The sequence below is a fragment of the Haemaphysalis longicornis genome, unplaced genomic scaffold, assembly GCF_048455015.1.
Source record: "Haemaphysalis longicornis isolate Haplotype H1 unplaced genomic scaffold, Haemaphysalis longicornis Haplotype H1 scaffold_4, whole genome shotgun sequence".
Lineage (NCBI taxonomy): Eukaryota > Metazoa > Arthropoda > Arachnida > Ixodida > Ixodidae > Haemaphysalis > Haemaphysalis longicornis.
Window position 1 is genome coordinate 121,954,779 of NW_027526361.1, and position 72,089 is coordinate 122,026,867.

At 46.5% G+C, this 72,089-nt stretch overlaps 2 non-coding genes across 2 annotated transcripts; both read left to right on the top strand.

Moving 5' to 3' along the window:
• Positions 1-28,979: 28,979 nt before the first annotated feature.
• Trnar-ucu (transfer RNA arginine (anticodon UCU)) lies at positions 28,980-29,051 on the top strand. Its single transcript has one exon. It is a non-coding gene; the product is annotated as a tRNA-Arg (tRNA).
• Positions 29,052-34,981: 5,930 nt separating this feature from the next.
• On the top strand, positions 34,982-35,053 carry Trnar-ucu (transfer RNA arginine (anticodon UCU)). The gene has a single exon. It is a non-coding gene; the product is annotated as a tRNA-Arg (tRNA).
• Positions 35,054-72,089: the final 37,036 nt, after the last annotated feature.

The following is a 72,089-nucleotide window of genomic DNA, read 5'->3' on the forward strand; positions in this document are numbered from 1 at the left end:
TGGCTTTCATTCCCATACATACAATGTGTAACAATTTGCGAGATGTCTCAAGAAATTCTTGAGACGATTTATGTTGCTTATCGTGATGGTGAAAGCATGAGAGAAAAAATGCACTTTTGCAGCAAAAGAAGATGCAACATTAAAAGAATTTACCATGGCGAAGGAAATAAAAAAGAGCTGTTCCCCGGTAAACTTCTCCAAGGACGGAAGCCCCAGATCTTGCCCGTATTCGTCCCTGTTAAGATATGTCTGAAAAGAAATAAAAGTGAGCGTCTTAATGGCCTGCATTTCCTTAATTTAAGAGTTATCGATACAACATGCTATACCCACTGATACTTAGCTTGCCAATATGACACCTAGTTATGTTTCTAGGCTATTGCACAACGAGACAGAAAAAAACAGTTAGTGTGAATTGAGTGCCGTAAGGGCACTAGAACAATTTACGAGGCCAGTTTCAGCTTCTAAGTCTTTTTGGATGGTCGTTCACTCAGTAGCAAATTGTGACAGCTTGAGGTTGCATGAGATGAATAATTTGGAATGATACAGGTTTTATTTTGATTAACCCTAATTATAACTAGCTGCTCTTGCAAGTGCCCGTGGAATTTATTCTGGGGAGCAATAAGAGGTTATTCCGCATTTCTTATAATATCAGCTAAGCAATTTTGAATATCCACGGTAGTTGCCCGCCATTACGTTGCACAAAAGCGTACCTGTAGGCGGCGATATTAACTCCAGTGAAAGAGCAATCACTGTAATATTACCTTCTATACATACTGCAACACTTACACACGATATACACGCTCCGGTTAAACGAAATTACTGAAATACTACTACCATTATGAAACATCTTTTTCACAGTAGCAGGCTTCATGTCGCGCCGTTTCTACGCGACGCGTAAAAGAATTGGGCGTGAGAGATTCTTGCAGCCTTGGTGGCACGGCTAACAATACATTCGTTTATCTCATTTTGCGCTAGAAGAGATAATTTTTGTTTAGTCTATCCAAAAACAAGCACCGATTAGTTGCAACTTCCTTGATTGAAGGAAAGGATTGTTTTGTTTTTAACAAACCACAGAAGCACTCTTCTGTTAGTATTTACCACATAGTAGAGACAGTGAACGTTCACACGCTGTAGAAGCTTGAGTTTCTCCTCAAAGTGTCTATTTCAGTTAAATTCAGATGTGGCATGATATAAGTGAATATTATGGCAAAACAATACAGCAGCAAAAGCATCATTAATGCACACTCACTGAGAAGGCTAGTTGAAGACCTCCATTGTCAGCGATGTCATCTTCATAGAAAACGGGTTCGTGATTCTGAAAAAAAAATATTTGGTGATCATTTTTCACTTCAAAATAGGTTCTTTTTTCATGGTTTTGGAGAACAGAAACACGATGTTTTGGCGTGAGGTAAGGAAAACGCGTTTGACTTTGTAACTGTCGACGTAGCTTTTTCATGCCAACACTTGCCGGGTGAGCGAGTTAGGTGTGTGTTTTAGCCACACCCCTCTTTACTTCAGTTGCAACAGTCACTGTTGAAAACGAATAGAGCCACGTAAATGGTGGTGGTGCTGGTAACAATTAGGTGGCTCTTACCCCTCCCCCTCTCAGGGTGATTGGCCAGGAAATGGGTGGTTTACACACAGAAACTATATCGCACTGCCTTTTCTGTGGACCAGACCACAAGGATATGTGTAGTTTTTGCATAAATCTAACATAACCCCACTTATCGACTTGCAAGGCGTAGGAGTAGAGTAAGGAGTTTTTAATCTAGCGGCGTGGGTTCCATTCCAAGCAAATAAGGTTTTTCTTTTAAAAGGGAGTTTTAGCTGCAACATGATGTGTTAAGGCAATTATACGAATACTTGTGTAAATAACTGTAGACTGGTATCTTTAAGGTCGCTTTAGATGAATAATCTTGAACAACTGCCCTTTCGTACGGGCAGCGGAATATATCCTGTGGTTTAGCCCACAAAATACCGCTGCACATAAATTCGTCGGTCTGGTGCACAGAATAGGCATGGCCACACTACTATGTTCTTCGGAAAAATATCCAAAACATATTTAAATACTGGAATGCATTACCAGCTGATGCCTAGGGAAATAAAAACGAGAGCTTAAAGAGAAGAAAAAAGGTTAAAAAATTCAAGCAGTTTCTTTCAAGTTATATTATCGTTTTTCGCAATGAATATTGAACATGCAAAAAGGGATATATATAATTGTATTCAAGCTTTTATCTCGGCTTCAGGTGACTTGAATTCCTGAATGGTAAGAATAATGGGTAATTCGGGTTTTATACATAACAAAGTTTCATTTAACCGCCTCGTTCTTTCCGGTAATAAATTAGTATTTTGGGGTCCTCGCGAATTCGAGAAATTGAGTCAGGGCCTATCCTCTGTAGTGGGGACGTGACATCAATAGTGATATCCTACGGGTGGGCTGGAAACGGACCTTCCAGCGTATTGGAGATCACTTCAGCGGGCCACTGGGGGCAGCCATCGGGCTACTACACGCAGGGCGAGCGCTGGCTTTTTTAGCGGGGTCACATATCTTTGCGAAGGTGGCATAGACAAGAAGCAAAGGGATATAGCTACGTCGGTGCAGATTTATGCAGGCAGAGGAAAGGGGTGACGATGGGGTGTAAGGAAGAGAGGGGGGCTGAAGATAGCATAAATAACGTGCAGGCCGGCAGGAAAAGAGAGAAGTGGATGGATGCATGATGATGATGATGATGGTTGCATTTCAATGACACAATGCCAACTAGGGCAAAGAGGACCAAAAACAGATGGTTAGCAAGTATAGACTAAAAAGTCAATACTAAAATTTATCACCTATAGGGTAAAACAAATAAAGACAATAGAGATGCCCGGTGTAGAGGGCCAGGTTGTAGTTATGCCTGATACGAAATGAGATTCATAAATTAAGCTTTCGATAAATAATTGATACACATTTGACAAAAAACATTGGTTCATCGCCTAAGAAGTGCGCTTGGAGTATGATGATGGTGATGAAGATGATGATTGTTTTTTAATGATGCAAGGCTAACTAAGGGCGAAAGCGACAAAAGAAAGTCATTTCATGAGAAAGGCATCAAAGTTAAAGTAAAGCATTTCAGTAAAACTAATCTAAGTATAACACAAGGTAAGAAAGGTGACTGGTGTAAAGGGCCAGGTTGTCAAGATGCACGATAAGAAATGAGACGTAAACATTTTACGTTTTTAAGAAACTGAAAAAACGTGTTTTATTGAAAACATGGGCTCGTCTCCTCAAAGGTACGCTGGGCGTCGTGGAATATAGTTTTGGGAAGTGTTTGGGTCGTGTTGCGTAAAGTGCCTTGCTTTTACGGCCAGGTACTCTCCACACCCGTTGCACATGGGTATTGGTGATCAAGTGAAAGGTGGGACTATGTTACATATGTGTGGCCTATCCATAACCTTGCTAAGGTCACTTCGGTGTGTCTGTTGCTGAAATGGGTTGTGTATCGTCCCGGGTGCGGTTTTACAATGTGTAGTTGGTTGTCTGTCTGTTCACTCCAATTTTTTTTCCATGTTTTACGTAGTTGTTGTTTTATGTATGGATTGATGTCGTTGTAGGGTAATGTTGCGTGCACTGTGTTGTTGAGTGCCGAAGCGGTGCGCATTTCATCAGCCGTCTCTTTTCCCGTGATCCCCGAGTGGCCTGGGACCCATCAAGCAGTCACCTCATGGTTTGAGGCATATGCTAAAATAATCGTCCTGAGAATACGATTGATGATGTAATTTTTGGACTTCTTTGGGGATGATAACGCCCGCAGAATGCTTAGTGAATCAGTGTAAATAATACATTTTGGAATTCGACAATGTGATTCACAGCCACTAAACTTCTATATGCCTCTGCTGCGAAAATGCTGAACACTTCATTAATGGTCTCATAAACCGTAAAATTGGGTCCATACGCGGCACGTGACATGGTGGTGGAAGTTCTGGAGGCATAACTGTAAAATTCGGTGCTCTGGTATTTCTCGTGCAGTGACAGAAAATACTAGTAGAATCATATTTCTGGGTTGCCTATTTTTATCGATATGGATGAGAAAATTCACGCGACGCAGTGCGAAGGTGCCATGGTGCTATAAAATCACTGTAAGATGATATCAAGGTGTTTTTAAAAAAACACCTGAAGTAGAGCCGCCTTCTCTCACTCTTTGTGAGAAGGGAAGAGGCCTGGATGAGTGATTTAAAAAGAACTGTGATGTGGATGTATCCATAAAATAGGTTCAAAAGGATGGTTATCGATTTATGAGAGTTTGCAAGCATATAAAAGATCAAAATAAGTTTGCTGGTATTCTGGGCACCATATGTCGCATTCCACATATAGGCTTTGGAGAGGGCTTGTACGGAAAGCACCGCACGAATGGCGAAGCTTCAAATGCAGCATTTGGTAGAGCATTTTTAACGCTATTTTTTGGCCGCTCCGTAGGAAAAACTTCCGTAATACAAACGAGACCCTACCAAAGCGGTAATAAGGAACAGCAGTAGTTGTTCATCTGCACCGTATCATTAGTGAGATGGGACTTTCAGAATGTTTATTGTTTTCGGATATTTTTGGTTGTCTTATGTGAGAGGCGAATGTGAGTCTTTCGTTCATCACCACACCCAAAATCTTGTGTTCCTTTTTTACAGGAATTGGGTCCCCATTGAGATTTATGGCAGGGTCAGACCTTACTCCCCTTCTCTTTGAGAATACAACACAGGTATTTTTCCCGAGATTAAGATGGAAACCATTTTCGTCTGCCCAACGAGAGAGTCCGTTTACCCCAAGTTGGACCTAATGTTAACATATGGATATGTTAAAAGATTTAAAAGATGTTTCTTCTTTATCCGCACGCATTAAAAGGAAGATTCACGGAGGAAATGCTTTGCGCAGAGAATTTATCTTGCCAATAAATAACGTCGAGCTCAAAACTCTGCCTTGAGGCACGCCATTTTCTTGAATCTGAACTTTTGAAAGTGCCGTCCCGACTCTGACAGGAAACGTTCGCTTGGACAAGTAACTGTCAAGAGTGTTCAACATGTTGCCTGTTACAATATAGGGTTTTAGGTCTGCAAGATGCCTTAACGCATGTCGTATCATAAGCTTTCTAGATATCAAGAAATACGGTCACCAATAGAGCTTGTGTATAAAAGAATCTTTCATATGCGATTCTAGACAACCGGCTGATCATTGGAGGATCGCCCCGCCCTGAAGCCCGCCTGGAATTTCTCGAAAGACAATTGTAGTAAAAAATGTACACGAGCCTACGGTTTATAATCTTCCAGATAAGCTTACACAGGTAGCTTGTCAGGGCAATGGGTTTATAGCTGGCGGTAGAGCAAGGGTATTTCACTTCCTTCTGAAAAGCCAACACTAAACACCTTGGAAGGTGCCCCGGAACCCATATCTGGTTATTTAAGTGTAGGAGTGCCTCAAGAGTGTCTGCGTGTAGGTGTTGTATCATAGTGTATGTAGTGCTGCCTGGCATGGGGCTGAAGGCTTACAAGTGACACGCACCTACGTGACCCGGAAGAACCTCCAGTAATCGAAGAGTATGTATGGAAAGGTTGTAACAGGACGGCTGGATAGAGGAAGGGCAGTGGAGTGGGCATTTTTATGCGGCATGGAGCTAATTGGGGAAGACTGAAGAAAGACTGTAAAGAGCATGTGTGGGTGAAAGGAATAGCTGAGGGTAGGGAGATGGCTTTAGAGTTGTCGTACCTGTGGACGGGTAAATTGAGCAAAGGACAAATCGAAAAATTGGTGGCCTGTCGAAAAAACGACATCGAGGATATCAAACGTCCCGGCGAGGTACTATTGGTAGGGGCATGAACACCCACATTGGAGATCTAGATGGGCACACAGACTTCAACGGAAATATAATGGTAGATATTTGTGCGTAATAAAACCTGATCATAGTAAATGGGCAGGAAAATTCGGTGGTCAAATGACGTGGGAGTGTGATAGTTACTACTGCCAAGTACTGACTTCTGTCCGGACGTTTTGCACGCGGAGTACAGATTATAACATAAAAGGCGGAAACGGTAACGCAATCACAAAAGCAACAACAAACGCTAAACATGTACGCGAACGCTGCTCTAACGCCGCAGAGCAGGGCCACCATGGTGCAATACCCCAACAGCCACCCTGGCACGTAACTGAGCCAGCCAAGGAACGTTTCGTGTTCGCGTCAGCAGAAAACTCCCAGGCTACTATTGGCTATACAAAGAGACATCCCAGCCTACTACTGGCTACCGGCTACACCCAAGCTACCCAAACTAGTGGAACCAACAGGGATCGAACCTTGGCCTGTTGAGAAGCGGAGCGCCAGCCCGTCGTCTTGCCGAATAAGCTACACCAACACGTGGAGATGGGGAGGCAGACAGTGGTTTGGATTCAGTGTCTGGGGCGGGGGAGGGTGCGTTTTGGAGGCGACCCATAAAACAAGCGGGAGGGAGACGACGCCATGACAACAGTGAGAATGACGAAATGACAACAGTGAGAGAGATGACGCCATAGCATCGCGTGCCGCCTTCCGTCACTCTATTCAAAAGACGCTCCACTCCGTTTTTTAGATGCGAACGCATCTCATTTACTCGCCTTGTCCTTGCATCCATCCGGCGTTGTTGTCGGCGTTGTCAGCGTCTACCCCTCTCCCATTCTCCTCGCCGCGCCGGCTGCGCTCTCCGCCGCTCACCCCCTCTCCTCTCCCATCGCGAACGCTCCCTCGCGAGGGGCATTGGATTGGATTCGAAGCGATTGGCTTGGCTTGGCTTGGCTTGGAGTGGAGTGGATTGGATTGGATTGGATTGGATTGGATTGGATTGGATTGGATTGGAACTATGCGATGCTTCACATCACCTCAGGGTTCCCCTCGGGAAGATGGTGTAATTTTGTTTCATCCGACACTGCTGCGTTCGCGACACTGCCACCGCGAGTCCAAGGTAGCGGCTGGAAGAGCCTCTGGTGTCACTGTCTGTACAGCACCGGCGTGAATTAAAGTGACGCCACACGGGTAATCGTTGTGGGTCTCGCCTACAGATTCGCGGTCGACCCCCTTCGCCACAAGCACGGGAGCCAATGTTTTCCACAGTTTTGTCGCTGCTCATCATTTTGTAATGATAAATGAAGAATTTATCTAGTATTCACATTTAACATAATTTTACTCATCTATACTCTCGTGGGGCTATGTCGTTTTTCAAGATTTTCAGACCCCTGCTGACAAGGCAACGCACTCAGCGAGCCGGCCCGGGTAAAGTGCGTTTAGGAACACTCCTGCCATAAATTTCGTGCCTTGAAAGATTTCGTGCCCAAACTTGAGTACGCATCACCCATTTGGAGCCCTCACCAAGTTTATTTGATAAACGCCATCGAAGCAGTGCAAAATCGTGCTGCTCGTTTCATTCATTCTTCCTATTCATATGATATCAGCGTCTCATCCCTTAAAAATGAATCTGGTCTGTCCACTCTTTCGTCTCGCCGCAGAATCGCTACACTATCACTTTACCACAAGCTTTATCACAGTTCTTTCAGCCAACCACCTTACATCGCTCCCGCCACGCGCATTTCCCCCCGTACGGGCCATCCACTACAAGTCTCCCGACCCCGTTCTGGCACCACAACCTTTTCTGCTTCTTTTTTCTGCCCCGCAGCTGCAGAATGGAATGGCCTTCCCCGCGACATCGTTTCTATCACCTGTCCATCACATTTTGTTCAAAGTGTATCCATGTACCTGTCTTGTTAAAAATTGTGGCATTTGTTACATCTCTGTACAACCCACCCCTTATGTAACACCCCCTTGTGGGGTCTTTAAGGTAATAAAGTGAAGTGAAGTGAAAGATTTCATTCACGTTTGCCATTTACTGCTCCGGAATGGAAGTATAGCCGAGTACACTCCGTGGAAGTGTGTTTAAATAGGCACGTCACAACTTCACTGCCATGATTTGAAGCGCAACAATCACACACGGACGAAGAACAGAGTAGACGAGACAAATCATGGCAAGCGCTTCAAATCATGGCATCTATTCACCAACTAGCCCAGCAAGAAGTTCTCCTCAGCTACACCTTCACTGGTTAAGCATGTGTACATGTTTCCGTACACATGGGTACAGGTGTACGGGGTTCATGGAAGGTTTTTCTCGGTTATGTCATTTTTATCTGACAAGTTGTTGTTCTCCAGGTTCAATATCACGTCACTTCTGTCGTAATCAAAGAGAGGCTACGTAGAGACCGGACTACCCCGCAGCAACTCGCTTACGAAGAGTGAAAGAAGTAGCAGAAACGAGAATGTAATCGTGTCAGGTATTTGCAAACACACTTAAGATTGCATAGAGAACACGATACGCATGCTGGATGTCGCCAGGCAACCAACATAACTTCACCAAGATCGGCAATGGGCCGGCTCCTGCTAAACGGATTCATTCCGTGCACCGATCGAAGGAAAAAATAGGGTCGTTCTTTTTTTTCACAATCCAGTGCCACCACACCTACGCACGCTATTCTCTTTCAAAGAATGGAATGAGACAGGATTTTTATTGGTATAGATCTAATGAGCTGATTCAGACTGTTTTACTGCTTCACTATCTCGCCCAGCGTAGCGCACCTATTAGTAAATATATTTCCTCTTTTTTAGCGCTGCCCTCGGAGGCAAGCTAACAAAACTATTTATCCTTCTTATAACAAGCTCTTTGTATTCTACCCAGACGCCTACATATTTGCGGTGAGAACATGCAACACCATACATGCTTTTACCTGCTAACTTCACTACTAATTTTTTGTTTGCTGCAGCCAGACGCGCGCAAGTAGTGAGAGTGCACAAGGCCTAAGTCTGAGTTGGTTTGCTACCTAAGCGGTTTTGCCATCGCCGCGTATGCTTTTCCAATGCCTGCGGCGTCCAGTCGGCTTCCAGTGCTCCCCGATCGCCGACCTATCTGACTGAGCAACCTCACAGTGGCGGAACCGATCTCTCTTCATTAACGGTTGCGCCGTCCAGCTAATGTCCTGTTTTTGTGTGCGATTTTGGTTTCGTCAGAAGTATGAACGGAGATAAAATTTGTTTGCCTGTGTTTTGGCGGTCACTTTATATAACCTTGCCATACTTCACAGTGATGTAATAGGCCATCATTCAACGAACCGATTGTGTGCCGCTAGTGCTGCTTCTGGGCCCGCTTTAAATGTGTCAGCGTTTATCGCCATTTTCTAAAATTTTTGGCAGCCTTGAATAGGCCACAGTAATTCCTCGTACGTAATTCATTTTCTTCACTGTTCGCCGATCGCCTCTGTTGGGAAAGGTTGCGTTTTCAGCTCGAGACAGCAGCATTTATAGCCTGGGCAATATTTTACTCGAGACGTTGGACATCGCACATACGGTTATGACACATTGAGACAAATTATAGGGAATCAAACAGAGCAATTGAAACGAATTAACAGACAAAAGAAGACGTTAAACCAAAACTGCGAGCTGTTTTCTGCAGTGTGAGTACATGTAATAACGGTAGATTTTCGAAGCTTTGAAACTTCCCAGAGAGGGTCATTCTGACATCGATGTGATGCGAACAATCCAGTGTTTCAAGCAAGCTTTAATGGATTCGTAAGCGACCGTCGATCCGAGATCCTACAGTCTACAATCTTCGCCATGCAGCAGACGCACTAGCTGCTGCATTGGATACGACAGCTCACATCTGTCCTGGGAGTATATCAGCCCATTTGTGGTGCAGCTTCTCTTCATCTTCTGCGCCAAAACAACGCACTAATCACATAGGATCTTCTCTAGGACAGCACGAGCTATGCATCCTCTGACAAATGAAATCACCTCCGTATATTGTATTTGGAAAAATGGCGTCGCCGACGAGAAGACTTGTGGGGGCGCTTTGCTGCGATATGCCTAGCTTATCGCGGTTCGAGACGGTGTTATCTCAGCGCTGTTGGTCCGGAATGTGGAGCTGCTGACATTGATGTTTTTTGACGAAGCCAAAGACTTCGGTCTTGAGCATTTGAATGCAGCAAAGGGTGCACATTCACTCTATCGTTGCAGCCCATGCATGCTCCGCGGTATGCCCGCGGAGGAATGATTTGATTGGGTTTCCAGTTTTAAAGTTCTTCGCGCATTGTCTCTCAGAGCTTCGTAGACTGAAAACTCCTTTATAAGAGACAGTGGTCGCTTCCACACGCTTGATGTGCCGCACGAGGTAGTATTCAAAGCTAGGTGTGATCGAGGATATTCTAAAGAATGCGTAACATGCACAAGCGTTTACTGGAAAAGCGAGAATGCTCAGCGCGGGTTTGGCCCGCGGATCCTCTGGTACCATGCAAACTTCGGGGCCACGAGAACAGTAGCAGGAGGATTGGTTGGTGGCGCCACCATGCGGAACACAGGCGCAGTGGGAGAGGGCTAAGCGGACACGCATCTGGGTGACCCAGCAGGCATTGAAAAAGTACAGGAGGTGATGGTTTTACGCTCTTTCTTAGAGTGTCCTTTGCATCTAAAAAAGTTTGCGTGTAGTCGCAGAGGCCCCCAGTAGTAAGTCATGCACTATAGCTGCGGTGCACAAAATTCGTGGGGGGCCAAATCTGTTGAGTCCAACATTTCCTTTTCGCCAGCATCAATCCAAAATGAAGGAAAAAATTTATGAATTAAGTCGGTCTAGGTATATTGTGGGTTTCGTCTCGCCAGCCGCGCTGTCCGCTGTTGGATGGAGGAATGTGGAATGGGTTGTTGCTCTGGTATTGGCTGTCACTCCCATACCGGATGGTATAGAGAGCCGGGTCATAGGCTGCAGTAACAGTTGGCTTCATACTGAATTATGTAGATGGCATTAATCAAGATGTGGTGCAAATAGGTGTTGGTTCAAAGCTGTCTGAGGATTGTAACTGCATCACTTTGGCTTTGGGAAAATATATTTTGCATGTAGCAGCGGGCCCGCAGTAATACCAGCTTGTACCTAAAAAAAGTTATTCACAAGCTTGTTTAAAAGCCGAATCTTAAAGTTGTCAATAAGCCATCAGAACAAATATCTAGCTCAGGCCCGTATAAGTACTGTTTAGTTTCATTGTCTATTCTATTGTACCTCGCCTAAACAATAACTAACAGCTCGAAATCAGATTGAGAGAAGTGGGAATAGTTAGAGAAGTGCTACTCTCAGTGTACCTTGAAGCCCCGTGAACAACGTCATCAGTGTGCGCTTACTTATTATTGTCATAAGGTGGACGAAAGTGCACTTACCCGCGGTGCCTGCTTTTCGGATGCCTAAGCTTTGAGGATGGCACAAAAGAAAACTTACGGTATCAGACCTGTGAGCATTAGCAGCTACTGCGATGCTGAAGGGCTGCCCATTGTCTGGCAGGAAACATCGAGTTAGGTTGTGTCTTTCACCCTTTTATTTCACCTTAATGCAAGTTCTCTGATTTTAGTAATGCCTCCTTACTACCATAGCTCCATTCGAGCGTATATAATGTGAGGCAAATTGTAAGTTGCGCATTCAAAAAAGGTTAACTGCCCTTTTCTGCAGCTTTATTATTTATCTCAATTAAATTATTGACAAAGGCGAGCTTTGTACTTTTACGGTTTTTGATATCCGACATATTTCTTGTATACGCAAGAAAACATTGTTATAAATCATTGTTATTTCATAGTAATCATGTTGTTGGTTCTTTCCATTACCATAAAGTCCCAAGTTTCAGGTAACTAGTTGTCAAAACCATTGCTTTGGAAGACATTGGTAAACGCTGATGTAGATGATCTGGGCATTTACAATTCTACACTGTGCTTGCTCTTTGCATTCATGACGAACAAAGGTGGGCAGCGCACTCACTATTGCTGGGGACATACTGGACGATTTCACATTTAACGATACAAGCAAACCGGAGGTCTAGAATGATAGAGAGAGATAGACATAGCGAGGCAGATGGAGAGAGAGAGCTAAATAATTTTTTTATTTTCTCTCGGTGTTACCACGTGGTTGGCACCTGTACTTCAGGGCTCCAGTGTCCAGGGCGCTGGTGACTGCCCTGGAGATTATTCGGCATTGCTCCATTTTTCTACCCGTTGTGCTCGCTCATTTTGAGAGGTCGAAGAGCTACGCGCGAGCTGTCAAGCACTTCCGCTGCATCACGCCCCTCTTCCTGCCAAAGCAAGCGAAATAGTTGGCACCGAGAGGCTCTTGAAGCAATCAGTCTGCACCTGTATTATGTCCTCACCTTGGGTCTTTTCTTGTCCACTTCCATACAATAATAATTCAGTCCGTGAAGACTACTAACGGGATCCTTTACATGTTGAAGGGGGATAGCCAAAGGGGCCAATTACCTAGCGTGGTTGTGTGAGCACTGCGCATGGGTAAGTTGAAGCTTCCACTAATGGGTATTGTAGAATCAGCAATGGTCCTCTCGCTGCTTTCTTCCGTCATTGTCCCATGCTTTTGTGTGGGTGTGTGAGAATTTTGGGGAGTGGGCATGTCGGAGTCGCAGCCAAAAATAATTAGCGAATTCACTCTCAGGTTCTCATTCTAGTTGTTATCTTCATTGCTGAGTTCTCTTCTGGGGTATGTGAGAATCGTGACTGGGTATCTTGACGTCTGAGTCCATTGGGAATTGGTGAATCTGCCGTCGGGATCTGACAGCAGTTGCACTCGTAACTGGCCGTTCTGCCTGAGTGCGTAAGTTTATATGTCTATCTCCAGAGTTGACTTTACATGACATTACGTGCATCCAAACAACATTACAAATAACCCAAAATACTTGAACCACAGACTGCACTACGTACTGATGACAGTATTTAGTTAACATGTCACATGCCTTCACGCCCCACGGGTCCTCAAGGAGTGGCACGTTACCTCAAAGTGTAATACGCCTAACGTAATACGCCTAACGTATATCAAGCACAAGCCACCGCACACTTGCGATTGGAGCCCGGTTAGGCGTCACAACCAATGCTTTTCTGAGTCGGACGCACAATCCGTTCGCAGAAAATCCGGCCGCGTGTACGCGTACCCTGACGCGTTGCAGCAAATGGAGACGTTAGGCCATCGTATATCCCCCCACGCAGCCAGAAAAGTGGCAGCGCGTATTGGTATTTATGTCACAATTATTTCTTCCCGTCGTTCTAACGAGAGCGACTGCAATAGCCAAGCTTTTTAGAATGCTTCATAAAGGCCTTAAAACATGTGATTTGTTTGTTTCTGGAAGCAGTGCGTTGTGTCGCAGAGCTACTTACGTTGTCGTGTACATCTTGGCTGACCGTTATCCAGTGTTGGCTTTGAAAGCACTGCTTTATTAGCTCGAATTCTTCGCGTGTGTAGTTGGTCCACCAGTTCCTTTTCCTTCCTTGACCATCAAAGTTGCTTCCTGGAAAGTAGACAACATCAACCATAAACTAAGGGATCCTATAACAGGAAAATTCTGGCATTGCATAAAAAATATTTCCCGAGCATGACAAATAACCCCGACAGTTGCAACAAGGTAGTGATTCGTCTAAAAGAGTGCTACTAGAAATATTTTGGAGGAAAGATTCACACGCCAGCAAATATTTCCTTAGCGGAAATTGTGTACTTGAAGGTAAGTATAAAAAGCATAAGTAATCTATTGGAGCCTGTTTGAATGGTCAGTTCTGATGTCGAGTCTTGAAACCGTGCTTTGTGAAGGAGAAAATTGGCGTGAGTCCAGGTTTATTTAATTTTAAAAAGTTGTGTTTTGTCTGGAAGACACGACTGTAATGGAAACACTGGAAATGTAAACAGTCTATGGTGGTTAATTTATTATGCCATTGCCACAGAAAACACTGCATGGGCATGGCTAAGTAAAACAATAAAATTGGCGTGAAAACTTGCTACTTTACAACTGGGATGCATGGAGGACGCTATATATATATCTATATATATATATATATATATATATACTAGCGGTAGTACCCGGCGGTGCCCGGGTGGGCCATTATATTAAGGACAGCAATTGGTATTTGTTAGTCGCCATACTAGGCTACTTCATTGGGAAGCGGTACACGCTCGGGAGCGCCTGCCTGCTGTAAGTACATAGGCTCCTACTGCAGGCGCGTCGTGGTGATGTGAAACGACTGGTACTCGTGTTTTACTCCAACTCTCGCTAAACAAATTGCGCCAAGACGGTGCACTCGAGCGAGTGAGTCAGTGAGTGAAAAAGGTTTTATTGAGCCGGCGAAGTGGGAGTGGTTCCCAATTTCAGAAAGCCATGTGATGAGTGGGCAGCCTTCGCTCTGGAGGAAGTATTGTCTGGACATCCAGATCGCTGTTAGTCAGCAGGTTCTCCCACAGCTCAATGTTTGAAAAAGTGGATGGAAGAAGGAGGAGCTTGGTTTGCTTGCACTCTTTATATGATATGAGGAAGACTGGCAGATTGCAAGCACAACTTGAATTCGGCAGGATATCGCGCTGGGAACACATGATGGAGGCCGGTTGGCTGAGGGGTATTCTTCCTCCTAGGAACTGCTATCTCAGAAGATATAAACGATGCTCATCGGTACAATTTTATCATAAGTAACATGGGTTCCCTATGGGAGGCGCGAGGTGGCAGGAAGTCCCAGCAGATGCCGAGGGTTAACCTTTGCGCTTTTTACTGGTACATCTTCTCTTTTACATTTATGATATGTGACACCTGCTCCTACGGGAGACGCGTAGTTGCCGAAGGTGTCAACAGATGGCGACCGCTAAGCGAACGCGGGAAAACTCAACTGAATTTTACGTCCAACAGGATGCAGATTAAAAAATCTCGCTGGCCTTCTTATCCGCAAGTTAGGACAAAATCCTGAAAGTGGGTTTTGGGCAATTAATTGGGCAGCATTTTCAAGAAAAAACGAATGGGAGATATCAACTGGATGGGTGGTTATTTACGAAAGTGTAAAAACATGGTGTTTCCCCGAAATCCCGCTTGCATCTATTCGGAGGGTGTCATTGGAAAATGTCGTATAACAGTGTTGATATAGTAAGTTGCCTATCTCAACAAAAACCAGTTCGATATCTCAGATGGCGGGCGGTAAAAAAATTAATATCTGAAAAACTATTTTACCGCTTTTTACTCTCTCCACGGTGGAATTTTTAAAAGTGTAAGAAATATTGACCTCCAACACCGTAATCAGAATGTGCCCTTGTAATCTGTAGCCGTTTGAAAGAGCAGTTTGGCTAGACGTGTACATAACGTGTCAGGCCTTTTTGGCTCATCAGCCGTGTCATTTGTGAAAAACAATTTGACCCTTTTAGCGGTGTGGCAGAGCGAAATACTTAAAAGCGTTTCTGTGCATTTGTATGAGTAACATATTCTTGCAAAAATCAGTTGGATTATTGAATCGGTGAAAGATTTATTTGAGAATCTTTACGAACACCGTTTTAGATCCGGAATGCGGAATCACCTCGCTGGTGTAGGTTAGGGCGAAATCCAAAAACTACTTTTTAGGTATTCTTAAGGGCTACTTATATCAGCAAAAAACGCTTCGATATGTGAATGGGTGACCGAGAAAATCACGAATTCGCGAAGCCACAATTTCGCCCTTTTCTTCGGTTAGGAGGGCAATTTCTCAAAAACCCGCCTTAGTGAGCACCTACTCAATGACGTAAATAAACTCGTGAAATTTCGAGTCTCTAGGTCTAACAGTTTTGGCTGGGCGTTGATGAGTCAGTCAGTCAGTCAGTCTGTGTTATAGGTATAGATAACACAGAAATAGGAGTTGGCAGTCAAGAAAACCTCGGAAAGCAAAGGGGAGGATGTGGTAGGTCATTGAAACAGATAAAGATTTGGAAAGAAAGAAAGAAAGTGGAGAAAAAATGCCCGCCAGGTGGGATCCCAACCCACGACCTCCAGAATACCAGTCTGCTGCGATAACCACTACGCTACCGGTGTGGCGATTTTCCTCTCCACTTTCTGGGGTATTCATGTTTAGGTATTTTTGTTTCCTGTGCTTGGGGGTGGTAGCCAGCGCCACTCGCACTACTCGGGGTGAAGGGGAGCTTCTTTTTAACCCCCAGGCCGTGGGTTCGTGGTAGTGGGTTCGGATTCCACCTGGCGGGCATTTTTTTCCACTTTCTTTCTTTCTTTACAAATTCTTTATCTGTTTCAATGACCTACCACATCCTCCCCTTTGCTTTCCTAGGTTTTCTTGACTGCCGACTCTTATTTCTGTATTATTTTCAACGAGCCCCTCATTTTCTATTCCGATTCGCTATATATATATATATATATATATATATATATATATATATATATATATATATATATATATATCTAGCGAATAAGAATAGGAAATGAGAGGCTCGTTGAAAATAACACAGAAATAAAGTTTGGCAGTCAAGAAAACCTCGGAAAGCAAAGGGGAGGATATGGTTGAAATAGATAAAGAATTTGGAAAGAAAGAAAGTGGAGAAAAAATGCCCGCCAGGTGGGATCGCACCAGACCGGTATTCTGGAGGTCGTGGGTTCGGATCTCACCTGGCGGGCATTTTTTCTCCACTTTTTTTCTTTCCAAATTCTTTATCTGTTTTACCATATCCTCCTCTTTGCTTTGCGATGTTTTCTTGACTGCCAAACTTTTTTTCTGTCTTATATATATATATATATATATATATATATATATATATATATATATATATACAGTGAAAGAGAAGACTAAAGGGTAACGAACGAAAATGTATTAACGTTTCGGCTTCGGAGAAGCCTTCGTCAGAAGCTCCTGACGAAGGCTTCTCCGAAGCCGAAACGTTAATACATTTTCGTTCGTTACCCTTTAGTCTTCTCTTTCACTGTATATTTTTTACCGGCCCCATTGTACTTCATTCATACGCTATATATATATATATATATATATATATATATATATATATATATATATATATATATATATATATATATATATATATATATATATATATATATATATATATATACATATATATATATATATATACTAGCCAACTCAGCCTCTTCAACGGCCAGATTGAAGCTCTTCCACTAACCGAGCACCGAGCAGGAGAAACTAGATCTCAATATTTTCATAAATCGTAAGGAAAATGATCTTAGCAATAAGCAAGCGGTTAAGTTTCAGCGTGATCAACTTCCCTCGCAAAATGCAGCATGTACTGTAGGAGATCAGCCTCTCAATAGCCGCGGCTATGAAGTACTAGGTCATGTAATGTTCCCCCTCGATACAGAGATCGCTTTAATAGAACCTCCTCCCCCAGCCAATAATCCTATCGAAAAAACGAGCTCTCTCGCTACCTGCCCCAGCAACGTTATTGACATTTCCAAAACACTAACGGCCGACGAAAAAGGTATCCTAGAACGAGGTCTAACTTTCTGTCCCACAAATAACAGTGTGAATGAATACGAGTTACACAAAGATCTCATTGAATTTTCTCGGAGAATGAGACTAAGCGAGTTTTTTTCGGAGAAGCAGGACCAACCTGACATTAACGAACGCACCCTCCACCCTCCTAGCACTTGGACTCCAGACGTAGATCAATCTCCAGAATTGGATCTGTACTTAAAATCAGTATCAAGAGAAATTTTGGCAACAACTAAGCGATCAAACAAGCGCAAGAACCCAACTCCGTCGGAAGAAGTTACCCTGAATTGCTTATCAGCCAGAACCGACATAGTCATAAAGCCAGCCGACAAAGGTGGCAGTGTAGTTGTTTTACCTATGGGAAAATACAAAGATGAAGCTTATAGGCAGCTCAATAACCCTTGCCACTACAAGCCCTTAGATAACGATCCGAGCCAGGAATACAGCCTAAAAATCCTTCAGACCCTCACAGATCTACGATCTAGAGAATTAATAACGACTACTGACTTAATTTCATAAATCCGAATAATAAGCATGCAGGACGTTTTTACCTCCTCCCGAAAGTCCATAAAGTCCCCGTAGAATTATTGTTCACTGCCGACATTCCTGGCAGACCCATAGTTTCGAATAACAATACCCCAACCGAAGCACTATCTCTGTTTCTGAATCATCACCTATCCGACATTCCGGCTCTTCTTCCTTCATTCGTTCAGGACACCCCCCACTTCCTCCGCATAATAGAAGAGATAAATATGGGCGGGCGCCTACCCATTGGAACCCTCCTTGTTACTCTTGACGTTGCTGCATTGTATAGAAACATTCCGTTCGCCGAAGGAATTCAAGCGATTTCAAAATCTCTATCAGTGAACCCGCACCAACATGCACCAGAAGTGTACATAACTTTGTTAAAACTAGTTCTAACTCTCATATATTTTGAATTTGACTCTTCTTACTTTTTGCAAGTTTTTGGAACTAGCATGGGTACTCCATTCGCACCGACCTATGCCAACATTTTCATGGGGCAACTTGAAGCTACCCTATTAAGCTCTTTTCCGCATAAACCTCAGGTTTACCTCCGCTACATAGACGACATCTTTATGATTTGGGAACACGGTCGCGCGACTCTAGAAACGTTTATATCCCATCTCAATTCTTCGCATCCGACTATTAAATTCTCCGGCCAATATTCTGAAAAAGAAGTGAACTTCCTAGATACTACCGTCATTCTAGACAACGGTAAACTTAAAACCACGCTTTTTAGAAAGCCAACAGACAGGCAGCAGTACCTAGATTATAAAAGCCATCACCCCAGACACTGCAAACAAGGGATCTTTGTAGGACAAGCCACCAGGCTTAGAAGAGTATCCAGTGATGACAGTGACTACGTAGAGCACCTAGACGAACTCAAGGCCACCCTTATGAACAGGAACCACCCCAAAAGCTCGCTCGATCAGGCGTACCAACGTGTGTCTAATCTCAAAAGGGATGACGTTCTCAACAAACAGCGGCAAAACGAAAGCGCCAGGCCACCTGCCCTAATAACTAAATTTTCAAACGCCCTCCCAAACGTAAACAATATACTGCGGAAGTACTACCCCATTTTAGCCAGTAACGACCGACTTAAAAAGACTTTCCCGGAAGCACCAAGGGTTACCTACAGGAGAAACAGGAATCTAAAAGATATTTTAGTGCATGCTAAAACAGGGCCTTCAAAGCAACCAGTCATAGTCAGCTGCTCCCGCCCCAGATGCAATACTTGTAGGCACCTGCAAAAAGACTGCGTTGTAAAAAGCACAGCCAGTAATTATGTCCACAAGATTAATTCAAGTTTTACGTGCACTTCATCCAACATTGTGTATATGTTGGAATGCTCAATGTGCCACAAACAGTATATAGGCGAAACGAGCCAACCTATGAGCCTACGGCTTAATGGTCACCGGGCAGATACTCTTAGCAAATCTTCCATAGCTGTAGCGCAGCATTTCAACCAACCAGGCCACAATTTTGATGACCTTAAGTTATATATACTTCAGTCAAATTTTAAGTCTCATAGGGACAGGAAATACCGAGAATCCTACTTAATTCACAAATTCAACTCCATGGAACCTGCTGGAACTAATGCGTCTAAGGGCAACTTGGAATCCTTGCGATATTCACCGGGAATGCAGCATTAGGCATTTTCGTGCATATACCTCATCCAAAGACTATGACCGTTCACTCTGCTCCGTACCTGGTCACCTAATTTCTTTTCCCTTTTTTTTCATTCCTTAGCGTCTAGCTTAATACTCGCCCTCATCCCTCCAACCTTTGCTTTTGGAATTCAATTTTATTTATTTAATTTCCCCCCCCCCCCCCTTTTTTTTTACTCCGCGTGGTCTTGTGCCCCGTCGTCACTCTAACTTTATCTTTTCGTTTTTGAGTTTCAGGACAGGCCTGTTCCAGGAATGTTGCCGTGTGTGACACGTGCCATTTCAGTTGCCGGGTCATTGCTTTTTCTTTTGTGTGTGGGTTTATGTGGTTTCCCTCCCTGTTTTTTTTCTCCTTTTTTTTCTTTTTTTCTTGACCTATTTAGTTTTCCCCCCGTCTCTATCTTTTCTTTTGACCAGAGGCTTGCAGATAGTTTCTGATAAGGACCCCACCCTCACCGCCTGCTCTGCATCCGGCGGTTCTGAGATCCTTTCCCTATACCCCGCGGCAGGTCAATAAGCACCCTCTCATCCTGTCTGTCCAAAAATTCCACAAATATCAACCACCAGCTGACTTCCGTGTGGCCTACTTCGCGGCCTAAACTAGACAACCTTCTTGGCCCCTCAATCTCTCCCCCGACACACTCCGAAACCCATCAGCTTGCTCAATTTCCCTTCCATCTTTCCCTCTCCTTTCACCTGGGGTCCAACCCCTATATAAACCCTGCCTGCCAGGCGAGAGATTGCCCTGAGGAAAGCAAGTTCTCTTTGCTGAAACGTAGGCCACAATCGTGCTTTTACCTTGTTCGAAGGTTTTCTTCTCTTGTGTTCTCTACCATCTTCAAAGTTCTACTACTCCCTATATATATATATATATATATATATATATATATATATATATATACATAAATATATATATATATATATATATATATATATATATATATATATATATATATATATATATATATATATATATATATATATATATATATATATATATATATATAAATATATATATATATATATGTTCTTTCATAATAATACAGAGAAAAGAAGGGGTGCAAAAAAAAACCAATTGAATTATTGAATTTGACGTTTTCAATGGGGACCGTCCTTCGTCAAGTTTGAAAAACGATGATACCCGTACGAAACGCCAAAATAAAATTGTTTTTTATTACGCTCATTTTTCTTTTTTAACCGTGAGTACACATACAGTTTGTATATAAATATATATATATGTATAAATATATATATATATATATATATATATATATATGTATAAATATATATATATATATATATATATATATGTATAAATATATATATATATATATATATATATATATATATATATATATATATATATATATATATATATATATATATATATATATATATATATATATATATATATAAATATATATATAAATATAACCCCCCGGTCGAAACGTTAGAATAAATGTTGTTATGTTTTTCAGTTTGACTTCTCTATCGTACAGCTAACCTCATAGCCAGGAACCTTTTCTCTTAACTATATATATAAAGTGTGAGCACCAGGGATGTGCATTGAGACTGTTCCCCGTGAACCTGGCATCATCATCATTCATCTGGTCACCAAGGGGTATGCTCCTCAATCACTCACAGCTAGCCGCCCATCGGGATTATCATCTGCGGATAATCATCATCGTGGGTTCGGCCTCCTCGGAACGGTCGGAGTCAGCAGCTAATAAACGCGGCCTCAAGGAACAACCCGTCTCTCTCAAGTGGTGGAGGGTGCTTTTCGTCCCGCTGTCTACCTCTCGCAGTCGCACCACTGGAGCTCCGTTCAGGTCGGAGGTTGCTTCTGCCCACCACCCCCATGCAGCACGATAGCAGCCAGTCGGGCAGCACCGCTGCGGCCCCGGTTCAGCCAGTTTTTGCCCTCACCGGCCGTGAGCGCGAACCTCCGTTTTTCTCTGGTCTCCGCAGTGACGATGTTGAAGAATGGCTTGATCAGTTCAACCGGGTAAGCGCATTCAACCGATGGGACGACAGATTCAAACTTCAGATCGTCTCATTTTCTATGATCGAAGCGGCGAAGACCTGGTTCAGCAATAATGAGAAAGACATGTCTGATTGGGCCTACTTTGTCTCAGAGCTGCGTCGTATTTTTGGGACGTCCTCGAGCCGGTCGGGTGAAGCCAAAAGGCAACTGGCGGTCCGTGTCCAGCTCCCGAACGAGGCGTACGCGTCGTACATCGAAGATGTCATCGCACTGTGCCGTCGGGCTGACAGTAACACGTCCGAAACAGACCAAGTGCAGCACATCATGAAAGGGATCGCCCCTTTCGCCTTTAATGCTCTGGTGGTTCAAAACCCTACCACCATTGCGGATGTACGCACGATCTGCCAGCGTTTGGACCACCTGCAGTCTATTCACCTCCAACATGATTGTACGCGTTCTTGCTCCCTTCCGGATTCAGAGCTCCGTACTCTAATCCGAACAATCATACGAGAGGAGCTACAGCAGCGTGACACTACCTGCTCCCAGAACACTCCCGTACAAGCCCGTGGGCTGCGTGACTTAATAAAAGAGGAGCTAGCGTGCATGACCGACGTTCCACAGCCTTGTTGTCCTGCTCCTACGCACGTCCATTCGTACTCCGAAGCTGTTACAAGACCATCCCAGCCCATGGAGCGAATTCCCCCTCCTACTACTCATGGCCACTTGACGGCTATTTCTGCGCCTTCGCCGTCGCCCCCTCCATTCCCAGCGTGGCGACCACCGCGTCCAGCAAGCGAGCGGCCAGTGTGTTATTACTGTGGCATCAGAGGGCACATTTCGCGGTTTTGTCGGCGACGCCAGCTGGACGAACGCCGGGGCTACGCACCGTATGAGCGCGACGCCTACTTTGGATACGCCCCTCGTCAGCGCCTGTACTCGCCACCTCCGCGCCAGCCTTCGCCCGTTTATGACGCCAGAAGCTTCCCTCGCGATTCCCGCCCGACACGATGTCGTTCCCCTTCACCCTTCCGTCGTGCTCTGTCGCCTCTCCGTCCTGTCTCCAACTCAAATGTCCCCAACCAACACCAGGAAAACTAGACGATGCAGTTTTTGGAGGGAAAACTGCATTTTGTGGACCGACTACAACTCCTCCCGAACTTCCGTGTAACCTGTTATCTGTTCTCGTTGAAGGAATTGAAGTGGAAGCGTTAGTGGATACTGGAGCTAGTATTTCTGTGATTGCTGCTGATCTGTGTTCCCGTCTGCGAAAGGTCAAGACTCCGTATGGCGGTCCCTATTTACATGGCGCAAATAATCAGGACATCAGGCCCTCCGCTTATTGTACCGTGCGCGTATTAATTGGAAAACTCCGCCATTCTATTCAATGTGCTATTCTTTCACCATGTGCTCACCAGCTTATCCTCGGATGGGACTTTCTTTCCTCTGCCTCTGCCGTTATTTCCTGCCGTGAACCCGCCATCAGTATTGACGACACTGAAAATTCCAGTTGCCTAGATTCGCCACAGCACACACTCAAGCTGAAATGTGATCATGTTTTGGAAGCTGGTTTTGAGGGAATTCTGTCGGTCTCCTCGGACGAAATTAACGCTGGTGATGTTGTGGTGGTGCCCTCTACCTGGTTCTTACACCAGGGAATCGCCATCCCAACCTGCCTTGTTCGGTTTGAGCGCGGATGTGCGGTGCTTGCTGCACTGAACACTACGAATGAGGCGATATTACTGGCCAAAGGAACCACTATAGCTTCAGTAGCCGACCATGCCCCTGCGTCAGTAGTTTCCGGTGACGTGCCCCCTTCCAGTCAGAACTTATTTGGCCCGCTCGGTAATAATTCAGCTCTTGCGTCCACTATCAGTCAAGACCTGACGCCTAATCAGAGAAAGTCATTACTGGACGTCCTAACGAAGCACCAAGCGTCTTTCGACGCACACTCATGTAGCCTCTCACAAACATCTGCAGCCGAGCACAGAATTAAAACGGATGGTTCAGCCGTGATCCGCCGCAGGCCATATCGCGTCTCCTCGTCTGAACGGAAAATCATCGAAGACAACGTCGCTGACATGCTCAAGCGCAATATTATTCGGCCGTCGACTAGCTCCTGGTCTTCCCCAGTGGTACTCGTCGAGAAGAAAGACGGTTCTGTACGGTTCTGCGTCGACTACAGGGCACTCAATAAGATCACGCAGAAAGACGTCTACCCTATGCCCCGCATAGACGATGCCTTAGATTGTCTACAGGGGGCCGAGTACTTCTCTAGTCTGGACCTTCGGTCGGGGTACTGGCAAATCCCGATGCATGAAGCTGACAAAGAAGAAACCGCATTTACCACCCCCGATGGTCTTTATGAATTTAATGTAATGCCATTTGGACTATGCAATGCCCCGGCTACATCAGAACGGATGATGGACACTGTGCTTCGTGGCCTAAAATGGAAAACTTGCTTATGCTATCTGGACGATGTTGTCATCTTTTCGTCCACATTTTCACAGCACCTTGAGCGCCTCGACGAGGTACTTACTTGCCTGTCCAACGCGGGACTTCAACTTAACACAAAAAAATGCCATTTTGCGAGCAAGAGTATAAAGGTGCTGGGACACGTCGTCTCCAGAGATGGAATACGCCCGGATCCGGACAAAACAGCTGCCGTTATTAATTTCCCTCGACCCCTTCAACAAAAAGATCTGCGAAGCTTCCTTGGCCTGGCATCATATTTTCGGCGTTTTATACGCAACTTTGCCACCCTTGCGTCTCCCCTGCATCAGCTCTTGCGCGCCAACGTGCCCTTTATATGGACGGATGATTGCCAAGCCGCATTTGAAGCTCTGAAAGATTCACTTACCTCTGACCCCGTCCTGTGTCATTTTGACGACTCAGCGCCTACTATATTACACACTGATGCCAGTGGGTGTGGCATTGGTTCCGTTCTTCTCCAGCGCGATGCTCAGCTTCGAGAAAGAGTCATAGCGTATGCCAGTCGTTCACTGACGCCCGCTGAGAAGAATTACACCATCACGGAACAGGAATGCCTCGCTGTCGTCTGGTCTATAGAAAAGTTTCGCCCGTACCTCTATGGTCGTCATTTCACCATCGTTACGGATCACCATGCCCTCTGTTGGCTATCCACGATGAAAAACTTATCTGGGCGCCTCGGCCGATGGATACTGCGTTTGCAGCAGTTTGACTTCACGGTTACATTCAAGTCCGGCAAAAAGCATTCGGATGCGGATGCCCTTTCGCGATGCCCGTTATCCTCCCCGTCGCAAGCTGCGTCTTCCGGGCCACGGCCGCCAAGTTTACCCATGGCACCCCTCAACCATGCTGCAGTAGAGACGGCCACCGAGCTGCCTTCGCTTCAGCGGGCCGATACATACTGCCGAACTTTAATGGACCGCCTGAGTGGCTTGGCGCGACCACCCAATAGCCGGCTGCGACGCCAACTGAACAACTTTCGGGTTATTGATGGCGTGCTCTACCGCGCCAATCATCATCCTTCCGGTCATAAATGGGTGCCTGTCGTTCCTCGTCAGCTCCGCCTTCGCATACTCGAGGCTTTTCACGATGACGCAACAGCTGGGCACCTTGGCTTCCAGAAGACTTATGACCGTGTTCGGAGTCGATTTTTCTGGCCAGGCCTCTCCACGAGCGTCGCCAAGTACGTCGCCTCTTGCGCGTTGTGTCAACAGCGCAAGCGACAAACGACACCTCCTGCCGGATTTCTGCAGCCGGTTCCTTGCCCTTCTGTTCCATCGGACACAGTAGGCATAGACCTGTACGGGCCGTTACCTGTAACATCGACTGGATGCTGCTGGATCGTGACTGCTGTCGATCACTTGACCAGGTACGCAGAGACCGCTCCTTTACAGTCCGGGTGTGCTCACGAAGTCGCCGACTTCCTCCTGCGCAACATTATCCTGCGACATGGAGCACCTCGAGTTTTGCTCAGTGACCGCGGCAAGACGTTTCTTTCACAAATTGTTGCAGAAGTTCTTCGCGCTGCCAATACCATCCACAAAACTTGTTCTAGCTACCATCCGCAGACGAATGGACTTACTGAACGGTTCCACCGCACGCTCTCTGATATGATCTCCATGTACGTCAGCCCCGACCACCGAAATTGTGACATCATTCTTCCCTTCGTTACATTTGCCTATAATACCGCTGTCCAGCGCACCACCGGTTACTCGCCCTTCTTTCTCGTTTTCGGCCGCCTCCCCTCTTTTGCGCTCGACACCGTTTTTTTCTCTGCCCCAGTCTCCGCTACTTCGCCACTTCATGAACAGTTCATCGATCGGATCGCCCATTATCGACGTATGGCGAAAGAAAACACAGATGCGAGCCAGCAAGAACGAAAGGGCAGATATGACGACACCCATCGCTCCGTTAAGTTCTCGAAAGGTGAAGAGTTCCTGCTTTGGACACCTGTTAGAAAACCGGGACTTTGCGAGAAGTTCCTGCACCGGTACATTGGTCCGTACGTCGTCATCGACCAGACTTCTCCAGTCAATTATCGCGTGTCACCAGTTGACCCTTCTTCAGACCGTCGCTGTCGTGGGACAGAGATAGTGCATGTCTCCCGCTTGAAACCGTTAAACCGTCGCCAAACGTAACCTTCTGCGGGCAGGCGCCCGCTTTCAGCCGCGGGGGGAAAAGTGTGAGCACAACGATGTGCATTGAGACTGTTCCCCGTGAACCTGGCATCATCATCATTCATTCTGGTCACCAAGGGGTATGCTCCTCAATCACTCACAGCTAGCCGCCCATCGGGATTATCATCTGCGGATAATCATCATCGTGGGTTCGGCCTCCTCGGAACGGTCGGAGTCAGCAGCTAATAAACGCGGCCTCAAGGAACAACCCGTCTCTCTCATATATATATATATATATATATATATATATATATATATATATATATATATATATATATATATATATATATATATATATATATATATATATATATATATATATATATATATATATATATATATATATATATATATATATATATATATATATATACACAGTCAAACCCGTTTATAGCAAACTGCAATATGCACTTCGATTAGTTCGATATAGCCGAACCCGCCTATAACGAGCTGATTGTTACGAGTTCGCAATCCGCGGGAGCCTGCTCCCCTCCCCAACTCCACCATCCCCGCATGCAGAAACGAACAAAGTAAAGTAGCCATTACCACACCCAAAGTAATCCATCTATTGGAAGTAATAAAGCTACTTTCTGCCCCAATTTCCTACTTTGTAAAACAAGCGCTAATTTTTGTTTTCACTCTTTCGTTTTGGCGGCTTCAACTAGCATAGCATTCTCTACACGAAACATTGTTTGCACCAGTTCGGGTCCGCGTCCTCCAAAATCGAAGAAGCATTGGCGGAGCACATCGACGGCCGACAGCGCTTCATTATAAGCGTCGGACGGCTCTCACTCGCGACATCATCGGGAACACTGGCGAGCTCTTCCCACAGTTCACCAATGCTTCTGTCTTGGCCCGGATTCGCTGACTGGGCGGGTTCCGTCGTGAGCCCCGCGCGTCGGAAACAGTTACGGAAAGTGCCGGGCGTCACGTCGCTCCGTGCGACGCGCAATGTCTCAGTCGCGGCTCTTGCTCCGTGGTCGCGGCCAATCCACATCTCAATCGCCGCTTCGAGACCATGCATTTCGGCGGCCATTCTAGGCGCGCAGAGTTCGATATATCGGATGTGAACTTCGTTATAAGGAATATGTTTCCGATGTATTTCCGTAACTGAAATATTTTTGTTCGATGTATAGCATAATTCGCTCTATCCGGGTTCGTTTTAACTGGTTTTGACTATATATATATATATATATACCGTCAAACCCGGTTAAAACGAACCCGGATAGAGCGCATTATGCTATATATCGAACAAAAATATTTCAGTTTTTATATTTTATATTTTAATATATTTATATATATATATATAGTTTTGAGTAGATAATTTAAGTAATTATAGAAATACGCTTTTCGTGATGATAAACTTGTTTTTCCAGGGCGGAGTAAACAGGGTCTGCGTCTGTCGCTGTAGAACGACTTCCCATTGTTTTTTAGGTTAATAAATAGCCAGTACTTGCTAATGAAACTTTCATATATTGCAGTTAGGCACGTGATGGCAATCTAGAAATTGTAGGGGATCATCTCTCAACCTGATATCCAGCGTTAAATTTCGTAAAATGCAATTTCGCCAGAACTATGGTCTGGGTATTTTATTCCTCCGGAACCTGGCATTATTAGCTCGGTGGGTGCAAAGCGCTATGAAGCCATGTCCCCCCTGACACCACTCAGAGGTGTACACGCCAGGAGTACGTCAGGTTTAATCCCAACCCTGCTAAAGCGATGGAGTGCGTGATCGCGCGTTTCCGCTAAAGCCAGGTTGTGGCTCAATCATGTCTCCAACGGGAAGCAGTGCGGCGTTCGAGTAACGTGTACAGCTCTGACGGTCGTGTACACGGGGGCATGGCTCTGCGGCGTTTTGGAGCCGCCGAACTCCAAATGTTGGCGTCCGGAGTACTCATGAAATGAGCCTTTAGGTCTGCGGGCACATGCATTTTGAAAATCTAACGCTGCGTATTTCTTTGACTGATGATCCTCTACAATTTCTACTTACAATCCCATGCCTAACTTCAATATCTAAAAACTTAATTAAGTAGTATTTCTTAAGGTTTGCCCTAAACAGCAACTGGGACTGTTCTTTGCGCAAGCCACGGCCCTAGATCACTTCGAGCAAGAAAAGATATTTTGCCGGCGCAATCCGATTTATTGAAATTACGCAATGTCTTCCCTTAAGGACCCTTCATAGGTATGTATATTTATATTGACATATGGACTGGTGCAATGCGAGTCGCATCAGGGCGTGCCCGCCTTGTCTCGCAGCTCGCTCACGAGCGCTCTCAGGCGAAGGCGTTCCCTTTAGCCCACGTTCGGTTGTCTCTGCGACCAAAACGAAAGGGGCAACGCGCGAGCGGAGTCCCTCAGGGCCTCTCAACGCGAACGCCACGCTGGTTCCGTTTGTGTTGTTTTGGGATCAGGTTCTTCCCGCAGAAATGAAATGTCCTTCGTTCGATTTATTGTCATACGTGTGCCCGTGACAATATATATACACACAAAAACATAGGTCGGCAGTCTACAACGCCAAGGGAGGCATAGGGGTGTGGTTAGGCTCTGTTTTTTACTAATGTTAATGAAGTTAATATTATTCTTAAATCTAAGGAAGAAAGAAAGAAAGAAAAAACACGTGCCCAGAGTGGGGACCAGCCATGATGCCTAGGTAGCAGAAAAGGGCTTCCCGCCAGTTACCCGCTCATGACAGGCTGCAGACGTTTGAGTCACGCCCCGGGGGTTGAAAAGAAGGTCCACTTCTCCCCGTGTAGTCAGAGTGGCACTGGCTACCACCCTCAAGCGTCAGATACACTTCTAGTAAATATAAATAGCCCAGAAAGTGAAGGAGAACACAGTCGCCCAGATAGCCGAATTGGTAAGGCATTCGAGATCTAATCGAAAGGCGTGGGTTCGGTCCCCACTCTGGGCACGTGTTTTTCTTTCTTTGTTTCTTCCTTATATTTAAGAATAATCTTAACTTCATTAACATTAGTAAAAAACAGAGCCTAACCACACCCCTATGCCTCCTTTGGCGTTGTAGACTGCCGACCTATGTTTCTGTATTTCCTCAACGAGCCCCTCATTTACTTACTATATTATCGGCGAAAGCATAGCGAGGGTTTCGGTTCCGGCAGCCATGATGCCTAGGTAGCAGAAGAGGGCTTCCCGCCAGTTACCCGCTCATGACAGGCTGTAGACGTTTGAGTCACGCCCCGGGGGTTGAAAAGAAGGTCCACTTCTCCCCGTGTAGTCAGAGTGGCACTGGCTACCACCCTCAAGCGTCAGATACACTTCTAGTAAATATAAATAGCCCAGAAAGTGAAGGAGAACACAGTCGCCCAGATAGCCGAATTGGTAAGACATTCGAGATCTAATCGAAAGGCGTGGGTTCGGTCCCCACTCTGGGCACGTGTTTTTCTTTCTTTCTTTCTTCCTTATATTTAAGAATAATCGTAACTTCATTAAAATTAGTAAAAAACAGAGCCTAACCACACCCCTATGCCTCCTTTGGCGTTGTAGACTGCCAACCTATGTTTCTGTATTTCCTCAACGAGCCCCTCATTTCCTTACTATATATATAGTATATATATATATATATTGTAAGCTATGACTAAGGCAGACATTAGCAGCCGTATGTGGACATTCTCCTCAGTGGCTATGTGCCAGATGCTATGTGCCACCAGCCTCGCTCGCCGCGCACATCGTCGTCCACGCTATCATCATCGGGACGTTCTGGAATCGCTGCGCTCGAACTGAGCTCGCTAGCCTGTCGCTCTCTGCGGGATTAGTTTAATAAACCGGTGCCCGACGACTCCTGGCCTGTGCCTCACAAGTGGTAGAGGTGCGGGGTAAAGCGGTTTGATCCTTCGTACCTCGACCCCCCGACTTACCCCTGGAGCTCCGTTCAGGTCGTCGCTTACCACAAGAGGCCATGCCGATGACATCTGAACCAGCCAGCGCGGCGGGTTCTGCCATTCCACCGTGCTTCGTAACCAGCCGCGAGCGGGACCCTCCCTTCTTCACTGGGCTTCCCGGCGATGACGTCGAGGATTGGCTGGATGAATACAACCGAATCAGCTCCTTCAATCGGTGGGACGATGCCTTCAAGCTCCGTAACGTCTCCCTTTCCCTCAGAAAAGTAGCGAGGACGTGGTTCTACAACCACGAGCGCGACTTCACTGGCTGGCAGCGATTTACTTCCGAGCTGCGCCTATTCTTCGGCACGTCGTCTACGCGTACGGAAGCCGCCAGAAAGAAATTGGACGAGCGCATACAAAGACCTGGTGAGTCGTACACATCCTACATTGAGGACGTTCTTGCATTATGCCACCGTGCAACAAAGATATGACGGAGGACAGCCGAGTGCGCCATGTCCTGAAAGGAATTTCTCCCTTCGCATTTAACGCGCTGGTCGCACAGAACCCCACTAGCGTTAACCAGGTCGTAACGATGTGTCAGCGCCTCGACGACCTGCAGTCCCTCCGTGTGCAGCCAGCACAGTGGGACTCCCGCGCTTCCATGGACGAAGCGGACTTGCGCTCCATGATAAGATCAATTATCCGCGAGGAACTGGGAGTGCAGACACCGCTCGGTTTTTCAGAATCACGACGCGAGACATCTCCTCCGGATCTGCGCGAGATGATCAAACAAGAGTTGGCCTACCTTATGCCGGCCTCCCCATCAGCAACAGATATTCATCCCGGCTCAACTCAAGCCGCATTGGCTTCGCTGCCTTATGCTTCCAATGCCACGATTTCGACACCTCTCTCCGACTCTGTATGTTCGCCTTTGGCACCTGTGTCTACCCCTGTCTCTCGACCGCCCATGCTCACCCGGTCTGACCATGTGCATCCTCACCCAGTGCCACCTGCTGGTCCCGTTCAGTTTCTGCCAGGTCCTCCTCAGTTCGCGTATGGCTACCAAGCTTGGCGTCCGTCCCGCCCAACCTGTTTCTATTGCGGCATCCGGGGGCATATCTCTCGTTTCTGTCGAAGACGCCAACAAGATGAAAGGCTCGCGTACTCCCCCGTTCCACAAAGCAGGAGTCAACATTCATCTTACGACTACTATTCTCAAAGGTTGCCGTACGCACAACGTTCGCCGTCACCCGCAGACTACCAGGACCAGCACCGCGGTTCCCGCCCGCCGAGACGATCTTCCCCAACGCCCTTCCGCCGCCGCTCTACCTCGCCGCTTCGTCCTGCCTCCCAGAACACGGAAAACTAAAGGCGGCAGTTTCTGGGGGCGAAACTGCGTCACTTCGGAATTCTGGAAGTCCTCCTCATCGACCAGCGAACACGTTATCAGTTTTAGTTGAAGGAATTAGTGTTGAAGCTCTTGTGGACACTGGTGCGAGCATTTCGATAATTCACGAAAGTTTATGTTCTCTACTGCGAAAAGTAAAAACTCCATATTCTGGCCCGGCTCTACGAGGTGCGAACTCCGCTGCTATTCAACCATCTGGACTGTGTACAGCTCGTGTTTTTATCGACGGCATTCGACACCACATTCAGTTCGCAGTACTGGCATCATGCGTTCACCAAATGATATTAGGCTGGGATTTTCTTAAATCGGCGTCTGCTGTGATTTCTTGTGGTGAACCGATGATTCATATGAATGATACAGACTTGGCCAGTGTTTCGGGTACTGCAGACTTGCGATTGGTGGCGTCCTGCGACTTAACTCTTCCCCCTGCTCAAGAAACTATAATCTCGGTTAATTCGGACAAAATTCTCGACGGTGATGTACTCATTGCTCCGTCAGGAAAACTCCCCCTTCATGGCGTAGTCATATCCCCCTGCCTCGTCCGTTTTTCTGCGGGAACTGCTCTTCTGGCCGCAGCGAATACTACAGCCGAAGCGGTTTTCTTGCCCCGAGGGACCACCGTTGCTTGTGCTCCGCGCGACGATGCAGTGAATGTCGTCTCATTGGGATCTGTCACGTCGGACGATCATTCGGTGAGCACTAAGCCTTCATCCTTTCCCATAAGTGCAACAATCAGTTCGGATCTTGACCCACAGCAACAGGAAATGCTATTGGCTCTTCTGGGGAAACACGAAATTTTATTTGATTCTTCTTCTACCATCTTACGGCAGACCTCCGCAGCCACACACCGAATCGACACAGATGGCTCGTGTATCATTCGACGTCGCCCGTATCGCGTCTCACTGAAGGAGCGCCAAATCATTAAAGAACATGTCGACGACATGCTGAAGAAAAACATAGTTCGCCATTCAACCAGCTCCTGGTCATCGCCCGTTGTTCTAGTCCAGAAGAAGGACGGATCTGTACGATTTTGTGTGGATTACCGGGCGCTTAACAACATAACTCGGAAAGATGTCTATCCGATGCCTAGAATTGATGATGCTTTGGACACCTTGCAAGGAGCCGAATACTTCTCCAGTCTGGATTTGAGATCGGGATACTGGCAAATTCCCATGCACGAGCAAGACAAAGAAAAAACAGCTTTCAGCACGCCTGACGGTCTTTACGAATTTAACGTAATGCCGCTCGGGTTGTGTAACGCTCCGGCCACATTTGAACGCATGATCGATACGGTTTTACGCGGCTTAAAGTGGAAGACGTGCCTATGTTACCTTGACGACATAGTCGTATTTTCTTCTACTTTTCCCGAACATCTCCGTCGGCTTAACGAAGTGTTAACTTGCCTTTCAAACGCCGGCTTGACCCTTAACACAAAGAAATGCCACTTTGCAAGCAAGTCAATCAAGGTATTCGGTCACCTGGTGAGCAAAGAGGGAATCCGGCCCGACCCTGACAAAATAAATGCCGTACTAAATTTTTCTCGCCCAAGCCGTCAAAAAGAACTTCGCAGCTTCTTAGGATTGGCCTCCTACTTCCGCCGCTTCATTCGAAACTTCACTTCAATCGCTTCCCCTCTACATAAACTGCTGTCTTCTGACACACCATTTCTATGGTCCGACGACTGCGAAGCTGCCTTTCAGAAACTGAAGTGTGCCCTAACCTCTGATCCCGTACTCGGCCATTTTGATGAAACAGCGCCCACTATACTACACACCGACGCCAGCGGACACGGCATTGGGTCTGTTCTGTTACAGCGCAGGACATCTTCTGTTGAGCAGGTAATTGCCTACGCCAGCCGGACATTGACACCTGCTGAGAAAAATTACACAATAACAGAGCAGGAGTGCCTCGCTGTAGTTTGGGCAGTTCAAAAGTTTCGTCCATATCTGTACGGGCGTCACTGCGTTGTGGTCACGGACCATCACGCCCTTTGTTGGATATCTTCCCTAAAGAACTTGACCGGGCGGCTAGGACGTTGGGTACTCCGTTTACAAGAGTAGAGCTTCACCGTCGTCTACAAGACTGGCAAAAAGCACGGGGATGCCGACGCTCTTTCACGCTGCCCGTTATCCCCCGCTCAAGATGACATTCAAGCGCTTTCTGAATCAACGACAGCCTTACGGATCGCCGCTGTGGACACTTGCACGGAACCACTTCCTGAATTGGCCTCTCAGCAAAGGTCCGACACTTACTGTCGCAACCTCATTGACCTGTTAGACGGTTCCGCTCAACCACGCAATAGTCGTTCACACCGCCAGCTCCGCCAATTTCGACTCAGTAATGGAACCCTTTACCGGTACAACTACCACCAAACAGGCGACAGATGGGTGCCCGTCATTCCCCGTGCCCTCCAACGCAAAATTTTAGAGGCATTTCACGACGACGCTACCGCGGGCCACCTTGCCTTCCACAAAACGTATGACCGTATCAAGAGCCGCTTCTTCTGGCCCGGCCTATCCACCTCTGTTGCCAAACACGTTGCATCGTGCGTATTGTGTCAGCGCCGCAAACGTCCAACTTCGGGACCTGCAGGCACACTGCAACCACTGCCGTGCCCCTCCTCTCCTTTCGAAGTCGTCGGCATCGATCTCTACGGTCCTCTTCCCTTCACTTCGGCTGGACATCGGTGGGTCATTACCGCAGTGGACCACTTGACACGATACGCGAAAACAGCTCCTATTCGCACGGGCTGCGCTTTAGAGGTGGCTGAATTCTTTTTGAAGACGATATTTCTGCGACATGGACCGCCCAAAGTGCTTCTTAGTGACCGAGGCCGGGTATTTCTTTCGGCCGTGCTTGCAGAAGTTCTTCGCGCTACCAAAACTGTACATAGAACCACGTCCAGCTACCACCCTCAAACTAATGGTTTGACCGAACGTTTTCATCGCACGCTCTCGGATATGATTTCCTGTTACATTCAGCCCGACCATAAAAACTGGGATGTCATTCTCCCCTTCGTCACCTACGCCTATAATACAGCAGTTCGATTTATTGTCATACGTGTGCCCGTGACAATATATATATATATATATATATATATATATATATATATATATATATATATATATATATATATATATATATATATATATATATATATATATATATATATATATATATATATATATATATATATATATATATATATATATATATATATATATATATATATATATATACACAGAAACATAGGTAGGCAGTCTACAACGCCAAGGGAGGCATAGGGGTGTGGTTAGGCTCTGTTTTTTACTAATGTTAATGAAGTTAATATTATTATTAAATATAAGGAAGAAAGAAAGAAAGAAAAAACACGTGCCCAGAGTGGGGACCAGCCATGATGCCTAGGTAGCAGAAAAGGGCTTCCCGCCAGTTACCCGCTCATGACAGGCTGCAGACGTTTGAGTCACGCCCCGGGGGTTGAAAAGAAGGTCCACTTCTCCCCGTGTAGTTAGAGTGGCACTGCCTACCACCCTCAAGCGTCAGATACACTTCTAGTAAATATAAATAGCCCAGAAAGTGAAGGAGAACACAGTCGCCCAGATAGCCGAATTGGTAAGGCATTCGAGATCTAATCGAAAGGCGTGGGTTCGGTCCCCACTCTGGGCACGTGTTTTTCTTTCTTTCTTTCTTCCTTATATTTAAGAATAATCGTAACTTCATTAACATTAATAAAAAACAGAGCCTAACCACACCCCTATGCCTCCTTTGGCGTTGTAGACTGCCAACCTCTGTTTCTGTATTTCCTCAACGAGCCCCTCATTTCCTTACTATATATATAGTATATATATATATTGTAAGCTATGACTAAGGCAGACATTAGCAGCCGTATGTGGACATTCTCCTCAGTGGCTATGTGCCAGATGCTATGTGCCACCAGCGTCACTCGGCGCGCACATCGTCGTCCACGCTATCATCATCGGGACGTTCTGGAATCTCTGCGCTCGACCTCAGCTCGCTAGCCTGTCGCTCTTTGCGGGATTAGTTTAATAAACCGGTGCCCGACGTCTCCTGGCCTGTGCCTCACAAGATATATATATATATATATATATATATATATATATATATATATATATATATATATATATATATATATATATATATATATATATATATATATATATATATATATATATATATATATATATATATATATATATATATATATATATAGTGAATCAGAATAGGAAATGAGGGGCTCGTTGAAAATAAGACAGAAATAAGAGTTGGCAGTCAAGAAAACGTCAGAAAGCAAAGGGGATGATGTGGTAGGTCATTGAAACAGATAAAAATTTGGAAAGAAACAATGTGTAGAAAAATGCCCGCCAGGTGGGATCCGAACCCACGACCTCCAGAATACTGGTCTGGTGCGATACCAGACGACACTGATGTCGAAGTCCGGATTTTGTCATGCGAACGCGTTAGCGCATACAACATATAGCACGGGGCTACAAAGTACTTAACTTTTATTACTCCCTTGAGGGGTTTGCCAAGGAGTTATATGGCGATAATGAGTCGGGCATTATAACCTGGTCTGCCTTCCGCTACCGCTTTGGTGAACCATTCGGCCGCCGTGCTGTACGCAAGCTCCGTACGGAGCAGCGACCACGTGTACTAGGCTAGCAAGCTGGTGAAAGATTCACAAGTTATATCGAAGACGTGGTTGACTTGTGGAAGCGCGTCCACCCTTCGGTGACGGAAGCCCAGAACGTCAGGCACATCCTGGAAGAGTTGAAGATGACACCTTCTAGACGCTATTGGCCAAGGATACCCAAACGATGGCTGATGCCGGGTGTTGGTGTCAGATCTTCGACGAGCTTTAACTAGGCAATCGACTACTAACTAGTCAGATCTTAACTAGTCAGATCTTCGACGAGCGCAGTGGGCTTTAACTAGGCAATCTTGCGCTCAGCCCAAGCCCCTGTCGACTTTTGCTGATACCTCTTTAGACAACCCGATGCTCTTCACCCGGTTAAAAGATTTTATTCGGAAATAAGTGCCCCGCCAGGTGTCTCTTGTTCCATGCAACATGGCATTACACTGGCTGATATGCCCCTCTTCGACAACGACCTCATCGTGTATCACTGGCAGAGCGCCGCACCATTGAATATCACGTGAATGACATGCTTCATCACGGCATTATTCGTCCGTCAAAGATCCCCTGGGTTACCTGTGGTTCTTTAGAATAAAAAGATGGGTCCAATAGGTTTGGCATCCACTACCACCGTTTGAACACCATAACCTGTAAGAATGTGTCCCCACGACACCATCGATTGTTTCTTTCCACGGAGCTGAATACTTTCCATCGCTAAACCTACCAAACGGGTGCTGCAAATCCCGACGACGGAAGCTGATTGAAGGAAATGCCTCTTTTGTTAAACCTGACATACTTCATGATTTCCGTTTGAGCTTTTCAACGCCCCTGCTCATTCTAGCAAAATGTAGACAGTATTTTCAGCAGGATAAAGTGGAAGACGGTTCTTTGAGATCTCATTTACGTCGTTGTTTTCTGTTCGTACTTAAAAACGCAACTCGCCTGCCTGGAAAAAGTTTTAACCTGCCTTGCAAGTTCTTGGCTACTGCTGAAGCTCACAAAAGTGTCACTTGGCTGCACGCAAGCTGATATTCCTCGGCCATGTCGATTCCAAGGACGGGATTTTTCCCCAACGATACGAAGCTTAGAGCCGTAGCAGATTTTCCAAAGCCAACTACTTTGAGGCCGCTATGGAGCTTCATCAGTTTTTGCTCCTATTTTCGACACTTGGTACGCAGCCTCGCCTGTATAAATTCGCCTGTGGCTCAACTCGTCGACAGTGCCAGCGACATCTCCGCTTGGTCCCACTCTGGCGTAGGCGCATTTGTTAACCTACGTCGTCTTGTTACATCGCCTTCAATAGTACGGCATTTAGATCCGTCCGCCCCAACAGATGTTCAAACTGATGCTAGTGGGATCGGTTTCTGAGCTGAGCTAGCCCAAGGAAAGGCCTGTTTTGCTTAGTACGTCCTAGCAAACGCGAGCTGCACGCTGACGAAAGCGGAGTTGAACTACTCTGTCACAGAGAAGGAGTGGCCGGTCATAGTTTGGGCTCCGGCGAAGTACTGGCTGTACTTGTATTGCCGCTCATTCGACGTCGTCACCGATCATCACGCCCTCTGTTGGCTCTCCTCCCTCAATAATCCATTAGGTCGTCTTGGTTGGTGGGGCCTCCGAATGCAACAGTACGACATCCGGGTCATTTACAGTTCTAACGCTGACGCTCTGTCACGCTCAGCAGTGCTTGCTCACGTTTCCTACCTCGCTTCCTACCTTGCTTCTTGCCGTCAGCGACATGAGAACTGAGCAACTCAAGGATCCATGGATTGGTTGTATTGCAATTCTATTCGATAAATCAACTCTTGGAGGAACCCGGGCCGTAGGCCGAACATTTTCTTGCTTCGCACTCCGTTGAGAGCTACTCTATTGCGGCAACTACGTCTCCGGTGGCCGAAAAAGGTTGCTGGTCATTCCTCGACGTATGCGCAGCGACATATGCACCTAATTTCACGGTGATTCTACTTGCGGTCATGTTGTTGCGCTAAGGCCCTAGGAGGGGCTTTGCCTGCATACTGCTGGCGCGGCATGTTCACCTGCCTGCGCAAGTACGCGCGCTCATGCCCGGAATGCCAACGCCTAAAGTCGCCGCCACCCCGCTTTGTCGTTCCTTTGAAGCCACTACCTTGCCCAGCGAAGCCTTTTAAACGTCTGGGCATTGGTTTGGTCTTCGACAAGAGGCGCTTCAGGCGCCTCTAAGCCGAGAAACCGAGGGCGAGTTTCTTGTGTGATGTAATGAAGACCTTCCCTCTGAATGCTACGTAGTTCATCTTACCCGCACATCATACCCCTTACAAACAAATGGGCTAAACGAACACTCCAATCGCATCCTTGGTGACATGCTCTCCATGTAGATGTCTTCGAAGAACTAATAGTGGGACCTTGCTCTACCATTGGTAACATTTGCTTACACCACGTCATCGCAGACGATGACAGGATTCTCGTCGTTTGCATTGCCAGGCGAGAGCCGTCGTACAGAATCGAAATTGTTCTCACGTACAAGCCCGACACAGCCAAATTTACACCGATTTCGCAGCTTGCTCGAAGCGCCGAGGAATGCCGTCAATATGCTCGTTCGTTTACATCAACCGATGAGCAGCGCTAGAAGCATCGTCATGACGAATGTTTCAAAGATCGCAGCTTATCCGGGCTACCTTGTGCGGCTTTGAGTACCCTGCTCAAATCCTGGTCTCTCCCAAAACTGGCCACCAGGTATCATAGGCCGTACGAAATCATTGAACGCACTTCACCCGTCAACTACCTCGTTGAACTCTTTGCACCATCCGCAGATCTTCGACGCTGAGGGGTGGAATTGTTCATGGGGAACGGTTGAAGCCCTAATACGACCGTCTAGATTCGTCATGCTTTTGAGTAACCAAGATGGGTTTTTTTTCTACCGGGGGTGGTTGTAACCACCCAGACGAGCTAGCGTGGCACAAGAATGCATAGTACATGGCGAAGCGCCATCCGCATAATTGGGTATGCTCCGAGGATTATCGTGGAGACGACGAAGGACCAACTCGTGCGTTCCTGGCAGCGAGCTTGTTTTGTTAGGTACCTGCGTTAGGCCCTGTACCCTTACGCTTTCTGCCTTCGAATACACCCGCACAATCTGCTACGCTTGTGATTGCTAATTCCCTTCGCATCGCAGTATATATATATATATATATATATATATATATATATATATATATATATATATATATATATATATATATATATATATATACATATATATATATATATATATATATATATATATATATATATATATATATATATATATATATATAGGGAGCAGTTGAACTTATGAAGCTGGTAGAGAACCCAAGAAAAGAAAACATTGAACAGGGTAAAAGCAGGATTGTTGCCAACGATTCAGCAAAGAGACTGAAACGTTGGCAACAATCGTGCTTTTACCTTGTTCAAAGTTTCTTTTCTTATATATATATATATATATATATATATATTTATGAGTGTATGTGTATGTCAGTCTGCTACACTTAGCCTCATTTTGCAGCGTTAATTCTAGTGATAATCAATTACTTCAAGCTTGTCCGTTACTTGAGCCAATTCTGAGGCCTGAACGCACGTGGTGGGCAGTGCATGAAGTTGTAGTGTAGGTGACGCATTCAGTGATATCATAGCAAACGGTGACATCACTTTCGCTTATGACGCCACTTTTTTGACGAAATCAGCCGTGGTGCTGTAGAACTGCCATCGAGCAGCAGTCAGTGCATCATCGTCATCATCATCATCAGCCGACTCAGGTACACTGCAGGATGAAGGCCTCTCCCACTGACCTTCAACCGCTCCTATCCTGCACTGCTCGAGTCCACAATTTACCCCGACTTTCTTTATTTGATCCCTCCAACGGGTTCGTGACCTTCGCTTCTTTAGACCCATTTGTTGGTGTACACTCTGTTACTCTAATTGTCCACCGGTTGTCGGTTGGTGTCAATTCAAAGCCAGCCCAAGTCTATTTCTGTTTCTGGATTTGAACCGTGATATCTTGTAGTTCAGTTTGTTCGCTGATCCAGGCAGCTAGATTCCTGTCTCTGAGTGTTCTTCCTAGCATTAATTGTTCCATGGACCTTTGAGCCAGCCTTAGTTTGCTTTATAGTTGTCTAGCAAGGGGCCAAGTTTCAGCTCCGTGTGTCATCATCGCTTGCATAATGCTGCTGACCAAAAGAAGAGGACCCAAGAAACTGCAGACCCGCTTGCCAAACGGGAAACACGGAAATTATAGGTGGAGCAGCTGGGCATTAGAAAAGTCGGAAACAATAGGGCCGCCGTTTGTTCAACCTTCAGAACAATCACACTGAACTTGCATTGTAATTGTGAGAGTGATTCCAGGAGCCGCAACAGATCTGCACAGGACGGCTTGTGTTCGGAGCGCGGCCGCGGCTGTAAATATGTTATTGAAAATTAACGGTTTGGATCATTCACGCTTTATTTCTTGTGGCTTGGCAAGTCGACTGAGTCCAGAAAAAATCTAACATACTTAAACTAATCGCATTTCAAACACTGTTGAAGTGCCTGAAAGTACCGTCAAAATATTTATGATTCGAGCGTAGGGACTTTGTAGTATTTATTGACTTGCCATTGGGCCTAGAACGTCGAATAAGCGAACATATACCCAACTCTACCAGTAATAAAGTGGCTTTGATCGGTGGCCACCACAATTCTCAGGGTAGTATTAGACGTACCTTCTCGGTTGTAGCCACGCCATAATTCTTTGCTTACAAGCACACCGAATGTACCAAGGTTGAGGTACCTGTAATTAGTCGTGTAGTTTAGTTTATTCCCTTGGCATAAATATCAGGAAAATGCCCATGAGATGTAAAAATGTTACAAACATTATCTGTCGCATTGTGTGGCCTGACCGCATTAGTTTTTTTTTTTGCTTCAAAGCTATGAACTTGGTTTGTGACAACGTGGTAACTATCATGGGGTGCGTATGGTCCGCGCACTTTATTGTTCTTCTCTCTTATTCTGATAAAAAATGATTTCATGTTTTTTTTTTCATTTTATAACTTATTCCCAATAAAAAAATGCACGCGTTCGGTACTAGTTTACCCATTTCCCTACACATAAAATTTTTAGCCAGCAGTTCTTTCTTACAACGCTATGATTGGGCCTATAAAAAGCTTATGACGTGATTGAAAAAACTGTAGAAAATGCCCTCTACTGAAGGTTCCTGCATTCGTTCTATGCGGAAACAATTTCTTACCAGGCTTTTAGCCATCCCTTGTTCTGCTCAAGTGTATCATGTGCTGCGCATCTAAGACCTAATTTTTTCTTGTTACGACGACGGTTTTCACAAGTACAGTTAATAGTTAACGGCAACACGCTGCAAGACGTGTAAGGTGTCAAAGCTCTAATTAAAAAAAAACAGGGGTTATCCCAGTAGCCTCTACTGGAGGTAGATTATCAGGCTGCTGAGAAACCCATCGATCCTCTTCAATTGCTTTCCAGGTTTGGCTCGAGTGGTATGTGAAGTGCTTAGGAAACAAAACATTCTTCATAGCGAAGCAGGATACATTAATCACCTATCTTCTTTTTGCGTTCCTGTAAGACGCTCTGCCAAGGTTCTTAAATGGATTCGATGTAATACACAACGCGCGCCATATTCTGAGGAACCTAAGGATTCAAGTGAGGCAGCAGGCATAAATATGTTACTGATTGCGTCAAACGGTTGTAGTCTCGCCTGCCATCGTCATCGGACGCTGACTCTGCTACACAATTCTAATTGTCATTCTGTCAGTGAATTCGACATCTTCATATTACAGTTTTCAAAAATACGAAATATATGTTTACTCACATGGGCAATTCTTCGTCGAAGAAAGCGTCTTGCAGTAGTCCGAACAGTATAACTGTAAATTGTTGGATTATGTTTAGTTAAAATATTTAGCACAACTTCTTGACGCCCACTACGGTGAGCAACGTTTCTACAACAGTAAAACCGCTAATCTGGAATTCCTAAATAACGTTTGAGGGTAAACAGCTCGTCCAAACCGTAAGCTGGGAGAGTATTGCGCGCACTAATTCAAACATTGGGATGTAAATAACAACGCCGCGGTTATTTTGCGCCCATCATTTCAATCATTGTTTTATCGCTCTGCGCACGCAGTAGAAATCTCACAGCTGTGAGGTCAATGCGATACTTTCGAGTATTCTGAATCTGGCGGTTCAAAACAATAATTCCAAGGGAAGCATTAATGTGTTATTTTGTTGCGTACAATCATTGATCGCTTGTGGGGTTTAAGGCGCCCAAGCTACACTTCGGATATGACGCACGGCTTAAAGGGACACTGAAGTGAATTTTTGGAGCTCCTCAATTTGCTTGCACTCAGTAGGCTGGCTCTAATGAACACACTTTTCACCGATCGTTTGTGGGCGATAAGGTGGTATTTATGTTGTAAATATTGAAAGAAGGAAAACTACCATGCGCGTTTTGCGGCGGCTACAACAAGGAACCGCAGTGACGTCAGGTAAAAGTGCTACGTGATTGGACGATGTCCAAGACTCTGATGCAAACAAGTTTCCGTTTCGGTTCTATGAAACAACAGGCTTGAAATCCGACGTTATCATTGGATGGGCATTCTTCAGATCTCAGTAATAATCACATTGCGCTTCTGCCATGTTTCGGCTGTAAAATGCCCAAGATAAGCCTCCCAGGACAGCCTGGATTCGTAGCAATCAGTAGCCGAGGCCGAGGCGGCGGATGAGCGCCCTCCGCGTCACCGCAGACGCTCAAATGCCATGCGCTCTTCCCCCATATTTGGAGCTTGCCTCACTCATGCCTGTATCGTAAGAAGCGTGTTCGCACCAGCCCAAGGGTCTGCTGATTCTGGCCTGTGCCCACTGCCCGAAAGCATTCGGTGCTTATGGCGGTAGCACGCCAACGAGAACTCGATAGCGCGTCAGTTTGCGCGTGTTCTCCGAACTCTCTCCTGGAGCAATGAACGCTACAGCCAATAAATGCTGCATTCAGTATAGAAAACATGGGCTGAAAACGAAAAATCAAACTACAAAAAAAGAGGATGTACCATCGGGAAGTCGAACTTGCGACTTGCAAAACAACATACCTAATGCTCCAGACCACTCGGCCACGAGCCAACACTGCCGGTAATGGAAATATTAGGTATATAATGTATAACCACTTTATACTATGTTTTCAGCATTTCAAGCAGCTTAGATGACTGTTGTATAGGGCTCGTGCTGTAAGCGTCCACCAAATTTCCACATTATCTGACGTATAGAAATCGCCTTTCATAGACGCGAAAGCGTTCGCAGATGTGGGGTCGTGCTGCTAACCGCTGTGCTTGTTCACTCAGTGCAAAAAAGTGCTCCCTGAAGCCTCGTTTTACGTTGTGCGGTCAAAGTTTTAGTTGGTTTTATTTCCTTAGTACCCATATTAGCTTCGCTGACTCCTCTCCCACCTTCGATTAGCTTTAGATTTTCCTACTAGCATACCAGTCAGCGAAGCGTCGCATGTGCGCTTCTGCAGCGCTTGGTTGGAGCGACCTGGGTGTTGAGCTTGATACAGTGTACAAACTAACAAACTACATTTAAAAACTACAAACTAACAAACAAAGTCACATTCTTCCATTCAAAAAGGCGTCGTGCCTTTGTTTCAACTGAGTGAACCGTCGGTGGCAGGAGGGCTAAACGCAGGGACGCCGGACTCTGGCGAGCAGTGCGGTAGCGCAATCAAGTCAAGCCATTTTTGCCTGGCGTCACACGAAAACGCCACAGAAGATGGGCTAGGATGCAGGGAGGAGGACAGCCTTTTCGACTTGATTTTTCTACTAAATAAATTCGCATAAACACACCCAGAGCGCTCAAAACATGGCCTAGGGATTCCGGATTACAATTTCTCTGGTAATCCCGCAATGTTTACAAATAACTACAGTGTCCCTTTAATGCAGGGCGCCGGATTAGTTTTGACAACCTGGAAGCCGTTCATGCGTGATGAAATCTCGACCCGCAGGCGTTTGCGGTTTCCCCCTCTATTAGAAAAGCAGCCACCACGGCCGAGGAGCGATCCCGCGTCTTCGGGATCAGCACTTACAAACACACAAACTCTGAATAAAAACCTGCCACTTTCAATTAAGGAATCGGGGCTCCTTTTCGCCGTGAACAATATGCTCGGCATGCAGAGGGGCAAAAAGGGTAACACATGGTGCGGCGCTTAAGCATCAATACCCAGTGTACATGTCGACAGAAAATGCAGGCGTGAGCCTAGGAAATATAATTTTCCCTATCAACCTAAGGGGCGTCGATACGATTCCCCGTCTTTCCTATGATTGGAGCTTCTCACCTATTTCATTGGTGTATTGGCGGTAAAATGCTTCCGGAGAATGGTATGCGCGAACGTCCCTGAAAAGGTTTCCAGATATATTACAATGTATACTCACGGTATTACACGCGCTAGTGTGCATTTTTCTCAGGAAACTTTACTAAAGCTTTCAGATCGAACTGCACTCCAAAACGAAAAAAGCAATACCTAGGAAAACAAAGTTCTGCTGGCGATTTCTTATAAAACTGAGATATTTTTATTTTGTTTCCTCTCCTTCCTGACGGCTACCGGGGCAGTCACACTCAGGATTTTATACCTGCTGTGAATGTCTGTGCCGCTAATCCCCTCGGAAGAGGTTCGGACGCTGATTGGACATTTGCGGCACTAACCATTGGGATAGCAACATAGAATACTCACCCAGATAAAACCAAGAATAGCTAGGCCCCCTTAGCTTCCCATTCGTCACGTCACTTTTTATTCAGTTTTCCCTTTCACAACTCATTATTACTGATTCTTTAGAAAATCGTTTTAAAGGAATAAAATTCAGGTTTAAAACTTTTATGTCATTTTATAGCGAATGGAGAGGCATCCCCTGATGAAAACTTCTGAACCGGAAGGCTGTTTCGAAAGAAGCGACGATGCAATCTTTTAAGTCGTACTACAAAAGTTGCAGTCGGAAGTGCTGGGATTTAGCCCACGTTCACAAAACAGCTAATGCCGGTGTTACACATTTTTCACTAGATTCAAACCACGTTTAATCAAACACGCGTGTTTATATATTACTCTGCATGTACACCGTGAATAATCATGCAGACTTACGTGCCGACAACTCTAACAAAAGGTAACCCCGTATGATCCAAAGTTTGTGACAAATTTTAGTAAAGGCAGCAGGCAAGTGTTTTTGGCAAATAACAAAAACAATCTGGGGAAGCTTGCACTCATGCGCAAGACGTGAATAGCGAAGCTGTTGTAGGTGAGCACTGACGGACACATAGTTTCAGTAGCACGCCCTGCCTTTCGCTTCGCGGCCTCTTCTTCGGCCATGCGAAGACGTCGCGTGCGAGGTCTCTTGTACGATACGGAGCGCATGCACACGACGATGCGGGCTCCCGAGCGAAGGGATTTCCTACGATACTGAGCGAATTCGCACGATCCTCTCGAGTGTTGCGGCGACCGCTGTCACGTGTCTTTCCGTTGTTGAGCGGGTAATGCGACAGCTGCGCGACGCCTACGCGATAACGTTCCTCGCAGTGCGTTTTCAGCGCGCACGAACCCCAAACTCACGGACAGAAACAACAGCTCCTCTGTTAAAAAAACTCCCACCTCCCCTCGCGGGATCCCCTGTGTAGATGCGACGCATAGGGGGTTCACGTTGCAGCGTTGGACAGCGGAGGAACGGCGCTGGAAAGATGGAGCGGAGCGGCGCAGGCACCGCGTCTAATTGCGCGCATAACGGTGAGCGGACGCGCCGGCGCCAGTGCGTCTGCCGCGGCTATGACGCAACACAATACACTTTAATCCAATGCAATCCAAATCCAATCCAAGCCAAGCCAAGGCAAGCCAAACCATTCGCATCCAATCCAAGGCCCCTCGCGAGAGAGTGTTCGCTATCGGAGAGGAGAGGGGGTGAGCGGCGGAGAGCGCAGCTCACGCGGTGAGGAGAATGGGGGAGGGGCGGACGTCGACAACGCCGACGACGCCGGATGCAGGGACAAGGCGAGTGAATGAGATGCAGTCGCATCTAAAATGGCTGGCGATTACAACACTCGGTAAAGGGATATTTGGGCGAGCATCAGTGCCCTGAGGCAGCATTCAATCGTCGGTCCTCTTGAGGGCAGCAATGATGCGCCTCTACGTCGGTGGCGCGAAGTGCGTCTCAGGAAAAAACCGCGAACTGCGTCTTAGGAAGCAAACGTACCTCACCTAAGGCTCCTAAAATTACTAAGGTAGCGCTAACCGCTCCCTCCTTCTCCGCCGCTTACCTCTTTTTCTTTGCCCTAACCCGCGGTGCCGCACGCCCTTGGTAGCGGTGCCGCCATTTTTTTGGCTGCTTCGGAGCAGACGCCCTCGCAACGCTACGGTCCGCTCGCTGGAGTTCTTGCAGTTTGCCCTGGGTTTTGCACCAAATCGCTGTTTCGTGGAATTTGTAGGATTTCTAGGGTCTTATTTCACCAACACGCACGAAGTGAGGTTGTTTTATTTTTTAAATTTTTCTAGAAGGGGTTTTTTGTACGGGGTGGATGCCGCTCACGCATACGCACAGCGCGGTGTTTGTTTACGTCTGCGGCATGCTTGTAACATCTGAAGATAGTTCATGAACGCGGAAGGATCGAACGTGGATATTTCTAACTGCACTGTTGGGGTAATTCCTTTCTTGCATTCGCGTGACTGTTGTCGGGCAATCACTGCACAGAGGGCTTGCGCACTGTCAGCCGCAGTATACCGAGCGCTTCATTCGCAACGCCATCGTTCGAGTGCTGCGCTGGTGTTCTTGCATTCGCCTTTCTTACGATGGCTGTGAATCATTAGCGGCGTTCAGTCTGCGCCCGCTTTTACTACCGACATACATCCTACCTTAATTCCGCGCAGCTTAAAGTGCTTGGCCGTTTTTGTAGAAATGTTTCTTTCAGCTTCATATCGTTATAGGCTGCTGTGAATAGAATAAAAAAATACACACGTGCTGTTGTGCGTGTGTGTACGTAGTACAGCGACGTAAAAAATCCCTGCTTCCCGGACATCGCAGCCGGATACACTAAACTGAACTTGCGGCCGTACGTTCATGTACGAACCGAATGAAAAACGGAGGCTTATAATTCTGGGAATACGCGCCAGAGAAGACTGCGATCAATCGATCGGGTAAACTGAAATTACAGATTTGTCGTCTCCTATTTCTCATAAAGACCAGCGATCGAGTCCCCCTGGGCAAAAATTATGTAAAAAATTACTACACTAATTATTCATGCAATACATTTTTTACCAGGCGCGGTAGTTTACAGCTGTTATTAATGGAGGCGCCTGGACAGAATTATTTTGTGCTGTGATATATCCTGGCGTATTTGTACATTCCACTAACACAGGAATACACCCGGAAGAAATTCGAAACAGAACCAATGTCACGATGATTATCAAAAGAAAACAATAATGTATATCACAAAAATGAATTGGTGCCACCAAATGGATATTTTATTGGAACAAAAGTCCGTAATGACGTCGTGCAGGTGGCTTGTGCTGCTGACGTGGCTTCCTGTGAGAAAAAATGCTGGGAGTGGTATTTGGGTTTAGTTTTTAACGCCAAGCTTCTCCAATATCCGTTGCTCAAATTGATCCGTGAAATAATGATATTGAGAAGAATGTCATCAGCGAGTTTGAGACGCACCATAAACACTCCGCAAATATAGTCAATAATGCATTGCAGAAGACAGTGACCGTTATACCGTAGCATGGTTAAATTCGTGTTCGCGCATCTGCTCAGTGCCGCGTCCACGCTACACTCGCTTACACTAAATGCGTTTAACAAGCGCTTTGCTGGGCAAAAATAGGTCTGCGGAGAATAATATAGTCACCCCGTGTGTTTTGGTTCACATTGCAATGACTGGATACGATGCGCCGTCGACTACTAAGATGATGTAAACGCACACACTGCAAAAGTATGGCCTCACGCGTTAAGATGTAATTAACGGTCATCTGGGCACTGTGCATACATGGAAGAAAGGGCGTATGGCCGTTGCGGTGCGAATATGTATTTCAAGTGCCATTCAAACCTGCCCAAATTTAACAAAGCGGTAACAGAAATTGCGAATAAAACGTACGTCAACGGTGGGCTCACTAAATAAGGTGGCCTTATATTTTTTTTCCTAGCCGCAATTTTTTTCTCTTTGCAGCCTCAATCTGCGCCGCACCGACCAAGCGCATATTACGCAGCAAATTCCTCCAATGTCATAACAACGGGACTATATTACTATCCTGGTCGCTTACACACAAAACATGACTTCACGCCACAATGAGCTTGCACGCACTCGGAACGCACACGCTACATGGTCAGACGCAAGCTGCCGTCGGCCAAAACAAGCACCAATTCAGGTGAATAATTCTTGCGTCACGAAAACCTTACGACAAGCGAGTAAACATGCTACGCCACTGATAATTATGCTGGGAGTTAAGCGCGCATATGACAAATACACGGCCTCGTATCCAAAGCAAAGCTTACGACGTGACGAACTCGCCGCTGCGCGCAATGCCTTCTCAGAACAAAGGGTGGACGACGGTCGCGGAGGGAATACGTATTTCTTCGTAAGTGACCGCTCAAGCTTTTCAGATTTCAAAAAAGCAAGAACAAGAATTCAGAAACTTACCTCAGGAAAGAGTGATGACAGCGTCGGCTTAATTTTTGCCCGTTCAAATCTGTGCAAGCAAACTTTTCTCCTTTCTGCGTCGCGTTTCCCGGACCGAATAACGAGGTCTTTGCCATCCCTGACCCTATTCGCGCTGCCTAAGGCACAACACATCGGCACTGCTAAGCAACATAAAGTGACATCGATGCAACAATTACTCGGAACGAGCAGCTAATACTTATGGCGTATTCGGTTGGCCGCTCCGGTCCTCTGGCTCTGATTCGCCAGATGCCAAGGCGGCTCGCAATCAGAGCGCGAGAGACAGCGTACCAACTGAATGCATCGGCAATCCCGGAGCAGCGCGTCTGTAGCGCCACCGTGCAGCCAACGCGGGAAGGCCCCGGGCAAACCCACAGCGGGATGAAGGAGCGGCGGGCGCGCATGCGCGCTCGCTGCTTGTACAGTCCGGCTGTGGTAAACCGCGGCATTTTGTGCCACGTGACCCGTCCTCCCGGCCAGATCGCGCCACAATCTCACTTCGAAATCAGAGCGGTCGGGAGCGCTCCGAGTCGGAGGCTGACGCTCCGAAAGATTCAACCGAAGGTACGGTCACTGACCAAGTCAAAAGAATAAAATTGACGTTTCGGAACCCCTACGGGATCCCCAGGCGACGACGTCTTGCCTCGCCTCATTGTGAACAAGGATCCCGTAGGGGATCGTAAACGTCAATTTTATTCTTTTGACTTGGTCAGTGACCTCAATTTTATTATGAACTTACCACCTGACCAGACGGACTTCCGTCGAACCCTGGACTACGTCAACCGAAGGTAGTTCGAGCGCCCGAATTCTACCAACCGAAGGCGCGGCCGCTTTACAGAGCACTGCAGTGCGCTCGTAAACGCCCAACCGAATACGCCATTACTTTCCTATTCGGTGGCGCCTACGATAAACCCGGCCCTGAAGCTGCGCAGCCAAACATGGCGCCGCACCGGCAGCGTTGCTCAATCCCCCAGCCGGCGAGCCGATGCGGCCGCCAAGGCAGAAAAACCAAAAATAGCAGCTACCACGTGACTTCTCTGTTGGCCAATGGCGGGCGGCGCTGGCCGTAGAAAAAGAAAATAGCAAAACATGGAGGAGGGAAGGAGCGCGGGTGAGAGCGAAAGGTGGAGAGATCATAGAATGACGCTACCATAGTAATTTTAGGGGCCTTAACCTCACCATTACGCGCACGCCCCCTCACGTTTTCTTCGAGCGACGCGCCGTCGAGCCCCTCGTTCGGGCACAGCATACTGCTTCCTCTCCTCCTCGACCGCCCACTTTCAGAGAGCGCTGGCTCGCGCCGACACGGCGAATCATCCTCCACTCCCATTTTCGCGACGCTCTCCTTCTTTGCTTTCTTTCATAGTTCGCTTTTTCTTTCTGTCGTCGGTCTTGCCATCGTTCACTTGGGAACGACGGCAACGCGGCTCAGCCCAGAGACTGGCGACAGAGGGCTGCGCCCTAAAAGTAGCCGAGTTTCCCAGCAGCCCAGTTCCGCAAGGGTGAACTCTTGAACAAGCCACGTCAACTTCCGAAATGTTGTCGCTCCGCAGACGTTCGGAGCACCAGGATCGCCGTCCTTTCTTCCTATTTTACCGGTACGTGACCGGCAACACCAACGCACTCCAAGGCGCATGTTGACAGTCATGTTGAATGCTTCTTTCGGTAAGCCCTGGTGACAAAGAAACCGCCAGACTCTTTCACCCCCGGCAGTGTGACGTTTTAGATATCCGGTGGTCCCGCCAGATAGACAATACCCAGCGTCCCTTAGCTCTGGTAAAGACCGCTTTTCGAACATGAATCCCCATTCACAGAACCGCTCCAGACTAGTGACACCTTTGCCCATTAAAGAAGAAGGTGGGATATCGGCGGTACTCGAACAGCGACCTGGCACTTCGCCTTTACCAGGCGAGTGCGGTACTTCCGAGGCGTCGTTGGAATATGGAAAACCGTTGGGTACGCTGCAATACATTCGTTTTTATCTTTCTCGTTTGGAAGTTAAGGTTTCACTTTTTTAAGAGACAGCTGTCATTGTGTGTGTACTGATGGTCTGCCGCAGCTGCTCACTGGCTAAGGTATTGCGCTATTCAGCAGTTAATGACATTGGCAACTCACGCCGTTAAATAATGTTTTTCTGATCATGACGAAACACACCATTTATATAAAACCATAAATATACTAAGGCAGTTCAAATCATTCTGTGCACTTCCAATGCAGCCCACCTTATAGCCGCGTTGTTGATTCGTTGCGTAAAGCAATACTTCAACTGGTGATAAGCATTGTGCTTTAACTATCATTCCTAAATAGCTGAGGATTTTAGTATAACTTTTGTAGTGTCCGCCAAACACATTATTTTATTGACAGCACAGTAACTGAAGCTACACTTTCTGGAAGCTAAATTCGGCCTGGAGCGATATCATAATTGTTTTACCAATTTCACTGCTCTCATGCAGTCAGCATTAGATACATTTTAATTAGTTTTGCCCACTGTATTTCAAGTTACACTAAATGTAGTTCAGTGAGGTGAGTGCCCGCTGGCTGATGCCCTCGAACAGAGCAAACCAAACGCCGCCTCCAACAGAAGTACATGAAATTTTTAGTCTCAAATAGGCAATAAAATTCCCGTTTTAAATTAGACAATTATCCTGGAAAGCACAGAACAGAGAAAATGCCGCGTCCGTGTCCAAAATATGACTTACGTCAACGCGTAGCAGTGGAAATTTCGCAGGTCAGAGAGCTCATTCAGGTGAAGGTTCTTTCTGTATTTGTAATAGAAATCAGCAAATGGCTCACTTTCATTCAGATGACCAACCTATAACAACGATGTAAAATTTAACAACAAACTATTAACTGTTCAAACGTGAATAAAAAATGTGTTTCCATAAGTCGGTGTAGGTATCAAAATTCTATCTCCTTTTTTACCCAGGCTAGTGCAGTAGAAAGCCCAAGCGGGGTACCGTGAAAAGCTGGTTTCGTTCATTTGTAGAGTACGTTTCAAAGAATTGTTTTGTAACACTTGAGATTCAGACATGAAATGCGGGTAGTTAAATATTTTGTATTGGATAGATGCCACAACGATAGCCGGCATCGGTCACGTACGAAGTACGTACCTCAGAATGGATACACTGCCTCAAAGGCGTATACAGCTTCAAATTCAGCGATACAGCCTGGAAATCGGACGGAAGGAATCGAGGTAGAGGGTAAACCCCAGTGGTTCCGACATCGCCATGACGATTGTACATTACCCCAGGAAGGTTAGATGTGGGTGACACAACAGTCGTTTTTTTTAAGAGTGAAATCTCATTCATGACTGTAGAGCCACTGTACAAAAATGCATAATGTTCAATTCTCCACCGCTAATCTTGCATGTGAGGAATGCTTTTGCAACATCGTTGTTTTTGGTTTAGTGCAATGGGGTTTAGTATTCCGGCTTTTTTCCCTTGAATCATTCGGAAAAGCTCGTTTTAGGACGCATGTCTTAACAAAAGAAGCCAATTTTATCTATAAAACCCCAATGCCCTTTTTTACGAAGAGCGCTGTACGACAGCACGCTGTTGTTGGGAGCTCGCAGTACAAGTAAACGGGTTTTGTGTTAAAGGCTGTTTTATCGGGCTTTAGTATTTGGACCTACAATGATGTTGACAGCGGTAATTCTACAATACATGCTCCCACTTATGAGCGTCGTGGGTAACTTTTCCGTGTGTCCATACACCACGTGCTGTAATATTTAGACTGTTGCTACATTACGGTAGTACGTGCCCTGATGTACGAAAATTTCTAGGTCAATACAAGGTCTATAATACAACGCTCAGTCTCAGCTCACATTTGTACAATGAGTAAGTGAGTTGAAGTTTTGGAATACTACTCTATGTTATTCTAGAATGACAGGTTTTTTTCTTGCCAAAGCGTTGCACTGGAGGGTACTAGGAATAATTAGTTGTAATTGACAATCTTTCTCAAGGAATGCAGACGCCACCTAACAAATGTCCTTGACATTACTGTTGAAACGTGGCACTGCTACCTGCCTACTGTTTTGGTTTCAGCAACGGCAGGGCACTACAGTATTCTTAGGCACAGCCTTTCCGGTGTGCTTTTTTTAAACTCGGAGTCACGATTCCGCACTTCATGACGGGCATGCTTTTATTCTGATAAAGCCATAGGCGCAATGCAAGGATGTTAAACTGCAGCAATTACACCGTACGCAGAATTCGTCATTGTTATTCTGTGGCCGTCCTCGAAATTTCCCTTGAGAGCCACTTCCAGCGAACAATATGCGCAATAATTATTCAGCCTAAGAATACCGTAAGGTCCAAGGTCCCGCTTAAATTTGATGCAAGCCAGAAACTTAAGTAACAAATAGTTGCAATTTCATTTCTATGAGCACAAACAGACCCTGTGAGCATGCATTCTGTGCGTCGAGAAGGGTGAAAACAAATGGTAGCGGTGTTGAAGCTTCAAAACTGAAGCGGGCATTTTTGGGCATACGTTCGGTTCAACGCGTAGTGCTTCAAAAAACTCTGCAAGAAGATGTGCTATTGTAAATTTGAGGCCCTCCTATTTATTAGCGTAAGATTCCGGATGGGAGGATAAATATTCTCTGATCGCTTTTATATCGGTAAACAATCTTCCCGTTTACGTAGACGGCGATGCTGTGCTTCGCATAAACAAAGAAGCGGTTACTGCTGAAGACTACTCTTCACAGAAAGACAGAATCTCGATATTCTCTCAGTGACAAATACTAATATTTCGGCAATGAAGGAATGATGCGGAATTGCTTGATTTTGCTTTACAAGCCGGCGCCCACATGGATTAAGAGCGTTGGCACATCTAAAACGCAGTCATCGTGTTCACTGTAGTTTGTGGTTACAAAATAAAGCATTTTGCGGTTGCCATCTCCCTAAACCGAAACGTAACAGCCATAGATGAGAAAGTAACAAAAATGGCCGCTTATCTTCTAACTTCGCTGCAAATGTCATTGAAATACGATAGTCTCCTGCAAGCTCGGCCACTTAAATGCCTGTCTTCTCCCTCCCGTATCGCCCTTCCAACAGGAAAGATGGTGGAGGTTTGGTATATCAATTCTGATATTCCGCGTTCCACTGCTTCCTCGCCTTTCTGTTAAACATTCGCCAGTGTTTGGTGTAGAGGGCGCCGAAAACCATAGGCTCGAACGTGAACTCTTTTTGTATTTTCAGACAAAAAAAAAATGTTCATTGCGTTTTTATTCGCTTTCACAAATGTCTAGCGCACACCAAATTTCTATTAAAAGAGCACCGGTAACTATCGGCTAAGTACTGATGTTCTGCCTCAAAAGGTCTATTTTCCTTATGGTCAACAGTGCTGAAAAGAAAGAAGGTTCAACTGAGCATGTTATTTTGAAAGTATTTGGCTATATCAGCTACTCCGTTCAGAAACTTTAGTCCTTCTTCCGGGTAGCTGAATCGCAGAGCAGACAGGCGGATAGACAAAAGTTTCAGTGTTTAAGTAGCCCAGGCTAGATTATCGTCTTTAAAATGGGTGAAATGAGGCGAGGCTTGTATTCGACTAGAGCTTCAGGTATGGTAGCCACTTGCTGACAAAACTTACGTATTTGAATTTTTCTTCCAAGACACTGTCGTTGAGAAGACAGTCATCATGCCCTAGCACAACTTTTAATCTTCTTAGCTGAAAAAAATATACAAAACATAATAAGACAAGTTGTGTTCTAACAAAATATTCGCTGAAATTGGTGTGCAACCCGACACCAGAGACGGGACGCTAATGTTCTATTTGAGCAATTATCATACCCAATACAAGAATAACACAAGTCAAAATAATTTATTTTACCTCTTTGAAAATATAAATTAGCAGAAGTGGTTAACTACTACTAATTTGTGCAGGGCGGTATTCTGTAGCACAGAGTAGTGGAGGGGCCCTGTTTGTTCAGTGGTTAAATTCGGGAGTTGCACAATCGTTCTGGTATAAACAAACCGAAAAGATAGGAAAACGTAGAGGCTATCCTCAGTGCCACAAACTTGGCGAAACCGGTAGTTCCGCTTAAATCGACTTTTAACACGAAAGTGTTTTATGCCAGGGTACACAAACCTAAACGACGGCATATCCCTCACGGAAAGGACATCAGCAGAAAAAGTTTATTGGCGCGGCGGCACTCGGATTCTTGCCCACAATCAGTGTGGCCGCAACGGGAGGTGTGTAACGCGCTGCCGACTGAGCCATGGCCGGATAGCTGTACGAAGGCTCCTTATGTCCTTCCCTTTAACTTCTCCATTATGGTGCTGCCGTCTATGAGAGGTGAAGCGAAGTAGTGCGTCATGACGCTAATGAGCGCCGATAGTTGGCGCCCCGATAGGGCAGCGTATAGCAGTGGAAGCTGCTGTGTTTATCCGTCCGGCGCCTATGTGGAACTTCGATCAGCTTGTGGAACGCCGCGTTCCACAATCGGGGCTCTTCCCGAAGCTAGCGTGTGGCGTACACGCCGCCGAGCAGACCAATGTCGTCGTACGTTTAATAGCGACCCCCCAGCAGGACGTTGCTCGCCGAGAATAACCACAATATGCTGCCCACCCGCACATCATGCTCCTTTCGCTGTAGCGGACCACGACTTCACCAAACAATTCGCTGACACACGTTGTCATGACCCCCGTTGCCCGCACGCGCAAACAAAGAAGGCGCGACAACAGTTATTTATATTTGCAGGGTGGCCGGCCCGTGGTGTGCACGTGTGCTGGAGCGAATGAGAGGCTACAGGGGTGCACGAGTACGTTTAAAACTAAATATTCTTTCCTGTATGAACAAGATGAGATCAAATGGGGACAGACAGCGCTTGACTTAAAAAAACCTTTAAGCGGACATCGACCTTGTGCGCGCAGGCACTAAGCTGGGAGACGCCGAATAATTCGCGCACGTGCGCGCTCAGCGGGTAACGCAGGGCGTTAACTAGACAAGCACCGTCCACAAAAAAAAAAAAAACACTACACAATGGGGGAATACAGAGACACACTCTCTCGGCAAGCTTATAGATTAACACTAGGCAACAACAACAACAAACAAAAAAAACAGAGCAGGAACGAAAGCTGTACGTGACACAGGAAAAACTAGGAGGAGGCATCCGTCTTAATGCAAGGCGTGGCTAAGGGCAACCGCGGGCGGACAGTCACAGCAGACGGAAATAACGGAAAGTCACGGCGAACCGGTCGATGTCGAGTCGACTTCGCCACCGGGCAGCCGCTTAAGTTTTTCGGGGATCCGGGGTGCGGCGTCTGGTCGGCCTTGAGACCCGCGAGATGAGGCGCTGGTCGTTCCGCCGCCGGCCTACCGACGGACTTCGCAAAAGCCCCGTCACCCAGCGTCTTGCACGTTGAAAAATTTCCAGTCGACTCCCCCAAGCTGCCGCTCGCACCCCCTTAAATAAAGTTCACCCGATCTGCCGACTGTTCCGCACCTTTGTCCCCCTATTTCCTGTACCGCACCTTTGTTCCCTCTTTCCCTGGGCTCCCGCCTCCACGCCACATCTACGAGTGCGAGTCTGCTGGCGTGATTGTGACGTCGCCTTCCCGGAATCGGAGACGCCGCGAGCGAGCTGAACCTGCCGCGACCCCGCAACGGGCCTTTTTCTTTTCGGCGAAGCGACAACGAAAAGCAGGGGAACACAAAACAGACGCACGAAAAGTGGAGTATGGCTTGTACAGGGCGGAAAGGGGGGGTTAAATCGTCCGGATTTGATCACACAAGTACAGCGACAAACTATCGATAAAGGTAAATAGGGTGTTTTAAAGTGGCGCTTTTATGCCTGTTTTGCGCCTGATATACGCCTGGAGCTTCGCGATCGCTGCGCCGCCTGCCGCCGCTTCTCCGCGGCGTTGACGGGATGTGCGCTACATGGCTGATAGGGGCTCGTGCAGTGTTTTGGTTCTAGTTCGCTTCTTTTCGCCTTTCCGCGCCCTCAAAAAAACTTGCTATGTTGACGTCTATAAGCAAAGAGTACGTTTAAGTCCCTTAAAGAGCAACTACGTCTTCGTAGAGCACGCGATCGCCCGCAAGAGCTACCCGGGGACGCGGTTCTGCGCGCATCGTCGCCGCTCTTCCGGGCGTCGGCGACGGTAGCAGCATATCACCCCTGTCACCTCCAAATGCGTGAGGCACAAATGAATTCTACTGTCGGCTCGTTTAGACCTGATACTGGCACATTGAGAGGTTGGATTCATTTTGCTACGTGGACAACGAATGCAGCTTCGTTTCGAATATATGCGTCGCAGAAAAATGTTTCAGGGATGAGATTAGCCAATCCTGGACAATAACTGATGCCTTTTATAAGAATGTAAACCATGCGAAAATGTTAAGTATATTCCAAGCCTGTACGCCATTAAATATGTGCCAACACACGCCTTGTAGCAAGAACCAAGGCAATCTAATATGAAACCACGGAAAAATACATGCTGTGCAATTGCAGAAGAAACATAATAGCTCTAACGGAAATGAAAAAAAAATACAGTGCAGCTTCCAACATGCTAAAGACGTTTGTCGAAACTTAAGCCAGGTAGGGCTCACCAGACCAACTATGCACTGCTATTTCGCGAGACATAGGTGGGGGGTAGAGGAGACGGACGCTGTATACATATGCGGAGCGGAATCAAGCAATGAAAGTTTTAGTAATCACACACACAAATCTCGCGTTTACTGTTGTTTTGTTTTTACTCTTCAACGAACAGCTGATCGTTCGGCGGTCGCATTTTTGGAAGTATACAGGGTAGGCAGTTCACAAGCGATGAAAGGTGTCGTTGGAAGAGTGTGATATGTGATAAGTACCTCTGATTTCAGTTTCTCCTTTATTCTGCAGGCTCCCTGTACCATGTGACGAGATTTCGAAGAAGTGTTTAGTCACGGACGCCGACTATATTCTAAGCCTGTCTGCGCGCTGCTCGCACAGGATACATGTAGCAGGTGAATGTTTGCGGGCGCTCACCTCGCCACAAGACAACTCTTTGTAGTGTGCTGATCCCCGAGTATAATTCTGCATTATCCATCGTACTTACGTTGAATATTCCCAAATTAACACACACTGGCTAGTAAATGGTGGTGATCAATATCTGAGGTATAATATTGGCAAAAGTAACTGGCGTGCTGTCAGGTATGAGTGTTCCGCTGGATATGTAAGCCCATAAAACTAATTTACATCGTAGTGTATACCCGTAGCATGAATATCTGAAGAACCGGTGGTTACGGAGACACTGCTAGTAAATTCAGGGCTGTGTAACTACAATCAGGTCCATGCGTACGCCGGTTCCGCAACGCTGGCCTGTGACACACACCTGGCACTTTTACAGACCGAATATACCCCACTAAGATCGCGTCAGAAACATTTACACTATCGTAAACACACCCCGTTTGCGAACAGAGTGACTGCTCCACATAAACATGGATTTCCAACGCCCGCAAACGCTTGATCTCAGTCGTGAACATGCCGCAAAAGCAGCGGCGACAGTGAGCAAAGGAACGGAGACTCCCGCACCTGATTTCGAAACGGGCCGCTAGGGGGGTTTCAGTGGCGCCCCTACAGGCCGCGCTCGAGGCGTATAGTAACATCAGAAGGGAGTGCAGAAAAGCCAACCTTAGACAATCGGTTTCCACAAAGTGTACATTATGAGCATGATGACGAAGCGCGTAGCGTATCAAGAAGAAAGCGCTTCCCCCGTCGAAACGGAAGCTCAGTCGCAGGCGTTGCCAAGCCGACGTCTTCCCGATTACGCCATTCCAGTAAGGTCTTAGCAGCTTGGATTGTAGATTACTTCCTCATGTGTCATACGCGAACTCGTCTCAGGACATAGGAACGTTTGTGAAGTGCTCGAACGTTCGCAAACCACCTGCGTCGCGTTACAATGGCCAAGCCTCTTACGGTGTGCCGCAGTCACTACAAATCCATAACTTCAAAGAGAAAAGGCTTTGATGGTGTATGTGATGCGTAAAGTTAAGTGTCTACTCATATGCTAAGCTTGTAAAACGACTAAATAAATCGAATTCAAACATTGGGAGGCTACTCCCCTCACGCCTTGCCTGGGATATAAATGTGCGTAGCACGGGGAAAGCGGGACTGTTCGGCGTGACAACGAAGACGGACTGGACTTGCCGCTGCTCGAGTGAGATGAATGAAATTTCTTTTAGTTCCTTGCCCTTTCGGGTGTCGTTTTGTGCTCTGCCGTGCTTGCCAGCAAGGCGCGATTTCCCATAGTGGAGGCATTTTTCCCGCTGTAGAAAGCAGCGTCGGTGTAGACGACATTTTTTTTTTCGTTTTCAAGTTGTTTCCGTAGGAAGGCTACTCGTGCTATTTTTCTCTCTTTGTGTAGGCACGAGTGCATGTTTCGAGGTGGGGGGGAGCACTTTCAGTCGTGTTGGTACTTCTCTACTCATGTCCACTTTGTCAATAATCGAGTGTACGTCCGCGGGGGACACCACTCTTTTCAGGATAGCCCTGCCAGCTTTTGTTTTTTCCAGGCGTTGTTTTTGCGAGATGAGGAGTGCCTCTCTGATTTCTTCGAAGGTGTCGGATACACCCAAGCTCATCAGCTTTTCATTTGATGTATAGTTTGGGGGACCGAGGGCTGCTTTGTAAGCCGTGCGGAGTACGACATTGGCTTCATCAGTCTCTTGTCTGTTAAGGCAGTGGAAAGGCAAGCTATATGCCAGGCGGCTGACTACCAAGGCCTGCATAATGCGCAGAGTTTCTTCTTCCTTGAGGCCGGCTCTGGTTTTAGTTATTCTTCGCACTATTCTTGCAATTTGCACAGTTGACTTCTTTTTAACATTTCTATGGTTCCATAGTTATAATTGATCACGAAGGAGCCATCAAGGATTGCCTCACGCTAAAAAGATACCACTGCCGACGAAGCCGAAACTGGTGCTCTCCTCCTGGCAGTGAGGTATGGGAAGCATAAGAACCAAAGCCTCCAAATAGTCACAGATTCCAAAAAGGCTACGCAAAACCTTATGAATGGAAGAATTCACAAGCGACTTAAAAAATTAGAGCCGAAAATGTCGAATAAATTCCACCGCATTGTCTGGACTCCAGGACACGAGGAGCTGGAGGGAAACGAGAGGGCCGACCAGGCTGCGCGCGATCTTACAAACCGCGCGGCTAACCGTCCTAGCCTTCTGCAGCCCCTCCCAAGTGGCTTTGGCGAACGCCTCACTGTCCAAAGAGGTGAACGAGCCCTTTTCCCCAACCCGGACAAGAACCTCTCTGGCGCAGAAGCTCACACGCTGAGGCAAATCCAGACGAACACTTATCCTTACAAATCCTGGCTATCCAAAATGTTCCCTCAAACACACACAGACGCAGGCAATAAATGCGGAAACCCTTCCAACCTATTTCACGCAACATGGGCCTGCCCTATCATCTGGCCTTCAGGAAACAACCCCACAAATACGGTCGTGCTATGCGAGGCAGCTCTGGCCAGCTCCGACTTCGGGATTCCGAAGGACTTGATTCTTCGAGCCGGGAAAGGAGCAGAAGAGTATGGGGCCCTGGAAGGAGGGCACCACCCCTAAGACAATCGCGCCACCTCCTTTTTTCCTAATAATAAACATTTCATCTCCCATAGTGGCGCCCAGCGTGGTTTTTTCATGCATTGTAACAGTATGTGCGCTTACTCCTCTTGAATTTTTGACGCCTTTCTTTTTTGTTTGACTTGTCGCGCCCTGAAATGAAGCCTACTATAGAAGGCAAGGAACTTCGGTCGGGAGCAGTCGTTGGGGCCACGTCCCCCGAGCACGCCTTCGGTGAAGCTCTCGAACGGATGGCTGCCTTATGCGAGATGGTTACGCAACGCATGGGCACGCCACAAGACTCAACGCCGCGATTGCAGCCTGACATCCCAACCTACCGCGGTTACCACGACCCTCAATCCGTTGCGTCTTTTCTTGATAAGCTTGATGTCTACAGGGCCGCCGTGGGAGCATCCGACGCGCACATGCTGCGTAGAGTACTGCCATTGGCTTTCCAAGGGTCTGCAGCCTGCCGGTGGCGCCTGCAGTTTCCGTACGAGTCATGAGACACATTCAGGGTAAGTTTTCGGGCCGAATTTTTCCCACCTGGGTACGAGATTCTCATTCTGCGGGAACTGGGTCTCAGGACGCAACACCCCAACGAATGCCTGCTAGAGTACGTACAGGCGCGGACTTAATTTTGCAGACCACGCGAGCGCACGGCAAAAGCCACCGATGCGCGCTCTGGAGGCCCAGCGCCTGTTGTCGAGACCGGCGCGGGGCGCATGCGCATCCAGTTTTACTCGCAGGCACGCCGATTTCCTCGCTCCCTGCAGCGGTGCTGAGATGGTCACTGAAGCACCGCAGAGCGACGCGTTTGTAGCATTCCTTTGTTTCCGATGGCACATTTGGGGCGTAATGTGACGATTGCACGGGCTTTGGCGCAAGTGCTCCTCGCGTCCTGATAAACGCTTGCGTGGAATGTTTTATTTGTTTGTTGTGGGCTTCATTTTTTATGGGCCATGAGACTAGCGGCTTGCGAATGGCGTAGCCAAATTAAGCGCGTATGACCCATTGGACCACAGACGCCCTCTGTCTGAAATCCGGTGTCGGACATTCGGACGTCCGTCAGATATCCGCAGAAAGCAGGCGCCTGCTTTCGAGCTGAAATATGTGTTCACTGGCCAAATAGTTTACAAAATATACAAGATGAATAAAGGTTCGCTTTTCGTACAGGTAACATTTCGTTGTCCGTAGCACGGTACGTGGGACTGAGCTTCGTACGCGCTTGATTTGGCTACGCCGTTCGCAAGCCGCTAGTCTCATGGCCCATAAAAAATGAAGCCCACAACAAACAAATAAAACATTCCACGCAAGCGTTTATCAGGACACGAGGAACACTTGCGCCAAAGCCCGTGCAATCGTCACATTAGGCCCCAAATGTGCCATCGGAAAGAAAGGAATGCTACAAACGCGTCGCTCGGTGGTGCTTCAGTGACCATCTCAGCACCGCTGCAGGGAGCGAGGAAATCAGCGCGCCTTCGAGTAAAACTGGACGCGCATGCGCCCCGCGCCGGTCTCTACGACTGGCGCCGGGCCTCCAGAGCGCGCATCGGTGGTTTTCGCCACGCGCTCGCGTGGTCTGCAAGAGACAATGGATTGGCGTCCTCATATAAACCATATCGCCACCAAAGGGGAACGGGCACTTGGACTGTTGCGGAGACTCAGCAATAGGAGTTTCGGAATGAGAAGGGACACTTTACTTTTTATTTACAGGGGGTACATGCGTCCCATTTTAGAGTGTGGCTGCACCCTCTTTTCCGGTTCACCAGATTACAAACTCAGAAAGCTTATTATGTTGGAGCATCGTGCAGTGAGATTGTGCCTCAGCCTCCCAAGGTGCGTGACCAATAACATCTTGTAGTTGGAGGCCCGCATTCCATGCCTGGAGTCTCGGTTTCAGCTACTAACAGCACTGACGGTTATGATAATTTTTGAGTCTCCACAGAGCAGATATTTTTCATTGATGGTTGCAGAACCGGCACTCCTTTACAGCTCTTGGTGGCCTCGGTACATTCGACCACAGTGTGTTTATGCCCGGACGTTACTCTCTCCATTGAGTATCAATATTCCCACAGTACTGACAATGCCCCGTGACGTTCCTCCTGCGCCTTTAACTTTCCATAATATTTTCCCCAGTAACGCTAAAATGCTTAAGTCGCGATTTTTAACTGGACTATTGAACGACCATTTTGCAAGGTTTAAGGATTATGCAATTGTTGAAACAGATGCATCCCAGCGTGAGGAGTGAGCAGGTGTGGGAATTTTTAGTCCCCACCTTAACTGGTCAGTCTCGCTGCGTTTACGTGATTTCACCCCGATATTTCAAGCCGAATTCCTAGCGATAGTTCTGGCCTTAAAAAACGTACCTTCGCAGCACTTTAACGTGTGGGCGCACAAACCAGTGCGCATGCGCGTTTCCGGCACGCTTGTAGTCGGGGACCATGGCGGTCGCTATCACCGACTCCCCTCACCCCTTGCGTGGGATATAAATGTGTGTAGCGCGGGGTAAGGGGGGCTGTTCGGCGCGACCACGAAGACGGAGTGGACTTGTCGCTGCTCGAGTGAGATGGATTAAATATCTTTTCGTTCCCTGCCCTTTGGGGTGTCGTTCTGTGCACTTCCGTGCATGCCAGCAAGGCACCATTTCCCATAAAACAAACAAATTGCAAATTCCCACCTACCTAATTTCCCACAGAGAAAGCTTTACAATTCAACCATCTTTCTTTTTAGATTAAAGTTGCATTGATGTTTTTTAGCATACGGGAATAATGTCACCCTGTAATAATTTTCCGAGGCCTGCCTTGGCACATACCTAATATGACTGGGCTACTGACGGATAAGTTCACGGAACAGCCAGACTGTCGGAACTGCCGTCGCCTTTGTACATTGTGGAGAACAAAGAGTGAACGTGTAACAAAATAAAATTTACCTCCATAAATTATTAGAAGCTGTATCAGATGAACACTTGCTTCATTAATAAAGAAAAACAAAAGTTTTAGCACCTTAATATAGTGCATCCGCACCGGTACTATTTTTGTCTTACGTACCCCCAATGTTATAGAAATACGAAAGAAGTCTTCCAAACTTCAACGTGAAGTTCCTAGGATCTTGTACAAGATTGCAAGCCCTTCTGGGGGGACGTCGACGTAGCTGATACACAGCAATACTCCAAAATGCCGTCAGTGTAGAGCCAAGCATGGCGGTTGGTATTTCGAATACTGTATGCTGTTTTCTATGACTATAATAAAGAATTGCTAAACGCAGTTTCACCTTCAATGAACACAGGTGCATTAGCAGTCTCATGTATCAAAAATTGTTTATGGAAGCCCTCTCCCCACTTAGTGGACGAAGCAGCAAATAGGGATAATAGCGAACCATTGCTGAGTATATAAAGCTGAACCTATTTGAGCTCTAGAAAAATACAAGATGTGCATGGAATACCTTTTCAATCGCCTGTTTTTTGGTGTCGTGGTCCATCCATGCTTTTGATCGAAATTCACGGTTGTATATTGAGGTGGTAAAGTCCAGGAGAGATTTTATCTAAAAAGACATTTTTTCTGTGAATTTAGGCACAGACGCACGCAAAAAATACTTACTCTACCTTAACAAAGATGGGGAAATAAGGGCTCTAATTTTGTAGTTTTGGGCAAGTTTGGAGAAATATTGTTAGTTGTGCTGTTTGCACTTTCTCACCGTTTGGTTCTCTTCGTGGGGCTGATACAATACCATGACTTGAACCGCATTGCATTCTTGTTATGAAACTATTTTCCTCTCAGTGACTGCAGTGCACAAGCTAAATCAGCCATTTACCTCACCGGGTATTTCATTCAAATTCCCAGTAAACAATGTTTAATAAAATGACATGTGGCGTCAACGAAGATATCACCTGAAGAACGGCGTCGCCGGCACAGCGTTTTACAGACAGCCAAAACTTTTGTACCTGCTGCCGGTAACGCACCGCTGACTTTCTAGATCTGTATTGTGCAAAGCATTACTACTTCACAGTCCTGAGGTAGAGGTGAAAGGAAGCTGTCAGAACTAAGCAATATGTGTGAAAGGTCAGACTTTAGAACACTGAAAGTCTCTCGTGATGGCGGTAACGTCAAACGGATGACCTTGCAGGGCCAGGAACTGCGCTATCGCTCCATACAAGAGACGCGGTCAAACTATTTATGGTATTCGCTTTCATTTTTACTTCTATGCATTTTGGTGGTAAAAATATTTGTTGTCATCAATTTAAAAACCTCAACAGCCGTCAGGTGTTCTTATTTGAGCCCATACAAGTGTAAGAACATAACAATCATTGTTTAGTAAGAGCGCCTAAGCAGTAGGTGGGCACCCGCATTTCTTCAACGAATGAGTAGAGAAAACAGCGAAATAGATTTGGCTGTGCGACTATTCACCAAAGACCGGAACAAGATGATATTTTGAAGCGTTCTCTGAGATATTTGTGAGGTCTATGGCAGTCGTGAAAATAAAGAAAGCTGGCAGGCCAACGTCGCCAAATAAAAGTTAAGTCAGCGCAACACGTACTTTTTGTTTTTTTGTGGTGGTAACTTCGCGCTTCACGTACATTCGGCTGATGATGGGGGGCATAAGCTTCTCTAAAAAGGAAATGCACACTATCCACTGAACGGGGAATGTCCAAGTTCCCGGTGCAGCGTCCATCTGAGCCACGGCAGCTCTAAACCGGCGAGAAGTGGCCTCTAGGTACCGGTAGGCTCGAACGAAGCCGATGTAATTGTAGAGGTCATCACTGCAAGCGAAAGAATCAGGTTGACTTAATGCAAGTTCGTGCAAGAGCGATGCAATAAGAGATGTCTGTACTCACCCTATCAGTGCCTTGCAAATAAATCACAAAAAATATTGCCGCTAACGCTGTGCTGTTAATCACTGGCGTAAACATTTGTGCTAATGGGTTTGCATGCATTCAAACGGTTACTTGTTCGTCTGAGGTAGGCGGTGTCTGCCTTACAACGCAGTTGCTAGTGGCGCATACCGGGAGATCTTTTGACTGAGCCACCCGATCTCATCACTCACGGCGGCCGCTAATCAGATTACAGTGCTCGTCACAAGACGCAAAGTCACAGGTCTGTTATCAGAAGCTTAAGATGAGTGCTTTTCATTGTACGACCGACAAAATCACTAAACGGTCAACGCCAAGACCTCGCCGTGTCACAGCGGGATGTAGACGTTCGACCGATGGAAAGAAGCTCCGTGTTTTAATGAACTTGTCACAGGCACTTATGGGCTGTTCGAAGTGGATCCTGGATAGCTCAATCAATTATTAGCGTTTTCAAGGCAGCTGCTAGGCACCACCTAGGCAGCAGAGTTAGGTTTTCCTCGGAGTATTTGAGTAGTGTACCGTGGAAGCGTTCGTACAAAGATATGATTGATGCGTGTCTACCTTTTCCCGTTTATCGTCAGTTGTATGCGATAGATTGAGTACAATATGTTCTAAAACAGTGAAACTAATGCCAGCGCGTTCATTGGTTAAATCTTCTTTCTTCAAACTGCGGTGTTCCACTGCAGGTTGCGGTGTTCCACTGGGATATCCTCCAACAAACATTCAAGAAAGGCCTACCGGTAACGCCGTAACGCATCTGCTTTTTGCCAATAAACAATAATGGGGGCGTGCTCATGGGACTTAGTCGCCATTCTTCTGCTCATGTTCATGGCACTTAGTCTGCATTTCAGGTAGAAAACTGTCGTAGCACTTCAAAATGCACATGATGATGCTCCGACAGTGCGTGGGCACTTCATTGAAAGTGTCGCTTATATTAGAGACGTGTATAAAGTAATGCTGGAAGATCTGGAGTGGTTACCCATTCTGGATAAGCCACGCCCTTCCGCCGAATGGTGGCTGAAGCTACCAATTTGTGTACTGTGCAGGGTGTTTTGGGTTGTCGCGAAGCAGGCTATAAAAACACTGTCGGCGGGTGGAGTAATCGCGTCACATACAGACAGACCAACACTTCAATGTTTAAGTAGCCGAATAAAAGCTATCGTCAATAAAATGCACCTTACATATACAGTGGTATTACTGCCACGGCTCAGCACTGAAAACATGCTTCCCAGGTGTATATGAGGAGTTCTAGCTGCTCAAATTAAAAAAAAACAAAAATGGATACTTACGGCTTGGTTCCCCTTATGGCGTTCATGAACGCAAAGAAGTGTAGTTTGGAGTGGAGAAGCACTTCTTCTACCCTATTAATTGTAATGTTCACTTTTTGGAACTCTTCGTTTAGGTGATGCAAGAGGGGTATCTGTAAGTTATAACGCAGGGGCACTGTCAGTGCGCACATGAATTCTTCCATTGATTTCAAACGTTTCAGAAACATACTTGTGCCGACTCGCACCGACGTTGCGTACAAAAATCTAAGATTAAAAATCAGCTGTACATGAACACCAACCAACCTTACGTGGCCCATTTTCAGATCACCTAGTCTAGCGGTTGAGATACCTCTGCAAATTTCATTGGTTAAGCTTTTGCTGTAACTCAAACATTTTCCGAACTGATAAGTTGTCCAACAGGTTTTTACACTTATACCTATAACGTGGTCGTTAATATTGAATTTTTCTCATTTTTACGGCACGAAGACGACGATTTATGTCACGGTTCTCTTTTTTTAACAGCTCCGCAAAATGCCGGAGGTGTTAAAGCTCTTTTGTGAAAAGAAGTTCGATTATGTCGTCCGTGAATCTTGAAAACTTGGAATCTCCAAGTTCTTGCATCTTCGGGGTTGTTTTAAGGTAAACTCTTGCCGTGTTCATTCTAATGGGACTTTTACCACTTTCAGACCGTCAGCACTCCACTGACTTTACGACAAAGACTAGAACAAAGGCGACCATGTGGTAAGTGTTTGGTGGAGGAAACTCGGAATTGGCGTGATGAAAAAAATACGGAGTGTGCTCCTGTCGTTTCGTTTCATTTCTCCTTCTAATTAAGGTTGCAGTGAAAGGGGGCAGTAGCACTGCCTCCACGATCAGTGGAGCTCAATCTCACTCTGAAGCATCAGTGAGTCGCTGCTCTTTTACTGCTGCATGCCACTCTCAATAGAACAGCAATTACTTACGTCGCCGAAATACTGCTGCAGTTCCGAAATGGTATATCTTGCGTCACTTTCAACTTCTGTAAAGTTTTCTTTTATGTATTCGTGCATTCTCTGAAAAAACGTTTACATGATATTAGGTGCACGCAATGGACACCAGAAGTTGAAGTATAAAAAAGAGGACTTTTCTGCTATTGTAATGCAGTTTTAACCCACTCTTTCCCGAATAAAAAGAGTTTGTTTTCTCTTTACATTTCTTAATTCAAGTTATAAAGGCTTGTGTTGTGCGCCTCGAAAATAAACCACTGAAATTATTTGTCAGAATTAGTTCCAAACGCTCCAATAATATTATCCAGCTTTTCATAACAGTAACATAATATACAGCATCAAATATTTTCGAACACATTCCTTCTTCCCGTGAAACGACTTACATAGCAAAGAGGTCAATGTTTTGAAAGAATTTTAGTTTCTGCGTGTCGAATATGAGTCTCCCGTAAATTAGCAAACAATGAAGAATCACGAAGCTGCTTATCAAATTTTCGGGATTCACCTATTTTAAGTAACAAAAAGCACACGGCAAAACGATAGTAACCCCACAATGAAATGGATGGCCTCTGAGGGCCGAATTTTAGCGGCGAGTTTCAAGGAATATTAAGTGCCGAAATTGAACCGCAGCGCGTCTTTTAGTTACCACCTTCGGACCGTATTCTTCGCTTCGGCTTCTGATCGCGGAACCAATTTACGAAGCAGCTGCGGCGACACCGGTAATGATAACGGGGCCCAAATCCAGAGGAGATGTTTGAGGTGTAAAGTTAAGTTATCGTGTGAGTTATGAGAATACCTCGCATCATCAACTGTCTGTAGTTTCTTGGCTCGCAAATCAATGTCTCATGATAGGTACGGTATGTTAACATGGATTTCCGCTGACTATATTATTGTTTTATTTACAGAAGTACTCCAACCCTGACGTTTCTTTTACCCGTTCGGACTACAAAACCACTGTTTTAGTTTGTTCGCTGAATTTTAGCTGGTATACTCCGTGTGTACACAGCCTCTGCCATTCTAGGGATCACCAGGAAGCGTTGGTAGTCAGCCTGTTTAAACCGCATAGTTATCGCCAAGGCTCCCAACACAGCAGGTGTTGCCAGAGCGCACCTTAGAAGTCCCTTCTCGCCTGTCCTATTCGTTGTTCCCACGAAAATATTACCGTGCTTCCCCATGACAAAAAACGTACTCAATACAAATTCTGGCAAAGAGCTACGGAAGAGCTACTAAAGAGCTACAGAAGAATTTTAGTAAATCCCGTCATAACGATACCTCAAGTTTGCGCTTCTCCTGAGGTTTTTCTGCTAGTCTTGCAGACGTCGTTTAGTGCATTCCAAATCAGGCTACATTCCAAATCAGGCTATATTAAGGCACTGTACAGTGGTTTGTTGGCAGCTATGGTAGATGATCCACAATAGGAATAGGCAGCAATGGAACACGAACGACATCACAACACGCCTATTGGGCACATTTCAACTGACGTAATGCACGTGCCTAACAACCACTGATCGTGGCTACCGTCAGAGCTCAGACCATACATACGGTAGAGTTTTGAAGACCATAGCCTTTCTTTGGCTACTGAACGCCTTTTAGTAGCCCCCAAGAAGGCTATCATTGCTTGCGTTTCAGTCAAAGGCAAAATATTTGGTCTCTCTGTTTGTCTCTCCGTACGTCCGTCTGTCCGTCCCTCGATTCAGCTGCGTGGACAAAACTACAGAAGAGTTGAACGAGAAGTTTATATCAGCAAAACTTTTCCAAACCACTAATCTGAAAACATGCTCATACTTGTTCACGATGTTGAATAAAAAAAAAGCTGAGGAGTATGTAAAGAAAAACATCGCTACATCCCTGGTACTGGCAGTGATATTTTAATTCAAAATACGTTTGCTTGTGATTTGCGATAGCATCTGAAAATACCCAGGAAAACAAATTTTGACCAATATTTTGATAAGGCCATGCTGGCTTGCCTCGGCGACGTGGCGGCATTCTAAATCTGACCGTAACGGGAAGCACCAATAGATGGCTAGTAAACAGTGTTATGCGGAAGAATTGAACAGACTTCATCTAAGTGCCACCGTGTTTATGGTGGGGAAAGCGAGACGGGAACAAAAAAACATGCAAGCAGGGGAAAGAGAAACAAGAGGCATTTACGAGGAAGGGGACTGCAGAAGACACTAATTTTTCGACCACATTTGCGGCAAAGTGAGTGGATATGCGGCCAACGTTTTGTAGCGTGAGCTACACTGGCCGAGGTTGAGCAGCTTCACGTGGCTCCTGGAAAGCCGTGCTGCGCATGCGGAAGAAGTGGAGTCTCACGGCGCACAGCTGGCGGGCCACAGCCACATGCGCCGCGAATGGATTGGATTGCACTGGAAATCTTTTCAGCAGCAGTAAGCATGATAATCAGCTAAATCTGGGCCGCCAGGAAACCTAATAATAACCAGCTGAACCTTAGCTCAGACTAAATATTGCCCCGAACCATGCACTGGGTTTGTTTATTTATGTTTTGAGGAACTCCCTCTTAAAGAGAGTCCAGTCTGTTAGGGAGCTTTCATGGTTTTTAAACCACGTTCGGGCCGTATCATCTAAGTAGAAGAAAACATGGCGGAACGTTTCTTCGTCATCCCACCTGTTAAAGATGCGGACGCGCTCCACTTTCTCCAACCGGTCCTCGGGGTCTTCTCTGGGGGATCCGCGGAACGATTGTGGTTCCCGGGGCTGTTGAAGAACGAGGGCAGGATTGATAGTGCTGGTCATGGTTCCTGCGTTGATCATGGTGGTGGTCACGACGTCTTCTTTCTTCACTTTATTCGGAAGCAGTCCAAACTCCGGCTGAAGACCTTGCTGTCGGCGGCTGGCACGAGTGGGACTTGCTTGTCGGCTTGACGAGGGCGGAGGGTGCATCTACCCCGCACCTCTCCCAGATGTCACATGGCCAAAGACAACGTAGTTGTCTTCAAGGAAAAATGTTTATTGGAGCGAACTTGTGCTCCCCTAACAACTTAAAAAGTACACAGGCGGTGAAGCAGCAGTCAACAATTTGACGTGCGTCGGCCAGCGTGGGAGAGTGGAATAGAATGTCGCGGCGTCTGCTCTGCAGCCGTTTTATGTGTAGGCGTGACTCTTTCTCCAACCGTCGATTTACATCCAAAACAAAGAAGATTATTCTAGGCTGTTCACGATAGTTGGGAACGCTCTCCCTGTCACAAGAGATAACACATGCGGAACAGAAAGAAAGAATCGAGAACGCGCGTCCCTTGGCACACAGATAACACAGACCGGCGGAGCCAGGAGGTAAAAGCAAAACATAAACAAACCCATCGCGGCTACTGGGCCCACCTTACAACCGACGTCACCCACTACGTCTGGTGCTGCCGTGAGTGCCAGCGACGACAAACGCTGTCGACGAGACCCGCCGGACTTCTGCAGCCGATCGGCGTCCCGTCGAGGCCTTTCCAGCAGATTGTAATGGGCCTTTTGGCCCGTTCCCTACGTCACAATCCGAGACCAAGTGGATTGTCGTAGCGACAGAATACATGACGCGCTACGCTGAGACCGCTGCTCTTCCGAGGGGGACTGCCCAAGAAGTCGCAAAGTTCTTCATAAGTCAAGTTGTGCTGCGACATGGAGCCCCTGAAGTTCTAAAACAGACCGCGGTACGGCCTTTACTGCCGAGCTGATGCAATAAATCTTACGCTACAGCAACACGGATCACCGAAGAGCGACGGCCTACCACTCTCAAACGAACGGACTAACGAAACGTTTGAACAGGATGATTGTGGATATGCTGTCCATGTACGTCGATGTTGAACATAAGACCTAGGATGAAGTGCTCCCATATGTCACGTTTGCGAACAAAACGGCTATCCAAGAAACTACGCAGATGACAGCGGTCGAGCTAGTCTACGGAAGGCGGCCGACTACGATGCTTGACGTCATGCTTCCGGAAGTAGAAGACGACGACCTCAACGCCGACGTCAAACGGTACCTTCAGTGTGCGGAGGAGGCCCGCCAACTTGCTCGAGTTCGTACAATGGACCAGTAGCTGGTGGATGCCGGTCGCTACAACCTCTGACGCCGAGACGCCGAGTTCCACCCAGGGGATCGTGGGTTTGGACTCCCATCCGACGACGCGGACTGAGTGAGGTATTTCTATGACGGTATCTCGGACCCTATCAGATTCTACGACGTATTGGCCAACTTACCTACGAATTGAACCCCGATGGTGATCCCGGCACATCACGACGACGCACGCGAGCCGAAGTCGTCCACGTGATTAGCTTAAAACTTTTGTACGCACGATGGCTGACTTTTATTTTTTCTTTGTTCGGACTGTCGCTTATGTTAGCATCGGGTCGATGCACTCCTAAAGGGGCGGTAAAGCCGCGAACCATGCATTGGGTTTGTTTATTTATGTTTTGCTTTTACCTCCCGGCTGCGCCAGTCTGTGTTAACTGTGTGCCAAGGGAAGCGCGTGTTCGATTCTTTCTTTCTGTTCCGCATGTGTTATCTCTTCTGATAGGGAGAGCGTTCCGAACTATCGTGAACAGGCTAGACTAATCTTCTTTGTTATGGAAGTAAATCGAGGGTTCGAGAAACAGTCGCGCCTAAAGATAAAAAACCTGCAGAGCAGACGCCGCGGCATTCCATTCCACTCTCCGACGCTCGCCAACGCACGTCAAATTGTGTACTGCTGCGTCGCCGCCTGTGTAGTTTTTGAGTCGTTAGGGGAGCACAAGTT